This window comes from Ylistrum balloti, unplaced genomic scaffold, assembly GCF_031769215.1.
Source record: "Ylistrum balloti isolate Yb309-2 unplaced genomic scaffold, AGI_CSIRO_Ybal_v1 Utg372332, whole genome shotgun sequence".
NCBI lineage: Eukaryota > Metazoa > Mollusca > Bivalvia > Pectinida > Pectinidae > Ylistrum > Ylistrum balloti.
Window position 1 is genome coordinate 35,337 of NW_026783071.1, and position 72,089 is coordinate 107,425.

Here is a 72,089-nt window from a genome sequence, read left to right on the forward strand (position 1 = left end):
GACATTCTCTCCAGGCACCGCCAGCCGGTGTTGACGGAATGGCAGCTGTTGATTTTCAAGGGGATTTGTCAGGTGTGGGAAAGACCTCTTAAAGACCTGTTTGCCACTTCCCTGAACAACCAGCTGCCAACTTTCGTCTCTCCGGTCCCAGAGTCAAAGGCTTGGACTGTGGATGCCTTTTCTCTGGACTGAGATGGGATGTATGCATATGCATTCCCTCCCTTCAATCTGGTGGACAGGGTGCTACAGAAGTTCCGGGAGCATCACTGCTCCTTACTTCTGATAGTCCCTCTGTGGCCGAGGCAACCTTGGTTTCCGGAGCTCTTGTTTCTGGAGGAGGAGCCCATGGCTCTCCCCACCAGACCAAATCTCCTTCGCCAGTCTCGGTCAAGAACGACACACTCTCGACCAGAGATCCTCCACCTTCACGCGTGGAGGCTATCTCTGGAAGCCTCGGCAAGGCAGGCTTTTCTCCAGAGGTGTCAGATCGCATCATGCGATCAATCAGGGCTTCCTCTTCTGCCGTCTACCAGTCACGTTGGAAGATCTTCTGTGATTGGTGTGTCGGCAGGGAGGTTGATCCGTTGGAAGCCTCTGTGCAGTTGATTGCGGATTTCCTACTCTGTCTGTTTAGGGACCGCAATCTAGCACCTGGCACTATGGCTGGCTATCGTACAGCTATTGCCAGTGTCCTTGCTTTTTATGTCCTCCTCTCTTTCTGCCCTAATCAGAGGCTTCACTCTGGATGGTTCCAGAGTTCGGCAGCTGGCCCCACAGTGGAATCTGGCCCTGATGCAAGATTCCCTGACTAAGCCTCCTTATGAGTCACTCGGTCCCGTCTGTTTTTGCCCATCAAACAGGGAAGAGATATCTCCTCCCAGTCGGTTTCCAGGTGGTGAAGTATGCTTACGAGCATTCTGATTATAAGGCTCGGGCGAGAGTGAAAGTGAGGGCTCATGAGGTCAGGGCCCTCGCTGCGTCCTGGGCCCTTCTCAATGGGTCATGTCTGCAGCAGGGATACCTTCACAGTTTTTTATTTTCAATGCTCTTCAGCATGTTGCTATCGCCTTTGAGGCTGAGTATCAGTACTTCGTTTTCATTGGTTCATAAATCGAAAGTTTACTCCTACTCCATCTGCCGGACATTACCGTAATCATTGGATTATCGCCCCTACAAGTTGCTGATGCTAGTCATTAAATGAAACAACCTTATCGACATTTTCTTCATTACCTGTACATCAAGAAAATGTTTTGTGTTGTGTATTAATGATAATCAGACATCGAAATTTGTAAATACAATGACAAAGACTCACGTTTATGGTGGTAAATTTTGCGAGGCGATGCCAATATGGCGGCTTAACTTTCTTTTCCGCGCGATGCATTGTGGGAGTCATATACATTTGTATATTTTTTTATTTTTCTTTTTTCGAAAATTTACTTCCCGTTTAATACTGTTGATAACTATTAAATATACTTATATATGTAGTTGAAAATAAAAATGAAACTAAAATAAGAATGATTTAGAGTAGCATAAAATTTTGACGGAAACAGCCGGGGTGCTCTGTGCTGCTGGACCCTGAAAGAAGACGGCGGCTGAAAAAGATGGCGGGTAATTCATGTAGGTAAGTATCACTATATATATATATGTTAGCTGAATTTGAAGTCAATACTTATACTGAACTATCAATTGCATTTTTTGCAACAATTCATTTGGAATGAGCCTTCGCGTCTATTGAATTTAGGCTGCACTTTTTTTTCAAAATATTTTCAAGACTTTTCCCTTGAAGCAGTATGCATTTGAAAAATGTTATGTAAGCATCTAGCACATTTTTGTTGCTTCCGTAAAGTATTTCAGTATTTTGAAATGGATTTATTTTGGAATGATCGTTTCATAATGGTCTCATCGCAGTCACTTCTGTCAGTGGCCCAACAGATCGGAAATTAACCAGAAAAAAAACTTATCCGTAATATTGTACTGTACTACTTACGCTACCGTGAATAGATCTAGGAATCTGTCTGGGTAATATATCGATTTTACTTTAAAATATCTGTCACTGTCCGCGCTATTGTAGGTCTAGCTCTTTCAAATTTCTGATCGGAGATAATTTATAAGTACCCCAACGGCCCAAGGCCAGAGTATGAAATCGTACGGGAACTCTACAGCTATGCTAATTTTAAGGTCTACATGTGAAGTTAATATATATAGTTTTAGCTTAATTTTAGTTTTTGTCTTTCTGACATGATGTCTCGTTGATTCTGTTGAAGAGTGATGCATGTGAACGATTACAATATGAAGATTAGGAATAATGAAGATGTCAATTAACATCTGATTCCCGGAAAGTATTTTAATAAAGATTAGGATAAACCTAGCAAAGTGTTAGGTCCCAGTGTGAATGTGTAAAGTTCCAGTGTGAATGTGTAAAGTCCCAGTGTGAATGTGTAAAGTATTATTGGTACAATTGAACTTTTTGATATATGTACTGTATTTGTTCATCTCAGAAATTTCAGTATTATGTCAACTGCGTCCACTTTCAGTTCAACACTTTTGATTCATCAATTTTACCCAGCCCTAGGCTCAATATTTGTCATTAATTGTCGACTGTTTTTTAGAGTTTTGTTTTCATGGTGAATGGAATGAAATGAGATAAATAGTCTAACCAATACCCCTCGAGAGCTAATTAAGACATTGCAGTATTATCATTTTGGGCCTTATTAAAAGTCAAATTGCAACTTTTAAGAAACTCAAGTGACTGTAAGTACAACAATAAGATGTCAATAATCAATGAAATTGATTAATTGAGAAGACATTTTCTTAGTACAGTTAACCAGGCTTTGTAGTGGTTTGTTCAGAACTGTAGTTCTGGTTAAGTAACCATTAATTGTGTCCTTTCAGTTACAATGACATACATTTTTGAAATACCTCTACTGTAGCTAAATATGGCATTTGTAATAGACAGCCAACATTAATTTTGTGATAGACATAGCCAAATTTAATTTTAGGATCAGTTAGGACAGCTACTGTTTGTAACAGGCATGGGTTCAATTACATGATGACGTAATTAATGAAATTACAATTACATTATGAAAATGGCATTGCCATTGCATGACGGTCCAATGTAATTAATTAAATTACACATTACCTTTCAAGTCATAATGATTTTTGAAATACAAACGTCAAAATAAATTATCATACTGCACAGATTTATCTCATGAATTTAACTTTATGATTCAATCTCTGTATGACCATGGTCAAGATATTCTTATTTTCTAGCTGTCCATCACTTCATAATTTGACAGTCCTGAATGTCAAAATAATTAATTATATTTAATATAGACTCCTATTGGGAAGTTCAAGACTATAAGCTTATACAGAAGTGTATATTTCTTGCACATAATCATAGCAATAAAGAAATATAGTTATTTATTTCCCTTACTCTCTTTCAGCAGGTGGATGTCCCTGAAGAAATGAAATCTGGAATGGTAGAAGGTATCTCTTGATTCTTCTAACTTGGAATTGGCCATTGTGACCAACAATGGATTTGAGGACCTTATGGTGGAGAAAAACGTCCTTCTTTCCGACCTCCAATTAGATGTTGAAGATGGTTAATCACTTGAGGATATGCTAACAACCATGTTGCCTTTTAAGGTCACAGTACTCTCTAAAGGCGGCAATATATTTACCATCACAAAAGAAGAATCAACAAATGGCAGAAACTAAACAAATGTGGAAAAGATCATTGTATGCTGCATTTGTAGTAAATTTCTTTACAATCTTCAATTTACTTAAGTAGAAAGATTCACTAGTTATACCAAGTTTATGTAGAAAGGCTCACTGTATACTGAGTTTGTAGTGTACATAGAAAGATTTACTTATTTTTTTTTTCTGAGTTATGTATATACAATATATATAAAAACTTTTTGTAGAAAAGATCACCGCATACTGAGTTTGTTGTTTACAAATGTGTAGAAAAGATCGCTGTATACCGAGTTTATAGTTTACAATTGTCTAGAAAAATCACTGTATACTGAACATAATACGACTTCTGTTTAAAACCTTCATTTAAACTTAGACATGTATTTTTTTTTATTTATCTTAAAAGTCTACCTACAACAATTTTGTGTATGCAATCTTGTACTAGGATATTTACATGACAAGATTACATTGCTGATCAAAGCATGGAAAGAATACTGAATAAAGAAAACAAGATATAAGCATCTTTATCATGTTTTTATTTTTATTATTATCATTATTATTTTTCCATGATGTCTGTCCACATGGAATTTGTAAGAACTCTTGTGCATTCTTATACCACCAAAAGGGTGGGTAAATCGAATCAAGTTGTCTATCTGTCCATCCATCTGTTTGTCTGTCTGTAGACACATCTTGTCTAGACAACTCCAATGAAACTACAGTAATATTCGGGACAATGTGTAGATGTGCATGCACCATTTTCCCCTGGAAATATTGATTGCCATGGCATCTGGTCAATATAGACAGGTTTTGCATGTCGGTCAACTTCTAAACCTGTGGACCAATTTCAACAAAACTTCGCAGGAATATTAGGGAACATGTGCACATGCCGCTGTGTTTCAGAGGATGTTTTTTTGCAAAAGGTCACCATGGGGAGATAACTAAGGCTGTGGGTGATGGGGGTATTAGCTATTTGGATTACAGTCCCAACGAATACAGGCCTTCTGAGTGGAAAGCTAGGGATTGCAGATAATCAAAGTACTGAAAGTACTGGTATGCTAAGACCATTAAAAAATAAATTCTTTGTTATTAGCTTGCTATATACTGAAACCAACTATATGCAACTATAAATCATTGCAGCCCATAAAAAATGACCAGCAGATATCAGAAATAACAAGCATAGTAGTATTACTTATGTAATACATGTCCCAAGTAGGCTCCAAGATGCAATGATAGGGAAGTTGTCCATTTCTTTGGATACATTGTAGGGAATGTTGATCATGGACACCATATTATCACTTTAAAGACTGTGTATCCTATTGGTTTAAGACCATTAGTTAGACCATCATGCAAATAACATGCTACATACAAATATTGGACAGCTTCATTTTTCCAGATTGTTTGTAAATGACTGCATAAGAGTGCCAATTTTCTAAAACAAACATGACTTGTCACCATAACTTAAAATAGAAGATGCCTATTCTTCCAGAAAACCTGGTCTTATTCTCCTTGTACTTTTTCTGGGAATCTTCAAGTAGATATTGACTTTGTTCCAATTTTTCATGTTTATATATTCTTTGTTCTCTAAAACTTGTCACAAGATATTTTATTCCTCTTGTATTATCATTTTTTTTAACATCCTTACAGTGACCTTGAACCTTGAAATTTACAAGATGTGAATATCTTTTAGGTTGTGAAATTTGATAGAAAAACGAGGGTAATACAATGGAAAAACACCCCCATGCAACTATCCGTTTTTTGACTGTGACCTTGATCTTTGATATCTGACCCTGAATTTCTAAAGAAACCGACTTCTCCTCACAAGGGATACATGTTCCAAATTTGATTAAGGTATACTAACTGTCTTGGTCTCAATGCGTTTACAAGGTAATCATATAGTACTTATGCAAGTACTGTGACCTCTGGTGGTGGCGCAGTCAGTGGCTGTGCCTCCTCGTAAGCCCCGGGGCATGTCTTGCCGTACGGCGGCACATGGGTACACCTGCTCTTACACGAGGAGGTCCCTTCCTTCTCTTTGGCACTCTGTTCTCCCTCCCTACTACTTTGGCTGTGCTGAGGGGGCTGCCTGGCTTCTAGTCACCACTACGGTAAGACAAATTTGCATACTAAAGTTATGGTAACTATTACTGAAATGAAATTGAGGTTTTTTCATGTAAAACCCATTTTCATGAGGTAATACTTACCATAACTTTATGGAGTTCCACCTTATCCTCCCCTCTTTCTTATCTGCCTTGCTGCCCCTCTATTGGGTGCTCCATAAAGGTTATTAGAGGAAGGGAGATCACTCTATGTTCCTGCCGTGATGGCTCATAGATCGTAGGAAGGATGGGATTGTTTGAATCTTAAAGATTAACCTAATTATGCAAAATAGGAATGGATCCGGACCAAATTTCCAGATTGGTATCATTTCATTTATCTTTTTTGCTTTTTCTCTGAAATTACAAAAATGATGGCTTAAAATTTTATGGGATAATCAATATTATTTTTTTTTTATTTTAGTTGAATACATTCTTTCAGAAGAATTATATTTGGAAATACATATCATTACCAACACTTAAACAGATAATTATCAATCTTAATATTTGTTCCATTGTGCAAGTTCAATGAATTGTCATAGCATAGAAAAACACACACATTATAATGTATTGTTATAGTATAGAAAAACAGACACATTATAATGTTATAGTATAGAAAAACAGACATATTATAATGTATTGTTATAGTATAGAAAAACAGATGCATTATGATATATTGTTATAGTATAGAAAAACAGACACATTATAATGTTACAGTATAGAAAAACAGACACATTATAATGTTTTGTTATAGTATAGATAAACAGACATATTATAATGTATTGTTATAGTATAGAAAAACAGACATATTATATTATAATGTTATAGTATAGAAAAACAGACATATTATAATGTTATAGTATAGATAAACAGACATATTATAATGTATTGTTATAGTATAGAAAAACAGACATATTATAATGTTATAGTATAGATAAACAGACATATTATAATGTATTGTTATAGTATAGAAAAACAGACATATTATATTATAATGTTATAGTATAGAAAAACAGACATATTATAATGTTATAGTATAGATAAACAGACATATTATAATGTATTGTTATAGTATAGAAAAACAGACATATTATAATGTTATAGTATAGAAAAACAGACATATTATAATGTATTGTTATAGTATAGAAAAACAGACATATTATATTATAATGTTATAGTATAGAAAAACAGACATATTATAATGTTATAGTATAGATAAACAGACATATTATAATGTATTGTTATAGTATAGAAAAACAGACATATTATATTATAATGTTATAGTATAGATAAACAGACATATTATAATGTTATAGTATAGAAAAACAGACACATTATAATGTTACAGTATAGAAAAACACACACATTATAATGTTTTGTTATAGTATAGAAAAACAGATGCATTATGATATATTGTTATAGTATAGAAAAACAGACACATTATAATGTTACAGTATAGAAAAACACACACATTATAATGTTTTGTTATAGTATAGAAAAACAGACATATTATAATGTTATAGTATAGATAAACAGACATATTATAATGTTATAGTATAGATAAACAGACATATTATAATGTTATAGTATAGATAAACAGACATATTATAATGTATTGTTATAGTATAGAAAAACAGACATATTATAATGTTATAGTATAGATAAACAGACATATTATAATGTATTGTTATAGTATAGAAAAACAGACATATTATAATGTTATAGTATAGAAAAACAGACATATTATAATGTATTGTTATAGTATAGAAAAACAGACATATTATAATGTTATAGTATAGAAAAACAGACATATTAAAATGTATTGCTATAGTATAGATAAACAGACATATTATAATGTATTGTTATAGTATAGATAAACAGACATATTATAATGTATTGTTATAGTATAGAAAAACAGACATATTATAATGTATTGTTATAGTATAGAATAACAGACACATTATAGTGTATTGTTATAGTATAGAAAAACAGACAAATTAAAATGTATTGTTATAGTATAGAAAAACAGACACTTAACTTAAAATTATGTAAAAGTATTTTTCCTTTGTGACAAATGTCACGATACGCAAGGTATGGCAAATGTTGTTCATGCACTTTTCTTCCCCATTAGAATTTTGAAAAGGTGGCAGGTATGCATTGGCAGGTAAAAAAATTGTGCCATTAGTGCCATTACATTATAATGTCAGTGGTTAAATATTGGTTGTCAATGTTGAGTAATTATTAATTATCAATGTTGAGAAATTATTGGTTGTCAATGTTGAGTAATTATTGGTTGTCAATGTTGAGTAATTATTGGTTGTCAATGTTGAGTCATTATTGGTTGTCAATGTTGAGTATTTTTTCATTGTCAATGTTGAGAAATTATTGATTTGTCAATGTTGAGTAACTATTGGTTGTCGATGTTGAGTAATTATTGGTTGTCAATGTTGAGAAATTATTGGTTGTCAATGTTGAGTAATTATTGGTTGTCAATGTTGAATAATTATTGGTTGTCAATGTTGAGTAATTATTGGTTGTCGATGTTGAGTAATTATTGGTTGTCAACATTGAGTAATTATTAGTTGTCAATGTTGAGTAATTATTGGTTGTCAATGTTGAATAATTATTGGTTGTCGCTGTTGAGTAATTATTGGTTGTCGCTGTTGAGTAATTATTGGTTGTCAATGTTGAGTAATTATTGGTTGTTAATGTTGAGTAATTATTGGTTGTCATTGGTTGTCAATGTTGAGTAATTATTGGTTGTTAATGTTGAGTAATTATTGGTTGTCGCTGTTGAGTAATTATTGGTTGTTAATGTTGAGTAATTATTGGTTGTCATTGGTTGTCAATGTTGAGTAATTATTGGTTGTCATTGGTTGTCAATGTTGAGTAATTATTGGTTGTTAATGTTGAGTAATTATTGGTTGTCGCTGTTGAGTAATTATTGGTTGTCAATGTTGAGTAATTATTGGTTGTCAATGTTGAGAAATTATTGGTTGTCAATGTTTTTTTAGTAATTATTGGTTGTTAATGTTGAGTAATTATTGGTTGTCAATGTTGAGTAATTATTGGTTGTTAATGTTGAGTAATTATTGGTTGTTAATGTTGAGTAATTATTGGTTGTCAATGTTGAGTAATTATTGGTTGTCAATGTTGAGTAATTATTGGTTGTCAATGTTGAGTAATTATTGGTTGTCAATGTTGAGTCATTATTGGTTGTCAATGTTGAGTGATTATTGGTTGTCAATGTTGAGTAATTATTGGTTGTCGCTGTTGAGTAATTATTGGTTGTCAATGTTGAATCATTATTGGTTGTCAATGTTGAGTAATTATTGGTTGTCGCTGTTGAGTAATTATTGATTGTCAATGTTGAGTGATTATTGGTTGTCAATGTTGAGTAATTATTGGTTGTCAATGTTGAGTCATTATTGGTTGTCAAGGGTTGTCAATGTTGAGTGATTATTGGTTGTCAATGTTGAGTAATTATTGGTTGTCGCTGTTGAGTAATTATTGGTTGTCAATGTTGAGTTTATTGGTTGTCAATGTTGAGTAATTATTGGTTGTCGCTGTTGAGTAATTATTGGTTGTCGCTGTTGAGTAATTATTGGTTGTCAATGTTGAGTAATTATTGGTTGTCAATGTTGAGTAAGTCAATGTTGAGTAATTATTGGTTGTTTATATGAATTCAGAATAAATTTAGATATATCCTCATAGTTTTACATTTTTGTTTGTTGTGCATGTGTTTTATGGGAAAAGATTAACTGAAATATGTGCTCAGTTGTGGTACTCCTGATAAATCTATAGATTTAGGACTGTATCAGGAGCGTCAGAGGACCCAGCTAACAATTATGTCTCTGTCTGGTTATAAGTTTTACATCCATCACACTGCAGTTCAACTACAAGCAGTCACATTAGTTTTCTTGGCAACACAGAATTCCTACAATTTTTCCCAAGAACTAAAGAATGACATATGTTTCTGCTTGTCTGTATTGGATAAAAGGCTTCTAAAGTGGATCACTGCCTGTGATATTTATTATCTGTGTAACAAATTTGTACAGCTAGTGTAAAAGACAGCTTATAACTATACTGGTAGCTAAGAATGTAGTAAAGCCATTTGACAAGCAATTTTGAAGGTGAACAAAATATATAAATACTGGGTTTACACCCAAATGGTTAGACCCAATATTGAGAAGAATTCTTCAGTAGAGTAGAAGGACAATCAATAGGATTTTATTGTAATGTTCTTCAATGAATGGGAATCACTACGGGTTGAAATGGAGGGAAAAGCTCTTGAAAGCAAAAAAAAACCAAAAAGATGAAAAATGTAGTTAACCGTTTAAATTCTTTTTCTCCCATGAAAATTTCAAAATGTTTATGACTTTAGTTCTGAAGACTCTTCAATGACGGGGAATTAAGTTATGTCAATAAATAGTGTGCCACAATATCTTTCTGTTTAAAGATGTCTTTGATATACTCTACCATGTATGTCTCAACATTAGATAGATGAAAGATGTTATTCTAGAACAGCAGACCTCCACCCATTAGGGGAAATACCAATATGCATCATGGATAAACAGGTTAACATAAAATGTGATTGGAGCATTTAGATGGGAGGCAGTTTGCATTATTAGGGTCTGTAACCTTATTGAAAATCACTTCTATTTTGTTTGGGATTTATTTTTGTGTAAATACACGAGGAGATTGAATTACAAATTCCAATCCCTTGCGATTAATTCTACAGAAGTAATTCTTGCTAACATCCATTCTGATTTAGTTACTGATACAGAGTACATATATCTAATAGTTCATGAATCTGGAAGTCATTTATAGATCATCATTCACAAACAAGGCAGGCTCATGACACTGGGGAGGAACTTTTAAGATTTCAGGTTTCATAAAGTTGAGGAAAGCTTAAAATGATGCTGCCTCCTACCATTTATAGTTTAGCAGCTGACCCAACGGGCATCCATCCATCAACTTTTTTCCTGAAAGTCACTACTTGTCATAAACAACTGACAACATTTTTTTCCAAATTTGGTTAGAAGCATCCTTGTGGAAGGGGAACAAATTGTTATAAATGGTGGTTCTCAGTCCCCAGTCGCCTGAGGGGAGGGGTCAAAAAGGGGAAAATTTTAAAAGTATACTCCTCTTGTAGGAATGATTGGATTTTGCCCAAATTTGATCTGAAAAATTCATTTTTGTGAAATTGATGGGTCTCGACCCCTTAGGGCAGCAGGGTTAGAACCCAGTAGGGGAAATGGAGCAAATTTTATAAAAATTCTACATTTTCATTATAGAAATGATTGGACCTTGACTGAATTTAGCTTTCTTGGCTGAAAAGGAATGAATTTGTATAAATGGTGGTTTCAGCTATCCTGGGAAAAGAGGGGTGCAGCCTGATAGGAAAATAAGGCTAATCTTTAAAATCCTACTCCACCAGTTGGAAAGACTTAATTTTGCCCAAAATTAATCTGAAGCATTATTAGATGAAGGGGAAATGATGGGTCTCGGCCCACTGGGGGAGAAGGAGCAGGGCCCAATATTGGAAATGGAGCAAAATCTTTAAAATCCTGCTCCTCCCTTAGGAATGATTGGGTTTTGCTCAAATCTGGTCAGAAGCTTTCTTATTATCATCATCATCATCATCATCAATCATCATCATCATCATTATAAGGGGAACCAGTTTGGTATTAAGAGAGGGTCTTTGCAGGAGGGATGGGGCTCAAAGGGAAGATAGAGCAAATTCTTTAAAATCCTTCTCCTCCTGGAGAAATGATTTGGTTTTGACCAAATTTGGTCTGAAGCATTGTTGGGTAAAGAGTATCAAGTTTGTCTAAATGACAAATCTTAGCCCTCTGTGACACAAGGGATGGGTCCCAATAAGGGAAATAGAGCAAGTTCTTGAAAATCTCATACCTCCTTTAGGATTGATTGCATTTTGACCAAATTTGGTCTGATGCATTCCTGTGTGAAGAGAAATCAGTTTTGCTAGGTGAGTAATGCAGGCCCTATGTTGTTGAAGATATTTGATGAGCATAGGTATAAATACTGGTAAAAAGAAACAAAACCTGACAGTGTTATATATTTACTTATTCTCCATTCTTGACAGTTATTACAATGTGCTGGTCTATATGGTATGAAAGTAGGTAAATGATTGAAACACTGGATTGGGTTGTAGTATGATTCATCATATTGGAATTAAACACAAGTCATTTCTGTAGGGAATTATTCTGTTATTACTATACTGACGTAAAATTTCAATAGACTGAATTTTGGTTCATTAATTTTTTTTATCATAAATATTAAGGAGACTGGAGACAGGAAATCAGACTATGGATTGAGATGTGTAGCCACCAAACAAATACTTTAATTTGGTATATGTAAGCCAGCCAGAAGTTGATCTTTCATCCAAGTGATGATAATCATGAGAAAAAAGTGACTGTAAAGGTTTATGATACAAAATGGCAGCTGTTTGTTATTAAAGAAAGGTTTATATACCTTCTCTATGTTTTATACAACATTGTTACATGGAGAATTTTAATGGTTTCCTGTTTGATAGCGTAAGCATGACAGAATATCTATATTTATTACAAGAAAATTCTATCATTGTCATCCTTCCACCTTACTTTGATCACTGAATGACTATCATGACTTTTTTTCGCGGGTCATCAAGGACAGTGCATATTTCCTGGGGCTCAGCTGTCAGTGTCTATAGACACCAGGATATGAAATTAAGTCTGATTGTCAGTGGCTTATAGACATACAGGGTATAGCAATTAGGTATTTTCTGGATGTGTAAATTGAGTGACTGAGAAATTAATACATTTTTCAAGTGAGTTTTTTCATTTTGCAGCCAAATATTGACTTAATATTGATTAATTAATTTGGTCCTTAAGCTAAATTAAGTAATATTTTACTGATGTAAAATTCTGTGAAGTTGGTGAAAAAAAAAACTCCACTGCAGTGGAGGAGTAAGCATATGTAATAAGGTATAGTTAATTATAAGTATAAACTTCAGATTAAATGATTGCAATTACAGATGAAAGTTGAATTTTTCCAGGTAAAAGAAAAAGAAAATCTGAATGTAGCCTTAATTACTGCTAAATGAAAGGTTGATCAATTTCAATGATGACAATGAAGTGTAAGTCAAATTAATCAACATGATCGAACTTTGATGAAGTTCCACAAATGAAATGTAAAGGGTAAATTGATACAGTAAAACACAAATAAGTCAAAGTCAGTGGTACCAAATGAAATATTGGACTGATCTGATGGTGCAATTTAGCCATGTTTTGACTCATTTTGTATAGATGATTGACCCTATTTTCATTGGTTGTTTACCGGATATGTGTCTCATAGGTCATGGCATGAGCGTAATGAACGAGTAATAAATAAACAAAAATATTTTGTGTTTTTAAACACTAGCAATATTTTCTAATCAATTAAACAGTTATGAATCCAAATATAATAAAAAAAAATGTAATGTGAAACACGTGTCATTGAATTGCAGCACACGTGTGGATATGCACCCACTCCCATACACAGAACTCAAAAATTGATACCTAAATTAATACAAATATTCTACTCACATGTATATCTTTTAAAGTATCAAGTCCCCTCATAAATATTTAAAACTATAACTCAATAAACAGGTACTCATGAACATTCTACATTGATATAACATTAACAGAACTGAGATGGGTTACAAAATGATGAAGGCTGTGGCAACCTAACTGAAGCATAACTTTAAATTACACATACAGCATCGTAAGAGCATAACCATAAAATAGAATAAAAGAAAACCTGCACATAGTATATGTGCATGGAAATCAGTATATGTATTTAGAATTAGGAGCAAATGTGTTAATGACAAATTAGTATTTTTATCAATCTGCATTAGCACGATAGTTATTGCTTGTTTTTCCTTTGGTTTCCCCGGCAGCCATGCATGAAAAAGCACAGTAGATGTACAGTTAACAGACTACAGTGTATTTTGTTTTAAGTTTGGTTGGCTAATTCTGTATCAATTCTAACTTTCACCTGTGCACCTGTGTAACCACAGGGATTTAAATATTCAATGGAAAATTACAAAAGGGATCATTAACACGGATATAGCTGACCGAGCACATTCAGTCATTTGACCGAAGCCAGAAAATTTTTACCTGTAACAAGGTGATGCCTAAATGTTTGACACAAGTGAGTTTTACTGTAGTTTTATTTATAAAGTTCCACAAATGAAATGTAAAGGTTAAATTCATAGTTATATTAACGAAGTTCCACAAATGAAATGTAAAGGTTAAATTCATAGTTTTATTTATAAAGTTCCACAAATGAAATGTAAAGGTTAAATTCATAGTTTTATTTATAAAGTTCCACAAATGAAATGTAAAGGTTAAATTCATAGTTATATTGATGAAGTTCCAAAAATGGAATTTAAAAGTTAAATTCATAGTTTTATTTATAAAGTTCCACAAATGAAATGTAAAGGTTAAATTCATAGTTATATTGATGAAGTTCCAAAAATGGAATTTAAAAGTTAAATAGAGAGTTTTATTGATGAAGTTCCACAAATGAAATGTAAAGGTTAAATTCATAGTTATATTGATGAAGTTCCAAAAATGGAATTTAAAAGTTAAATAGAGAGTTTTATTGATGAAGTTCCACAAATGAAATATGAGGAAGGGTAAATGGCTGACAGGTGGAGGTCGCCTTGGATTTGGCAGTTTAAGATTATCACAATCTCAAGATGGAAAGATTAAGTTCATTTAATTAAGAGCAAAAACAGATTAAGGAAATGAAAATATCTAACTTTTAAAGAACAAATAAAGATCAAAATAATTACCCCAATAGTTGGAACCTTCAGCAAGACAATAGCATATTTCAATACAAATTTGGAAGTAATATGTACATGTGTAACCTAACAATGATTTAAAGTGCTTCATACAGTTGTTTCATCCTTCTAGAACTGGTGGTGATGTTAGAAGCCTAGAAATTTGTTTAAAAAATGAAATTTACTAAAAAGTCACGATAAAGATGTTGAGGCACACTAAATCCCTAATTTTCAATGATTCCAAAATAACATTGAGTATATGTTCATGTGTATATTTTGCACCATGCCACTGTTCAAATGAATTTGAAATGTGACATGCAGGTTATGTCTCGTGATCTCTATTATGAGTCAACCCCTGCTATCTCAATGGTTTAAAGCACACAAGTGAATAGCACCTTTCCATACAAATTTAGAATCATATACAGTATAGCCAGATTAAAGGACAAATGAAGTAGTAAAATTTAATTGTGTAGGGAGATAAAATATCTGTTTTTGGCTACAGATGCTTCATTACTTCTTGACTTTCATGTGAAAAATCTATATAAAACCATGATATAAAAACTAAAAGTATTTCATGTACAAAATCTTACCCCTAGAGCATTAGAATGAGATCAAACATTTTGTCCAATGCCTGTCACTTGGGATTTCATTCTCAATTAAATGTTTGATCTGTCGATCTGAAAATTATGTTCAAAATACTAACAGACTATTTCATATGTAATCAGCCAACATATTGCCTTAGAGATAAAGCCTGCAGATTATTCTTGAAATAATATTACATTAAACTTTCATTTTAGTGGCATAAAAATCAATGATGTTAAAGTTATCTTGAGAGACAGGTAGAATATAATGATTTCCTTACTTTACATGACATGTGAGTCAAAATTTTATTGACAAGTCAACCTTCTGTGCACATGGTCCAGGTTTTACTTGCAATATCTCTACAGTGGCATATTTGTTTTCAGCAAAGGTTGTAGTTATTTGGATTTACAACATTTTAAGGGAAAAAGATAATTTATGTGTTCATCATTGGCAATCATAGCATCACAAGTTGAAATACCTGATCTTCATCGGGTTCAAAATTAAATTTTTCTGTCACTATTTCACCAAGGCCGTCGTATCAAGGGTAAACATTACAGTATACCATATATGGTAAATTTAGGTCACCAAAGGCATTCAGTAGATTATTATTAATGAGTTCAGTGGTGTTTAGACACTCAAGTTGCCCTAACTGTATCTTTAATATGCTGCCTTCTACTTTTCACATTGAAAAAAAAATTATTTTACTTAAGAACATAAAGTTTAGAAGATTGAGATTAGACTTAGACTAAAGAGTAATGCGTTTGATCAACACGTGTTCTCATCAGACTATACAGACTACAAATGAAAAAATATGTTGGAAATTTGGTATGTGCAATTTAACAGATACCACATCACACTAGAACGGAATGTCCTCCACAGATACCACATCACACTAGAATGGAAAGTCATCAACAGATACCACATCATACTAGAATGGAAAGTTCCAAACAGATACCACATCACACTAGAATGGAAAGTCATCAACAGATACCACATCATACTAGAATGGAAAGTCCCAAACAGATACCACATCACACTAGAATGGATAGTTATCAATAGATACCACATCATACTAGAATGGAAAGTCATCAACAGATACCACATCATACTAGAATGGAAAGTCCCAAACAGATACCACATCACACTAGAATGGAAAGTCATCAACAGATACCACATCATACTAGAATGGAAAGTCCCAAACAGATACCACATCACACTAGAATGGAAAGTCATCAATAGATACCACATCTTACTAGAATGGAAATTCATCAACAGATACCACATCATACTAGAATGGAAAGTCATCAACAGATACCACATCATACTAGAATGGAAAGTCATCAACAGATACCACATCATACTAGAATGGAAATTCATCAACAGATACCACATCATACTAGAATGGAAAGTCACCAACAGATACCACATCATACTAGAATGGAAAGTCATCAACAGATACCACATCATACTAGAATGGAAAGTCATCAACAGATACCACATCATACTAGAATGGAAAGTCATCAACAGATACCACATCATACTAGAATGGAAATTCATCAACAGATACCACATCATACTAGAATGGAAAGTCCCAAACAGATACCACATCACACTAGAATGGAAAGTCATCAATAGATACCACATCTTACTAGAATGGAAAGTCCCAAACAGATACCACATCATACTAGAATGGAAAGTCCCAAACAGATACCACATCACACTAGAATGGAAAGTCATCAACAGATACCACATCATACTAGAATGGAAAGTCATCAACAGATACCACATCATACTAGAATGGAAAGTCATCAACAGATACCACATCACACTAGAATGGAAAGTCATCAACAGATACCACATCATACTAGAATGGAAAGTCCCAAACAGATACCACATCATACTAGAATGGAAAGTCCCAAACAGATACCACATCACACTAGAATGGAAAGTCCCAAACAGATACCACATCATACTAGAATGGAAAGTCCCAAACAGATACCACATCATACTAGAATGGAAAGTCCCAAACAGATACCACATCATACTAGAATGGAAAGTCCCAAACAGATACCACATCATACTAGAATGGAAAGTCCCAAACAGATACCGCATCACACTAGAATGGAAAGTCATCAATAGATACCACATCTTACTAGAATGGAAAGTCATCAACAGATACCACATCATACTAGAATGGAAAGTCATCAATAGATACCACATCACACTAGAATGGAAAGTTATCAATAGATACCACATCATACTAGAATGGAAAGTCATCAACAGATACCACATCATACTAGAATGGAAAGTCTTCAACAGATACCACATCACACTAGAATGGAAAGTTATCAATAGATACCACATCTTACTAGAATGGAAATTCATCAACAGATACCACATCATACTAGAATGGAAAGTCATCAACAGATACCACATCATACTAGAATGGAAAGTCCTAAACAGATACCACATCATACTAGAATGGAATGTCATAAACAAATACCACATCATACTAGAATGGAAAGTCATCAACAGATACCACATCACACTAGAATGGAAAGTCATCAACAGATACCACATCACACTAGAATGGAATGTCATCAATAGATACCACATCATACTAGAATGGAAAGTCATCAACAGATTCCACATCATACTAGAATGGAAAGTCATCAACAGATACCACTTCATACTAGAATGGAAAGTCATCAACAGATACCACATCACACTAGAATGGAAAGTCATCAACAGATACCACATCACACTAGAATGGAATGTCATAAACAGATACCACATCATACTAGAATGGAAAGTCATCAACAGATACCACATCATACTATTTTTTTTATTATATTATATTGTTGTGTTTGTGTTACATGATTTATTTCTAGAAATAGGTAAGAAAATTGGAATCATTTTAAAAAATCAGACCGTATATATTGCAGAAATATCTATAAAGTATGACTGATTTAGTAATCTCCCAAGTAAATGTATTATGACGTTTCAGGTATGCAGACAATATACATTGTTGGTTAATTGTGTTGCAGGTGATCTTTGGAACTGGAGATACATTGGGAGCAGTAACTACGACTGCAAATATGGGATTTGTGAGAGCAGCAGAACACCAGGTCTGTATATGTAACTGCACACTTCATAATCATCATCCTGCCATGTCAAAGAATTCCTTAAGTCACAATTCATTAATTTTACACTTGTCATACTGTTCACATTATCAATTTTCAACAGAGACACTTGTCATACTGTTCACATTATCAATTTTCAACAGGGACACTTGTCATACTGTTCACATTATCAATTTTCAACAGGGACACTTGTCATACTGTTCACATTATCAATTTTCAACAGGGACACTTGTCAATCTTCATTACATACTTTATAGTTGTCCTTTGACAAGTCAAATTTAACTCTTTTCTTACACTTTAATGAATCATACTTGCCATCCAACAAGTCACTCTTGTCATACACTTTAATGAATCATACTTGTCATCCAACAAGTCACTCTTATCTTACACTTAAATGAATCATACTTGTCATCCAACAAGTCACTCTTATCTTACACTTAAATGAATCATACTTGTCATCCAACAAGTCACTCTTGTCATACACTTTAATGAATCATACTTGTCATCCAACAAGTCACTCTTGTCATACACTTTAATGAATCATATTTGTCATCCAACAAGTCACTCTTGTCATACACTTTAATGAATCATACTTGTCATCCAACAAGTCACTCTTGTCATACACTTTAATGAATCATATTTGTCATCCAACAAGTCACTCTTGTCATACACTTAAATGAATCATACTTGTCATCCAAATCACAAAGAATGATAAAATTGTCTTCTTTAGACGGGCATTAGCCTGCACCTGAACTATTGAGACTGCAGGCTGTTTAGGTCTCTGCTGTATGAACCCAAAGAGTATGTTTCTAGTTAATTCTAAATTACAGTCATCTCTAAGCAGTTAATGTGGTCAGGATGTCATAACAATGGCAACATCAGGAAATTAGTTTGATTTGTTTAAAAGAATCATAAAAATGACACAAGAATAGAAATGTATGAACTTCATTGTTACAATTCACACCTTGAACAGCAGGGCTAATTCTATTTACAATCTTTATCCTGAAAGCAACTGACCATTCAATTCTGGAATCATTTTATTGTTTCCTTTAATGGATCATTGATATAATCTGTGTGTTACTTGACATTCCTTTTTTTGCCTGTTGATACCTGACACAATGCCAAGAAAAGGCAATTTCTCTGTATGATGGATTTTTATTGAAGGATTACCCACATTAGCCCTCTCTACTAGTCAATTGTAATCATGGAAAGGGGTACTGCCGTTACACAGAAAACCGACATTTTCTAATTCTAGGCATTTCCAAGAAATTAGTTTTCACCTTGAGTTGACTTAATATATTAGCGTTGCAATATTGCTTGTTTCTGAGCCATTGACAATTCCAAACAGGCATCTGGTTGTGTAGTGGCTATCTTTAAACAAAAACAATTCTGTCATAATCACAGACAGATGAGTTGAACGGAAACTCTGTCTTCAGCGCTAGCCATATTCCAGTTAAAGTCTAATGGTTGCACTACCCTTTTTATAAATCATCCAGGTATCATGTTTTATGATTATACAGTTGTCCTGCACACAATTCAATCAAACAGAAGGATTTACTGACAGCTTTTTTCCTCAACTAGAGATAATAATGAGACATATTATTCTTAAAGGGATAGACATGTTATTCACTGGTGGCTAGTGATAGTCAGGTGACTATCTATTCAACAGGTACTCTAAATGAATCCTCTGATCTATAATCTAGTAAGATACAATCAGCTATAGTCACTTAATCATCTATTGTGCTAAGCTATAGTCACTTTATCATCTATTGTGCTATGCTATAGTCACTTTATCATCTGATGTGCTAAGCTATAGTCACTTTATCATCTATTGTGCTATGCTATAGTCACTTTATCATCTGATGTGCTAAGCTATAGTCACTTTATCATCTATTGTGCTATGCTATAGTCACTTCATCATCTATTGTGCTATGCTATAGTCACTTTATCATCTATTGTGCTAAGCTATAGTCACTTTATCATCTATTGTGCTAGCTATAGTCACTTTATCATCTATTGTGCTATGCTATAGTCACTTTATCATCTGATGTGCTATGCTATAGTCACTTTATCATCTATTGTGCTAAGCTATAGTTTATTTATCATCTATTGTGCTAAACTATAGTCACTTTATAATCTATTGTGCTATGCTATAATCACTTTATCATCTGATGTGCTATGCTATAGTCACTATATCATCTATTGTGCTATGCTATAGTCACTTTATCATCTGATGTGCTAAGCTATAGTCACTTTATCATCCATTGTGCTATGCTATAGTCACTTTATAATCTATTGTGCTATGCTATAATCACTTTATCATCTATTGTGCTATGCTATAGTCACTTTATCATCTATTGTGCTATGCTATAGTCACTTTATCATCTGATGTGCTAAGCTATAGTCACTTTATCATCTATTGTGCTAAGCTATAGACACTTTATCATCTATTGTGCTAAGCTATAGTCACTTTATCATCTATTGTGCTATGCTATAGTCACTTTATCATCTATTGTGCTATGCTATAGTCACTTTATCATCTGATGTGCTAAGCTATAGTCACTTTATCATCTATTGTGCTAAGCTATAGACACTTTATCATCTATTGTGCTAAGCTATAGTCACTTTATCATCTATTGTGCTATGCTATAGTCACTTTATCATCTATTGTGCTATGCTATAGTCACTTTATCATCTATTGTGCTATGCTATAGTCACTTTATCATCTGATGTGCTATGCTATAGTCACTTTATCATCTATTGTGCTATGCTATAGTCACTTTATCATCTATTGTGCTGTGCTATAGTCACTTTATCATCTGATGTGCTATGCTATAGTCACTTTATCATCTATTGTGCTATGCTATAGTCACTTTATCATCTATTGTGCTAAGCTATAGTCACTTTATCATCTATTGTGCTATGCTATAGTCACTTTATCATCTATTGTGCTAAGCTATAGTCACTTTATCATCTGATGTGCTAAGCTATAGTCACTTTATCATCTGATGTGCTAAGCTATAGTCACTTTATCATCTATTGTGCTAAGCTATAGTCACTTTATCATCTGATGTGCTAAGCTATAGTCATTTTATCATCTGATGTGCTAAGCTATAGTCATTTTATCATCTGATGTGCTGAGCTATAGTCACTTTATCATCTGATGTGCTAAGCTATAGTCACTTTATCATCTGATGTGCTATGCTGTAGTCACTTTATCATCGGATGTGCTAAGCTATAGTCACTTTATCATCTGGTGTGCTAAGCTATAGTTTATTTGTCATCGGATGTGCTAAGCTATAGTCACTTTATCATCTGATGTGCTTAGCTATAGTCACTTTATCATCTGATGTGCTTAGCTATAGTCACTTTATCATCTGATGTGCTAAGCTATAGTCACTTTATCATCTATTGTGCTATGCTATAGTCACTTTATCATCTATTGTGCTATGCTATAGTCACTTTATCATCTATTGTGCTAAGCTATAGTCACTTTATCATCTATTGTGCTAAGCTATAGTCACTTTATCATCTATTGTGCTATGCTATAGTCACTTTATCATCTGATGTGCTATGCTATAGTCACTTTATTATCTATTGTGCTAAGCTATAGTCACTTTATCATCTATTGTGCTAAGCTATAGTCACTTTATAATCTATTGTGCTATGCTATAATCACTTTATCATCTGATGTGCTATGCTATAGTCACTATATCATCTATTGTGCTATGCTAGTCACTTTATCATCTGATGTGCTAAGCTATAGTCACTTTATCATCTATTGTGCTATGCTATAGTCACTTTATCATCTATTGTGCTATGCTATAGTCACTTTATCATCTATTGTGCTATGCTATAGTCACTTTATCATCTATTGTGCTATGCTATAGTCACTTTATCATCTATTGTGCTATGCTATAGTCACTTTATCATCTGATGTGCTATGCTATAGTCACTTTATCATCTATTGTGCTATGCTATAGTCACTTTATCATCTATTGTGCTAAGCTATAGTCACTTTATCATCTATTGTGCTATGCTATAGTCACTTTATCATCTATTGTGCTAAGCTATAGTCACTTTATCATCTGATGTGCTAAGCTATAGTCACTTTATCATCTGATGTTCTAAGCTATAGTCACTTTATCATCTGATGTGCTAAGCTATAGTCACTTTATCATCTGATGTGCTAAGCTATAGTCATTTTATCATCTGATGTGCTAAGCTATAGTCACTTTATCATCTGATGTGCTAAGCTATAGTCACTTAATCATCTGATGTGCTGAGCTATAGTCACTTTATCATTTATTGTGCTAAGCTATAGTCACTTTATCATCTGATGTGCTATGCTGTAGTCACTTTATCATCGGATGTGCTTAAGCTATAGTCACTTTATCATCTGGTGTGCTAAGCTATAGTCACTTTATCATCTGATGTGCTTAGCTATAGTCACTTTATCATCTGATGTGCTTAGCTATAGTCACTTTATCATCTGATGTGCTAAGCTATAGTCACTTTATCATCTGATGTGCTGAGCTATAGTCACTTTATCATCTATTGTGCTAAGCTATAGTTTATTTATCATCTGATGTGCTATGCTGTAGTCACTTTATCATCGGATGTGCTAAGCTATAGTCACTTTATCATCTGGTGTGCTAAGCTATAGTCACTTTATCATCTGATGTGCTTAGCTATAGTCACTTTATCATCTGATGTGCTTAGCTATAGTCACTTTATCATCTGATGTGCTAAGCTATAGTCACTTTATCATCTGATGTGCTGAGCTATAGTCACTTTATCATCTATTGTGCTAAGCTATAGTTTATTTATCATTTGATGTGCTGAGCTATAGTCACTTTATCATCTGATGTGCTAAGCTATAGTCACTTTACTTCTTCTGATGAGATAGATAGAAAGATAGATAAGCTATTGTCACTCTGTCATCTGACAAGACAAATAGGGTATGGTCACCTTGTCTTCTGGTGTGACAAGCTTCACATTGTCTTCTGGTGAGATAATCTATTGTCACTTTGTCTTCTGACAAGATAAACTATTGTCACTTTGTTGTCTGATGTGACAAGCTTCACTTTGTCTTCTGACAAGATGACCAATTGTCACTTTGCCGTCTGATGTGACAAGCTTCACTTTGTCTTCTGACAAGATGACCAATTGTCACTTTGTTGTCTGATGTGACAAGCTTCACTTTGTCAAGATTAAACCTAAGAGCCCGACAAGGAAAAAGCAACCTATCTCGCTCCTCTGAGCTAGTCAAAGCCGGGATCCTGATGGGATCGGGCGAGAACCCCAGAACCTGATTCTTCGCTAAAAAGGAAGGATCAGTTAGGAGTTACGGCAGCATGGCCTCTGGACCAACGTAGACTAGAGGGGAGCGACGACAAGGCGTGGACCTCACTCCTCCTACATCCAGAGGCCAAAGCCAAAAGGAAGAGTGCCTTGAAAGTTACAAACTTTAACGAGGCAGACTCCAGAGGCTCATAAGGAGCCCTAGTCAGGGAATCTAGCACCAGGGCCAGATTTCACTCTGGGGCCAGCTGCCGAACTCTGGGTCTATCCAGAGCGAAGCCTCTGATTAAGGCAGAAAGAGAGGAGGACGAACCTATCTCTTTCCTGCCATAACAGGCAAGGACACTGGCAATAGCTGTACGATAGCCAGCGATAGTGCCAGGTGCCAGATTGCGGTCCCTAAATAGAGAGAGTAGGAAATCCGCAATCAGTTGCCCAGAGATCTGATACCTCTCTAGAAAAGCCTACCTTGGCGAGGCTTCCAGAGATAGCCTCCACGCGTGAAGGTGGAACTTCTGAAGCACCCTGCCCACCAAGTGGAAGGGAGGGAATGCATAGGCATACATCCCGTCCCAGACAAAGAGAAAGGGCGTTCCCAGCCCAAGCCTTTTGGTCTGGGACCGGGGAGACGAAGGTTGGCAGCTGGTTGTTCAGGAAAGTGGCAAACCGGTCTATAATAGATCTGTCAACACCTAACAAATCCCCTTGAAAATCAAAGGGCACAGCTACCATTCCGTCAACTCCGGCTGGCGGCGCCTGGAGAGAGTGTCCGCCAACACATTCAGCCTGCCAAGAAGATGCTTGACCGCTATGGTCAACTGCATATACTGGCAGAGAAGAAGGATGTTGATGGTGACACACAGGACATGAGACCTGGTGCCACCCTGCCTCTCCAGATTCTCGACAACTGTAGAGTTGTCGGTAGCCACACAGATCACTTTGGACTGCAGGATACCCCGAAAGGACTGCAGAGCCAAAAGAACAGCCTTCATCTCGAGTACATTGATGTGCTCTGAGAGCTGTTCGCCAGACCACTCCCCCGAGCGGCATTAGCCGTCGAGGTAAGCTCCCAATCCTGTCATGGACACATCTGTGAACAGGGTCATAGAGGAGAAAGGCTTGGTCAGAGGCACCCAGCGGAAAACGTTTTCCTTAATGGTCCACCAGTGAGCGAACTCCCTGACCGACTGGGTAAGCGGAATCTTGGCCTCCCACTCCTGGATGACGGAACCCAGTCGGACAGGAGGAACATCTGCCAGGCAGTTGAGATACCCCAGAAAATTAAGGAACCAATGTACCTGGCCAAGGGATGAAGGTCAGAGCCAGAGCCCTGGCCTTCTCGAACTTCACCAGAGGTGGAAGGGCTCAGCCCAGAACAATGTTCAAAGCGGTTCCCCAGGAAGACGAAGTCCTGAGATGGGGAACCTCTGACTTCTCTCTGGAAGGAATGAAGCTGACTCTGAGTAAGATTTTCAGGTCCAGACGAATGTCCTTCACTAGCGATTCCCTCACCAACCAAGCATGAGGGAGTCATCGAAATAGATGTGGATGTCTATTCCGTGTTAGCGAAGGAATCCCATGACCACCTGCAGCAACTTGGTTAACATCGCGCCCTTGGCCAACATGGTCCCTACTTCCTCCTTGAGCGCTCGAGCCCTTTTCCAAATCCCCCCGGAGGAGCCGGGCGGCGAGGGGCGGATCCCGAAGAAGGGGAATACCTAGACCCTCCTTGTCACCGACAAAGCCCAAGCGTCCTCCATGATTTCATGCCACTGTGGAAGGAAAGCGGAGAGACGTCCGCCCACAGGGAGTTCCGGATGGCAGATCGAGCCCCTGCCAGACCAGCGAATCGTCTGCCCACCCAGAGTCTGAGCCTGCAGGAGATGGACAAGAGCCTGGAACGGGAGGACTGACGTCCACCCAGCCATGCCCTTGGTCTGTCGCGGCAAAGGAGCAGAAAGAGTCTTCTTGCCCCTAGGAGGTTTCTTACCATTCCTACCCTTCCCCATTGTTGCCCTCGAAGTGATGCTGGGATTTGGGCTACGCAGAAGACTGAGCAGTTGAAGACTTCGCCCTCTTCTTAGGAGACGCTGACCCCTGCGAGACACTGGCCTTCTCAGCCTGAAACCTCTTCACCAGAAGTGCTGAGGTGACTGAGTCTTCCTTCATATCCTTCTGAACCCAAGGAAGTGCTACCCCGAACAGGGTAGAGTCTAGAAGGGGGCAGTCAACAAGCGGAAACGGTAGAGTTACTTGACTGGGCAGGTTTTCAGAACTTAAAAACCACCTAGCCACCACGACATTGACAAGCAGGGAGACGTGCAAGGTCGCTGATGCTCTCAACGCCGCGTTCAGGGCAGAGGTGAGTCTGTCCTGTATGTCGGAATGTTCGGTCTCGGATAACCAACCCTCAGGCAAATCGGATACCCTGAGGCGCAACCTCCTCTCCATCCTATGGTACTCTTTGGGATCGAGCACCACCCAATCCACTATTTGCCGGGCCAGGCAGCCCCGCTCTCTCAACTCCAGCTGTGCTGGTTGAGAGGCCAGCTGCCTGTCGTGTGTGGCATAGTCAGAGGCCAAAGCCTCCGACAAATCACCAACACCGAGCTGCAGACCGTCAAAACCTGGAGCACGGGTAGAGGAGGAGTCCTTCTCTAAAACCCGCGCCCGGGTAGTGGCCAGAGCCGAAGACACGATAGTGCCTTCTGGCAAAGACCGATCTGAATGAACGGAAGCCCAAGGAACCATCAGAGAACCCAGAAGGGTGGTGGATTCGGGCACTGACGATGCAGAAGGTGGGGCAAACCTCCACCCCGAGCATCCGGTTGATGTCGGCCCAGAGGGCCCGCATACCTGAAAGCACATGCTGAGCCTCGGCTTCAGCAGTCTCAGGGCCATCTACTCCCTGGGAACCCTCCTGGCCGGGAGGGTTATCATCAGATGACTCGAATGGATCAATCTCCGAGACCCAGGAAAAAGATGAATGACATCGTCTTCCTCTGCCAAGTCTGCGCCCTCGACATCCATCTCCTCCTCAATAGGGACCGAAGTCCCCTTGGGAGGAACAGGGGCCACGGAAGGAGCTATCTCCAGAGAGGGGGACTCCTCTATACAGCATTTAGACGCAGAGCAAACCTTTTTAGAACTGGCTGACAAGGCCCCCGACGTAGCAGAACGTTGGGAGGATTCCGCACTGCTGTAACGTCTCCGAGAGGGAGAGACCAACCCCCATGGGTTCCAGGAGGGAAGACCAATGGGGTTAAACCCAAACCCCTGAGGGAATGGGAATGGTCCCGCGGGCTGGGAGTAACCCCAGAGCTGGCTATGATGGCCCGTCTGAGCCTGGGGCTTGACACCCTGTCCAAAGGATCAGGATGAACCACCACTCCCACCAGGTGGAATCCCAGACATGCTGGATAACTGTTGGTACCCAGAACCATCCGCAGGTTGGCCTGGGCGGCCCAGGAATAAGTGCCCGCAGGCACCCCGACACCCCAAGCCTGGGGGAAAGGGAGACTGGATACCGGACGCCTGGCCTGAAGCCCCAAGCCCTTGGGGGAACCCCCTGGGAAACCCTGCACCGTGAAATCTGGACTGGAGCAGAAAGTCCCATAGCCAGAAGCCTGTGAGGGTGGGAAAACAGGCCTCACGCTGACACCAGGATTAGTGAACTCAGTGTCACTAATCCCCGTAGCCACAGACAATCCTGACAAAAAGTCTGTGGCCCCTGACCCTATACCCGAAGGTACAGGTCCGGAATCAAAGCGGCCCCCACCAACGACGCCACCAGTCACTTTGAGGTTCCTAAAGGAATCAGAGACCTGCGACCGGAAGTCCCTTTCTGACAGTAACATCGCCGGCTATCGAGAGCTACCGGCCAATTCGACCCTAGACTGCGCGGAGTCAGGGTCGGGCTGCATCGCTGCAGTGATGTTATAAGTTTTTATCAATATTTATAAATTTCACTGTCAAAAATGCAATAAATGTATTGTACAGTTTTTAGAAGAGTTACTGCCCCTTACTTTTCTACAACTTATTGTCTGAACTCAGTGTCACTAATCCCCGTAGCCACAGACAATCCTTTCCAGCAGTTTTCTGCTATCTTTCAAACTTCATAATTAGGACCTGGATTTGTGTTTTCCTGCACAGCATTTTGATCTAACTCATTCCCAAAGGGTTATTATGACCAAGTGAAAACATTTTATCAATCATACTAGGTCAAAGGAATCAAATGTGTTCAAATTTTCAGACAACTTCTCAATTATCAAAAAGCCCTAAATACTGATACTGAGTTAAATCATATTGTGATTAAGAGCTACCAAGTGTGTTCAAACACCTTCACCAACTTTTTAAAGATCATCAGTGTCAAATGTGCTTGAGAACCTATTTCAACCAATTTCTTTCAAACTTCTGGGCTTGATTATAATGACATGAAATGGTGAATTACCAGTGGCATTTTGATCAAATAGTTATTGTTTCATTATGATATTTGATTTTAACATGTGAAAGCACAAAGTTTTGCCTCCCACAACGAAAGGACATGATGTTAATTGCCAGGTGGTACAATGCACTTGCCATTCTCCTAGATCCATGGGTTTGATTACTGGATGTGAAAATGTATGTGGGCCTCCCACAGTAACTGTGCTTCAGAGTGATAGATTTAAACTGTAAAAGAACTGAATTTTTATACATGATTTAAATCATTAGAGATCATTATGATAACTCTATAATAATCAGTGTATATCCTACATTTTGTGCAATGCAGAGCAGATAAGAATGTTTGAACATTTTAGGTCTGGATTCCACTGGAAGATGAGTTGAGCTTGGTCCAGCAGGACAAATGATTTTGGTTGAAGGATTTGATGTTATGATACTCTTTTTTCATATCTTTTCCATCATCTTTATGGATGAGGAAATCTTTAAATTTGATTTTAAAGATTTCAGAAACCAAAGGATATAATTTGGAAAGAAAAAAAAACTGTATGCTATAAAGATTCTTTAACTCATGTTTCAAGGGAAACCTACTAATAACATAACAACAACAGGTTGTGATCTGTGTAAAAAAATTCCTCTTAAGTAAGTCTCCTGTGGTGTTGGGTGTGGTAGAGTAATTAAGTGGATGCCATTAGACCTACACCTATTAAGGTTTTTTTTAAGCTGAAAATATCATGTAGGCTATCATCTTATTTCATGGCAGTTTTTTTTATTTACATGGAGATGAAACATAAATGTCAACATTTGTTAATTTCCTGTTTTTAAAAATTACAAAAAAATACACAAAGCTTGTTTGAACATTTATGTTTAAAGAATCTGAAATCTTATATTAGGATATGTGCTGGGTCTTTTCATTATTAAGATCATTTTGGATGAAATGGGTTCTTTCTATATAAGTTGAATTGATATTCTGAAAAACAAATGACATCCTTTTCAAATTTTAGCTCAGCTCACCTGGTCACAGTAGTGAAATTTCTTAAAACCTTAAAACAACTTCTTCTGACTAAACAAAAATTGCAGAAGTATGGTATTTAGTTGATAGTTTCCTAGGATGAAGCTTGAAAAAGTTTGCAAAAAGAAATGACCTTGATCCATATTATAAGGAATCGTTGGATTGTTTTACATTGTGGAGATCTTTTATTCCTTTTTTATTCTTAATACATAATTCTAAATTGATTGGGAAATATGGGTAACGTATATTCACAAATAAAGATATCGTCATGCAAATATTTTGTTTTATGGAATTTATAACCCCTTGATAGGTAAGCAAATTTGTATGTATGTTGAATTTCTGTGAAAACTAAAAAAAAACTATAAAGAATATTTCACTACCATGATCTTTAATTAAATTTTTTACTATGATTACACCTTTCAATGTTTATCATGCCAGATCAGTATTTTAAGAATGGTTTTGTTTGTATATGTAAGACTTACCATTTTTTTTTTACTGTCTGTCTTCATCTGCCATACATAAACTTTTCAAACTTCATCTCCAGTTCCACTGGTTCATTTGAGCTAAAAATTAGTGGGAATGTTAGGGAAAGGAAGCCCTCAAAGTGTTGTTATTTTTCGACCTTGTCAGATATGTTAATATGGCAGCCAGGGAGGCTGTTTTTTAACATGATTGCACAATCATGCTTTTCCTGTACAACACCATTTTCAAACTTCTCAAGTTCCACCAGTAGGACTGAGCTTAAACTTGCATGGAATGATGCAGAGATGGTACTGACTGATTGGATGTGCCACTTTGAATGTCAATGGTGTACATGTTAATGTATTTGTGATAAACACTGATTCTATTTTGATGAACATTGAATACCAGGTGAGCAATGCAGGCCCATTTTGTCTCTTTTTCCTGATCTTCATCAGGGCAGAGGGTTCGGACCCAAGGAAAAAAACAATTCAAACCTTAAAATTGCTTTTCCTTTGGATGAAGGAAACAAAGCTAGGTAAGTAATACAGACTCTATGTGCCACTTGTTATGATTCAAACGATAAAAGAATCCTTTATAATGCTGAATAAGACCTGTGGAACAAGACCTGGATGTTGATTTTCCTACAGCATTACCATTATTCGTTTAAGCACAAAATTGTTCTATAATTATACTGTTAATACCAAACTAGTGTTACTTTTAAGCAATATACCAGGAAGCAAGAACAACTCAGTACATGATTTTAGCCTATACTTGATGTTTAAATTGGACTTACGTGGTTAGTTATCAAACCAATTATGTTAAAGTACATTGTGTTTTAGTTTAGCTTGGTGTTGAGTGTACTTTCTCCCAAAGTACATGAGCTGTCATAACTAAACCTGGAATATACTTATAAGTTTTATTTATGTATAACCACTCCATCATATGTTTAAAGATCTTCATTTTACCATTGTAATTTGATTATATATGGTTATATTAAATACATTTTTAGCTCACCTGGTCTGATGGATTGGTTAACTTATTCCATGGCACAGACTCTTGCGTCTGTCCGGCATCCATCAACATTTTACTAAAAAAATCTCTGCTAGTCATAAACAACTGAAAGAAAGAATTTTACCAAAGGAGATTTACACCCCAGGCTGTTGCAGGAGAGGTGGGACCCAATAGGGGCAATAGAGAAAATTCTTTAAAATCATTCATCTTGTGTAGAAATACAGTGTATTAAAATTCTGTTCAAATTTGGTCTGAAGCAACCTTGGATGAAGGGAATCAAATTTGTATAAATGATGGATCTAGAACCCCTGGAGTGGGAAGGAAGGGTATATTGGGGGGAAATAGAGCAAATTCTTAATATTCTTAGTGGAATCAATTATGTTAAAAAGTTGGCATCGGCCCCTTGGGGGAGGAAAGACGTAAACTAATAGGGGAAATAAAGCAAATTTTTTTATTCTTTCTTTTACATTGTTGGATAAAGGGGAATCAATTTTGTATTAAATTAGTAGATTTTGTCCCCTGGGTTGCAGGAGAAGAGGGCCCAATGAAGAAATAAGATTCTTTAAAAAAATCCATCTGCTTGTGTAGAAATATTAGGATTCAGTCCTAATTTATTCTGAAGCATGCTTTTATAAAGGGAATCCATTTTGAATAATTGGTGGGTATCGCCCCTCTGAGGCAGGTCCAGATAGTGCAAATATACTCATCAAAAAAAGAAATGCTCAAAGTTCCCTCCTGCAGTACACCTAACTGTAAGGAAATAATGGAATATTTGGTCAGGTATTACATCAAGAATGATCTCCCTTCTCAACAATCTACCCTAAAATCAGCCGAGGATGACAATATCATTGTCTGATTTTTGAGACCCTTTAGATCAAGCCAAGTTGGATTTTTCAAAGTAATAATTTCAACAGATACTCAAGTCCAGTGGCATTAATTTTCCATGTTGGCATTTTGATTTTGCTATTTACCGAGATGTCACGCTTAACACAAATTCAGAGGGTTAGAGCAACTGTGATCTTGATGAATGGTCATAGCCAAACTGCTGTCGCATGGCATGTGATGTTCACCGATGAGTCTAGATTCTGTCTGTATTGCTCAGACAGGAAAAAAGGTATATCACAGTTGTGATGAGCGTTTCGCTGACATATGCATGGTTGAACATAATAGATTTGGTGGGTCTTCTGTAATGGTTTGGGGAGGCATCTCCCATGGAATAAAATCCCCCTTAGTAGTCCAGGATCCAAACCTCAATGTTGATTGATACAGAGACCAGATCCTCCAACCACCGATACAGAGACCAGATCCTCCAACCACCGATACAGAGACCAGATCCTCCAACCACCGATACAGAGACCAGATCCTCCAACCACCGATACAGAGACCAGATCCTCCAACCACCGATACAGAGACCAGATCCTCCAACCACCGATACAGAGACCAGATCCTCCAACCCATGTCCTTCCACTTCTCAGACATCATAACCTAATTTTCCAGTACGACAATGCTCAACTGCATGTTGCCAGAGTCATTTGTGATTTTCTCATGGCAAACAATGTTCGGCCTCTGGAATGGCCCCCATATAGCCCGACATTTCTCCCATTTAGCATCTGTGGGATAAGCTGGACAGACATATTAGGAAATGTCAAAACTCCACCAACTAACCGAGCCCAGTTGATAGCAGCATTAAAACAAAAATGGATCAACATTCCCTTAAGGTGAATTAATGTTCTCATGAATTCAATGCATAGGAGAATCTGTGTAGGGATTCATGCAAGAGATACCTACACCAGGTACTGAAGTGTTCTTTTGTCTATCGTGGATATCACACTTTGAGTAACTAGTGATGACATGAGTGACGTCACACAGACTTTTCCTCTACAGTTCTGTAAAGAGTAGACCTGTCCCTTCACATTGATATAAAATTTTGTACAAATTTCTCAACATATCATAGGCTATTGATTGCATAATATAATTGTTGTGCGTTTCTTTTTTTGTTGAATATATATAGAGAAAATTCTGTAAAATCCATCTGTTGTGGGAATGCCTTGATTCTGTCCCATTTTGGTGTAAAGTACATTTCTTGCTGAAAGAAACCGAACTTGTATCAACCAGAAATCTGACATGAGAGATGTGGGGCCCAGTAAAGGAATTAAAGTTCCCAAAAATCCTTCTTCCACACAAAGATATTGTCCAAGTTTGGTCTGAGACAATTTTCATAAATGATGAATCTGACTTCTGTTTGACCACAAGGCTTGAACCCAATAGGGAAATTATTACAGAAATCATTTGTCATATTTGAAATTGTTGCTAAATGACTGAATATATGAATTAGATATATGAGCTTTACAAGCCCCTTGGGCCTCGCATTGCTTAATCCTGATCATATAGAATAGTTGTAACATGTAATTCTTTTTTTGAAAGAAACCTCTTTGGAACATGAGATGGAAAATAAGCAATAGCATTTTAGGAAATTAGCAAATTAGATTAATGAAAGAGGATCTAAAGCATTAAATTGGTCTGAGTGTTAATGCTTTTAAGCCAGAGTGTCTTTTGTTTGCAGTGGGTATAGACTTGTACTATTACTGTAATGTAAGTACCTAAGGAACAGCTGATGTTTTCCACCCTATATCACCTGTGGGACCAGGTTTCAGAGAATATTTAATTAAAGAATGAGTCGTCATTAGTCACACAATCCAAACAATTTTCTCACTAGACATAATTCGCCTATAACCTTTTTCATCATATAGGTAACACTACATAGAACACACCAGTCACAGGTCACACTTAATACTGCATTCATGTCACAGGTCACACTATGTACAATGTTCCTGTCAAAGGTCACAATATGTACAATGTTCCTGTCAAAGGTCATATAATAAAAACAACATTCCTGCAAAAGGTCACACTACATACAACATTTTTGTCACTGGTCACACTACATACAAAATTCTTGTCACTGGTCAAACTACATACAACATTTTTTGTCACTGGTCACACTACATACAAAACTCTTGTTACTGGTCACACTACATACAACATTTTTGTCACTGGTCACACTACATACAAAATTCATGTCACTGGTCACACTACATACAAAATTCTTGTCACTGGTCACACTACATACAACATTTTTGTCACTGGTCACACTACATACAAAATTCTTGTCACTGGTCACACTACATACAAAATATTTGTCACTGGCCACACTACATACAACATTTTTGTCACTGGTCACACTACATACAAAATTCTTGTCACTGGTCAAACTACATACAAAATTCTTGTCACTGGTCGCACTACATACCAAATTCTTGTTACTGGTCACACTACATACAACATTTTTGTCACTGGTCACACTACATACAAAATTCTTGTCACTGGTCACACTACATACAAAATATTTGTCACTGGCCACACTACATACAACATTTTTTGTCACTGGTCGCACTACATACCAAATTCTTGTTACTGGTCACACTACATACAACATTTTTGTCACTGGTCACACTACATACAAAATTCTTGTCACTGGTCACACTACATACAAAATATTTGTCACTGGCCACACTACATACAACATTTTTGTCACTGGTCACACTACATACAAAATTCTTGTCACTGGTCAAACTACATACAAAATTCTTGTCACTGGTCGCACTACATACCAAATTCTTGTTACTGGTCACACTACATACAACATTTTTGTCACTGGTCACACTACATACAAAATTCTTGTCACTGGTCAAACTACATACAACATTTTTTGTCACTGGTCGCACTACATACCAAATTCTTGTTACTGGTCACACTACATACAACATTTTTGTCACTGGTCACACTACATACAAAATTCTTGTCACTGGTCAAACTACATACAACATTTTTTGTCACTGGTCGCACTACGTACCAAATTCTTGTTACTGGTCACACTACATACACATTTTTATTTTTGTCAAATGTCACACTACATACAACATTCTTGTCACTGGACCTACTATAGACAACATTCCTGTCACAGAGGTTATACAACAATGCTGATCCAGGTGATTAGTACAGTGTTCCTGTCACAAGTTATGCTATGTCATGCAACATTCCTGTCACTGTCACACTCGCATGCCACACTACATGCAACATTTATGTAATTCTACATAGAAATTTCCTGTCACAGCACTAGGTTACACTACTGCATGTAACAATCCTGTCACAGCACTAGGTTACACTACTACATGCAACAATCCTGTCACAGCACTAGGTTACACTACGACATGCAACGATCCTGTCACAGCGCTAGGTTACACTACTACATGCAACAATCCTGTCACAGCACTAGGTTACACTACTACATGCAACAATCCTGTCACAGCACTAGGTTACACTACGACATGCAACAATCCTGTCACAGCGCTAGGTTACACTACTACATGCAACATGCAACGATCCTGTCACAGCACTAGGTTACACTACTACATGCAACGATCCTGTCACAACGCTAGGTTACACTACTACATGCAACAATCCTGTCACAGCACTAGGTTACACTACGACATGCAACAATCCTTTCACAGCACTAGGTTACACTACTACATGCAACAATCCTGTCACAACGCTAGTTTACACTACTACATGCAACAATCCTGTCACAACGCTAGGTTACACTACTACATGCAACAATCCTGTCACAGCACTAGGTTACACTACGACATGCAACAATCCTTTCACAGCACTAGGTTACACTACTACATGCAACAATCCTGTCACAGCACTAGGTTACACTACTACATGCAACAATCCTGTCACAACTAGGTCACACTAACTTCCACCTATTATGACTCAGGTCACACTACGTAGAGCAGGTCACACTATGTAGAGCAGGTCATACTACATAGAACCTTCCTTGCACAGGTATCAACACATGCTACAATGCTGGCACATCAGGTCATACTAAATAAATAATTCAGACACAGGTCACACTACAAACACCCCAATAAAAAATGTTATATACTGTATTTAGAGTTTTAGTGTAATATCTATTTTAATACCATCACCAGGGACCATATAGTGAACTCTGTCATACTCAGTTTTTATATATAATACTGGTACATTCGAGTGAAGGAAACGTTCTCTCTTGTCAAGCTTATACTAATGTGGCTTTAGTATTTTCGCATGGTTGTATAATACTATGATTTGATGATGACATGAATGTTACTAGTTGAAGTTATATAGTCAATGACAATATGAAAGAAAGTCTTATGTGATCGATATTTTATGGAATAATAATTTCCCTGGGAAAATGACAAAAGATGATATTTAAAAGAAATTCAATAAAGGACCTGCTGTACGATCAGATATAATAATATCTTAATCAGCCATGAAGCTGCAAGCTGGACACCATTTCCTGTTCGGGAAATATTGATGGATATGCTATGTTCAGTGTACGGTTGTCTTGTTTTTTCCTTAGAATGTATATCCCTATCATGAAATAGCACAAGCACATTTAATTGTTGCCGTCATCCATTCAGATGTAAATCACCAGACAATGTCAGAATTCAGATTTTAATATCTATATGAAAGAATCATGAGGGGCTTGAGGAAGGCACTGAGTCGTTACAGGAATGGCCTACATAACCTGAGGTTAAGACCCAAGGTGTCTGGTTCAACAGTCACTAACTGTGGCAATTTGTGATTCTCAGGAAGCAGAGAAACAAAAATGTTTGCTGTTGTAGTTACAACCTTGAACAGGACACTTCACTCCAGTTGCTCAGGATGACATGCAGTAGGCCTCCTATATGCTGTTCAGTGAGGTAATCACCAGCAATTATAGGGGAGTCCATGCCTGGAGATGACTCTTACTGTTCATTGGACAATAAACCCAGAAAACAAACAGAAAACAGTTGTTCACAGTTTTACATTATTTGAGACAAAGTGGTGAGTGTATACCTCATTTTCATTTCTTAGGCGTTTAGGCTGTAGTTAGTGATAATGAGAATGTATTATCAGAATAGAGACTGACCCCAACTTCTGAGGGGTTTTGTTTCCTTATTAGATTTCGATTGGAATTCAGAGTTTAACCTCACAGGTATTTGATTTCTCAAGATATTCACTTGTGACTGAGGAGAAGTGAAATGTATCACAGTGAGGTGCTAAGAAGTAAATGATCACACTCAGAAAACAGTAGTAATGATTTATGACTTGTAATTATAAATACATGTAGTTAATTTGTCTTTAAGTATTGAACATTTATAGATGTTATGTCTAAAAAGAAGATAATTGCTGAGAATTGAATAAGATCGGACTGCATGGAATCTTAAAAAAGAGATAGAAAAAAAAACAAGAAGCCCAATGGGCCTGAATTGTTCACCTTTTCTGCAGTTTTACTGAAGAAGACTGGCAGTTTGTTAAGACAATTTCTGCAACTTAAAACCCAGCTAAAGCCTGTGACCCAGGACCTATTGCTTTTGAAAAAAAAAAATATTCAGTTCATAACACAATTAACCCCTGTTACTTTGAAAGTGGGTCAAGGTCAATCATTTGAACAATCTTGGTGACCCTTCATCCAAGCTTGCTACAAACCCAATATTGACACCCTTGGCATTTAGTTATTTGGTTATAAGTTTGAAGAGAAAAATTGATGGCAGATGAATGGTGTGGGCTCATTGCAGCATAATATGAAAGCTCACTTGCCCTTTGAGCAGGTGAGCTAAATGGTAATAGGGAACAAAAGTTTAAATTTTTGTTAAAAAGAAATAGGATTTTATATACATGCATGACACTTGTTGGGTAACCAGGCCTGTAATTTAATCATTGTTAAGTTGGTAATATGTTAGTGTCAGCAAGTCACACCTAATGTTTGCTTTTATATCCGTGTGAAATCATTACTTCTATTTTGGTATACATTTCTATTTTTACCAGTCATGGTGGAAAAATTACACAGCTGTCAATAAGAAGGTCTTACCTAGACACAAGAGAGTTATATACAACAGAGAGTCTAAAGCTGCCCTGGACTGTAGCTTTCTGTCCCTCTCACTTAGTGTTGAGTTTAAAGTAAAAATAGTATTTCAAGTAGGATGTGAATTTTATGGCATTTTGCAAAGTGGTAGATTAGAAGCAGGATGAAATTAGAGACAGATATTTGTTGTTATATAGTTCAGGGATGACTTATACTTAAAGTGTGCCTCCTTTACTAAAAATATCCATTTTATAATCCAACCTAATGATAACACCTGCCCACCTGCCAATACTACTTCCATCAAAAGTAACCAAATGATATGAGAAGCTGAGTGCTACATCTAGTTTTAGGTAAAGAAGACATTTTGAAGGATCATAATTGCACCCTACACAGGTAGGAATGGCAGGGAAGTATTAATTACTTTGTTAGTGAGTGCATTTATCCATAACATGGTACAAAAAAATCTCATAAAGTCATCTACAGTTCATACTTGTATTCATAGCATCACCCCCACAAAGGTTAAAGGTCCAAGGTCACTCTTGATCTCTTTGAATTCAAAAGGTTTGGGAACAATATACCTCATGAACCACTCCACATATTTGTTTCATATTCACAAAACAGCTCCACGCCACGCAGGTCTACATCTGATTAGATTACAGTAGTCATTGGTTAAGGTTAAAGGTCGAAGGTCACCCTTGACTACTTTTGAAATAAAAAACTCACAAGATATCTTTTGAACTGCTAATATTATAGTACTATCAGCAGGTTAGTAGTTTATAACCACACCACATCTTCACCCCACCAAGGTCTGTACCAGATTAGATTTTGATGTTATTCAATCAAGGTTCATTGTTAAAAACTTTTGAAATAAATAGCTTGCCTTGTTACCAAGATTTAGGTTTTCATTAAGTTCTGTAACATCATAATCCAAATAGTACTACATGTACTGCTGATATGGCACTGATTTACCTGTGTCGAAAGTACTCATTACGCATGACAGGATGAGGTGACCAGTCACCCTGTAGGGACAGCTGATATCAAAGTGCTTGTTCTGACCAAGTGAAATATGTAAACAGCAGTATAAAGATTGCAGACACTTCTCATATTCTCATTTTTTCATGATACCCTTGATTGAAAGTGAAATATAAACACTACATATCAGTATACAACAACTTGATCAAATCAAACTAGCTGTTTCAATAAAACTTAATAAGTGGAAAATTCAAATCAAAGGCAATATTCAATTATACCTGTATGTCATAACATTTCCAATACATTATCATGGTAAGAACCATTGTAACTGTACTCAGTTCACTACAATGTGTACATGTGTCAGCAGGTACACATGGCACATGTACTCAGTTCACTACAATGTGTACATGTGTCAGCAGGTACACATGGCACATGTACTCAGTTCACTACAATGTGTACATGTGTCAACAGTAGAAATATAAACAAAATTATACAAATATTCAGCACCAATTAAGAAAAAAATTCAATCTCAGCTAAAGTGCATATGCTATGTTTTGATATCTAGATGTACTTAACATTTTCAGAATATATGAAAGAATTATAGTACATAAAATTATCTCCAAGACAGGGTGAAATGACTGATTTATAAGCAGAATGTTTGTAGTAGATGCAGGTGTTTGCACAAGTGGGGCAAGCTGTTGTGCATGTCCAAACACTTTTGTGCACCCCATAAACATGTCATTTTGTTCACATTGCTATATGTTAAAAAAGAAACAAAAACCATTTAACACCTAAGTGTAGTTAATTACCTATAGCTACATAAAGGTTAAACAGTATTGAAATTTAAAATCTTTCTGTTGTCTGTCCAGAGGAGTTTGTATGGACAGAGACCTCTCTAGTACCCCTTTACCCATCATTTAAAATGGCAGGTATTACAGCCAAAAAATTCAGTTTGATTTGACATTTGAAATGTATCACTTAAATCATTTCTGAGAACAAATATTGAGATATGACAAAAGTATATGATTTTCTTTTAGATCTGGTCTCCACTTTGATTGTGAGGTATGTGGAATGCCACAACGATAATGTATTGGTGTGTCAATTGCGGCATTTTCATGACATTTGCTCTCACCAGATATTACACCATGAACAAATTCAGTTAAAATTAATATTAACAGTAGGTGTTCTAGATATAGGCTATAAAACATATCGGACAAGGCTGTTCACGTAATAGACATGGCCTGTGTTAGTAGTGTCTTACAAGATAAATGGAGTATCACTATAGCTGAGACAACACTTTGACGTCATATATCACATGATCTCGTTTCACATTAAAAATTTGCACATTCACCAGAGTAATAAGCTAAAGGGGACAGGACCAGCTTTTGTGGTCATTTGTGTGCTGAGAGAGACAAGATAATGTGGACTACCCTAGTTAATGTCAATATCAAAAATCTTTACAACAAGTTTTCCCTACTTATATATTGATCATTCTTGTTGGCCTGGATGGGAGCACATGAGGGTCTTACTATGGGAGGAAACCGGCGTACCCGGGGGGAAAAGCTGTGTGATCAGGCAGGTGACCCATACCTTTTCACATCCATTCCAGGAATCAAACCCCAGACGGCTAGGTAAAAGGTGAATGGGTTACCACAGCGTCACTTGACCACCAGCCTATCCTTGTATATGTGTTATTGCATCATTTTAGTCTGAAATATGACATTATGAAAAATAGTGGCCAAAACTCTGTAATTGGACCCATAATAGATTAAAATCAGAAGAAGTGTGAAAATTGCTCCACCTCTGTGGTCCTTCATCTGTCCGGCCGTCCATCAGTAAACAATTTTTGTTACTTCTAGAAAAGTACAGAATAAATATCTCTCAAATCTGTTATTAAGTTCCCCTTGGCCTCTTGTTGTGCATATTTGATTTCGGATCAGATCAGAAATACAAAATGGCCAATAGGCAGCCATTTTGGATTTTGACTTTTAAAATTTGCTCTTGCTATTTCTTGATAAGTGCTAGATAAAATTCTCTTTCATTTTGTATGAAGGTTTCCCTTGGTCCTTAGTTGTGTCTATTTGATTTTAAGTCTGATCAGAAAAATAAACTGGCCGACAGGCAGCCACCTTAGATTTTGACTTTGAAACTTTGTTTTCACTATTTCTTGAGAAATACTACATAGATCTTTCTCAGATTTCATATACAAGTTCATCCTGTTCCCTTAATGTGCCTGTTTGAGTTTTTGACTGATCAAGTAAATGAAATGGCCAACAGGCAGCCATCTAGGATTTTGCAGAGTAAAGATTGTTATCCCTTTTTCTTAAGATGTGATGAATGACTTTGTCAAAATTCCATACGTCCCTTTGGTCTCTACATGTGCCCATTTAATTTTGAGCTGATCAGAGGAAACAAAATGGCTTTGAGGCAACCATTTTTGATATGGCAGGTAAAGATCGTTATTTCTGCAAAGGAATGTTCAAATGTCTTATCATTATGAACAAAAAACAGAGGAGAAAAGAAGGGAAAAGATCCAACTTTCAAAGAACATATCAAGATCAAACGATGGTGAGCACCAAGATCCCTCTGGAATCTCTTGTTTCAAAAGACAATCAGAGCACTATCCAAGATAAAGACAGAAGCTGATCAGTGGTAAACAATGAGAGCTAGAAGCTGATCAGTGGTAAACAATGAGAGCTAGAAGTTGATCAGTGATAAACAATGAGAGCACTATCCTAGATAAAGATAGAAGCTGATCAGTGGTAAACAATGAGAGCTAGAAGCTGATTAGTGGTAAACAATGAAAGCTAGAAGCTGATCAGTGGTAAACAATGAGAGCTAGAAGCTGTTCAGTGGTAAACAATGAGATTTAGAAGCTGTTCAGTGGTAAACAATGAGATCTAGAAGCTGTTCAGTGGTAAACAATGAGAGCTAGAAGCTGATCAGTGGTAAACAATGAGAGCTAGAAGCTGATCAGTGGTAAACAATGAGAGCACTATCCTAGATAAAGATAGAAGCTGATCAGTGGTAAACAATGAGAGCTAGAAGCTGATTAGTGGTAAACAATGAAAGCTAGAAGCTGATCAGTGGTAAACAATGAGAGCTAGAAACTGTTCAGTGGTAAACAATGAGATCTAGAAGCTGATCAGTGGTAAACAATGAGATCTAGAAGCTGTTCAGTGGTAAACAATGAGATCTAGAAGCTGTTCAGTGGTAAACAATGAGAGCTAGAAGTTGATCAGTGGTAAACAATGAGATCACTATCCAAGATAAAGACCGAAGCTGATCAGTGGTAAACAATGAGAGCTAGAAGTTGATCAGTGGTAAACAATGAGATCACTATCCAAGATAAAGACCGAAGCTGATCAGTGGTAAACAATGAGAGCTAGAAGTTGATCAGTGGTAAACAATGAGAGCACTATCCAAGATAAAGACAGAAGCTGATCAGTGGTAAACAATGAGAGCTAGAAGCTGATCAGTGGTAAACAATGAGAGCACTATCCAAGATAAAGACAGAAGCTGATCAGTGGTAAACAATGAGAGCTAGAAGCTGATCAGTGTTAAACAATGAGAGCACTATCCAAGATAAAGACAGAAGCTGATCAGTGGTAAACAATGAGAGCTAGAAGCTGATCAGTGGTAAACAATGAGAGCTAGAAGCTGATCAGTGGTAAACAATGAGAGCTAGAAGCTGATCAGTGGTAAACAATGAGAGCTAGAAGCTGATCAGTGGTAAACAATGAGAGCTAGAAGCTGATCAGTGGTAAACAATGAGAGCTAGAAGCTGATCAGTGGTAAACAATGAGAGCTAGAAGCTGATCAGTGTTAAACAATGAGAGCTAGAAGCTGTTCAGTGGTAAACAATGAGAGCTAGAAGCTGATCAGTGGTAAACAATGAGAGCTAGAAGCTGATCTAGAAGCTGATCAGTGGTAAACAATGAGAGCTAGAAGAAGTTGATCAGTGGTAAACAATGAGAGCTAGAAGCTGATCAGTTGTAAACAATGAGAGCACTATCCAAGATAAAGACAGAAGCTGACCAGTGGTAAACAATGAGAGCTAGAAGCTGATCAGTGGTAAACAATGAGAGCACTATGGTAAACAATGAGACTAGAAGCTGATCAGTGGTAAACAATGAGAGCTAGAAGCTGATCAGTGGTAAACAATGAGAGTGGTAAACAATGAGAGCTAGAAGCTGATCAGTGGTAAACAATGAGAGCTAGAAGCTGATCAGTGGTAAACAATGAGAGCTAGAAGCTGATCAGTGGTAAACAATGAGAGCTAGAAGCTGATCAGTGGTAAACAATGAGAGCTAGAAGCTGATCAGTGGTAAACAATGAGAGAGCTAAACAATGAGAGCTAGAAGCTGATCAGTGGTAAACAATGAGAGCACTATCAAAGATAAAGACAGATGCTGATCAGTGGTAAACAATGAGAGCTAGAAGTTGTTCAGTGGTAAACAATGAGAGAGCTGATCAGTGGTAAACACTATCAAAGATAAAGCTAGAAGCTGATCAGTGGTAAACAATGAGAGCTAGAAGCTGATCAGTGGTAAACAATGAGATCTAGAAGCTATCAAGTAAACAATGAGAGCTAGAAGCTGATCAGTGGTAAACAATGAGAGCTAGTAGCTGACAGTGGTATCACTAAGATAGAGCTAGAAGCTGATCAGTTGTAAACAATGAGAGCTAGAAGCTGATCAGTTGTAAACAATGAGAGCACTATCCAAGATAAAGACAGAAGCTGATCAGTGGTAAACAATGAGAGCTAGAAGCTGTTCAGTGGTAAACAATGAGAGCTCTATCTGTTCAGACAATAGAAGCTGATAAAAAAGACAGAAGCTGATCAGTGGTAAACAATGAGAGCTAGAAGCTGTTCAGTGGTAAACAATGAGAACTAGAAGCTGTTCAGTGGTAAACAATGAGAGCTAGAAGCTGATCAGTGGTAAACAATGAGAGCACTATCAAAGATAAAGACAGATGCTGATCAGTGGTAAACAATGAGAGCTAGAAGTTGTTCAGTGGTAAACAATGAGAGCTAGAAGCTGATCAGTGGTAAACAATGAGAGCTAGAAGCTGATCAGTGTTAAACAATGAGAGCTAGAAGCTGATCAGTGGTAAACAATGAGAGCTAGAAGCTGATCAGTGGTAAACAATGAGAGCTAGAAGCTGATCAGTGGTAAACAATGAGAGCTAGAAGCTGATCAGTGGTAAACAATGAGAGCACTATCCAAGATAAAGACAGAAGCTGATCAGTGGTAAACAATGAGAGCTAGAAGTTGATCAGTGGTAAACAATGAGAGCTAGAAGCTGATCAGTTGTAAACAATGAGAGCACTATCCAAGATAAAGACAGAAGCTGATCAGTGGTAAACAATGAGAGCTAGAAGCTGATCAGTGTTAAACAATGAGAGCACTATCCAAGATAAAGACAGAAGCTGATCAGTGGTAAACAATGAGAGCTAGAAGCTGATCAGTGGTAAACAATGAGAGCTAGAAGCTGATCAGTGGTAAACAATGAGAGCTAGAAGCTGATCAGTGGTAAACAATGAGAGCTAGAAGCTGATCAGTGTTAAACAATGAGAGCTAGAAGCTGATCAGTGTTAAACAATGAGAGCTAGAAGCTGTTCAGTGGTAAACAATGAGAGCTAGAAGCTGATCAGTGGTAAACAATGAGAGCACTATCAAAGATAAAGATAGAAGCTGATCAGTGGTAAACAATGAGAGCTAGAAGCTGATCAGTGGTAAACAATGACAGCACTATCCTAGATAAAGATAGAAGCTGATCAGTGGTAAACAATGAGAGCACTATCAAAGATAAAGATAGAAGCTGTTCAATGGTAAACAATGAGAGCTAGAAGCTGATCAGTGGTAAACAATGAGAGCACTATCCAAGATAAAGACAGAAGTTGATCAGTGGTAAACAATGAGAGCTAGAAGCTGTTCAGTGGTAAACAATGAGAGCTAGAAGCTGATCAGTGGTAAACAATGAGAGCACTATCAAAGATAAAGACAGATGCTGATCAGTGGTAAACAATGAGAGCTAGATGTTGATCAGTGGTAAACAATGAGAGCTAGAAGCTGATCAGTGGTAAACAATGAGAGCTAGAAGCTGATCAGTGGTAAACAATGAGAGCTAGAAGCTGATCAGTGGTAAACAATGAGAGCTAGAAGCTGATCAGTGGTAAACAATGAGAGAGCACTATCCAGTGGTAAACAAAGAGCTAGAAGCTGATCAGTGGTAAACAATGAGAGCTAGAAGCTGATCAGTGGTAAACAATGAGAGCTAGAAGCTGATCAGTGGTAAACAATGAGAGCTCTAAGCTGGTCAGTGATAAACAATGAGAGCTAGAAGCTGATCAGTGGTAAACAATGAGAGCACTAGAGTGGTAAACAATGAGAGCTAGAAGCTGATCAGTGGTAAACAATGAGAGCTAGAAGCTGATCAGTGGTAAACAATGAGAGCTAGAAGCTGATCAGTGGTAAACAATGAGAGCTAGAAGCTGATCAGTGGTAAACAATGAGAGCACTATCCAAGTAAACAAAGACAGAAGCTGATCAGTGGTAAACAGCTGATCAATGAGAGCTAGAAGTGGTAAACAATGAGAGCTAGAAGCTGATCAGTGGTAAACAATGAGAGCTAGAAGCTGATCAGTGGTAAACAATGAGAGCTAGAAGCAGATCAGTGGTAAACAATGAGAGCTGATCAGTGGTAAACAATGAGAGATAGAAGCTAATCAGTGGTAAACAATGAAAGCTAGTAGCTCATCAGTGGTAAACAATGAGAGCTAGAAGCTGATCAGTGGTAAACAATGAGAGATAGAAGTTGATCAGTGATAAACAACGAGAGCTAGAAGCTGTTCAGTTGTAAACAATGAGAGCACTCTCCAAGATAAAGACAGATGCTGATCAGTGGTAAACAATGAGAGCTAGAAGTTGATCAGTGGTAAACAATGAGAGCACTATCCTAGATAAAGATAGAAGTTGATCAGTGGTAAACAATGAGAGCTAGAAGCTGATCAGTGGTAAACAATGAGAGCACTATCAAAGATAAAGATAGAAGCTGATCAGTGGTAAACAATGAGAGCTAGAAGCTGATCAGTGGTAAACAATGAGAGCTAGAAGCTGATCAGTGGTAAACAATGAGAGCTAGAAGCTGTTCAGTGGTAAACAATGAGAGCTAGAAGCTGATCAGTGGTAAACAATGAGAGCACTATCCAAGATAAAGACAGAAGCTGATCAGTGGTAAACAATGAGAGCTAGGCTGATCAGTGGTAAACAATGAGAGCTACTATCCATCAGTGGTAAACAATGAGATAGAAGCTGATCAGTGGTAAACAATGAGAGATAGAAGTTGATCAGTGATAAACAACGAGAGCTAGAAGCTGTTCAGTTGTAAACAATGAGAGCACTCTCCAAGATAAAGACAGAAGCTGATCAGTGGTAAACAATGAGAGCAAGATAGAAGCAGTGGTAAACAATGAGAGCTAGAATCATGTTGATAAACAATGAGTGGTAAACAATGAGAGCACTATTGATAAAGACAGTAGTGGTAAACAATGAGAGCTAGAAGCTGATCAGTTGTAAACAATGAGAGCTAGAAGCTGATCAGTGGTAAACAATGAGAGCTAGAAGCTGATCAGTGGTAAACAATGAGAGCACTATCCTAGATAAAGATAGAAGCTGGTCAGTGGTAAACAATGAGAGCACTATCCTAGATAAAGATAGAAGCTAATCAGTGGTAAACAATGAGAGCACTATCCTAGATAAAGATAGAAGTTGATCAGTGGTAAACAATGAGAGCTAGAAGCTGATCAGTGGTAAACAATGAGAGCTAGAAGCTGATCAGTGGTAAACAATGAGAGCTAGAAGTTGATCAGTTGTAAACAATGAGAGCACTATCCAAGATAAAGATAGAAGCTGATCAGTGGTAAACAATGAGAGCTAGAAGTTGATCAGTGATAAACAACGAGAGCTAGTAGCTCATCAGTGGTAAACAATGAGAGCTAGAAGTTGATCAGTTGTAAACAATGAGAGCACTATCCAAGATAAAGATAGAAGCTGATCAGTGGTAAACAATGAGAGCTAGAAGTTCATCAGTGGTAAACAATGAGAGCTAGAATTTGATCAGTGGTAAACAATGAGAGCTAGAAGCTGTTCAGTGGTAAACAATGAGAACTAGAAGCTGATCAGTGGTAAGCAATGAGAGCTAGAAGTTGATCAGTGGTAAACAATGAGAGCTAGAAGTTGATCAATGGTAAACAATGAGAGCTAGAAGCTGATCAGTGGTAAACAATGAGAGCACTATCCAAGATAGAAGCTGTTCAGTGGTAAACAATGAGAGCTAGAAGGTGATCAGTGTTAAACAATGAGAGCTAGAAGCTGTTCAATGGTAAACAATGAGAGCTAGAAGTTGATCAGTGGTAAACAATGAGAGCACTATCCAAGATAAAGACAGAAGTTGATCAGTGGTAAACAATGAGAGCTAGAAGTTGATCAGTGGTAAACAATGAGAGCTAGAAGCTGTTCAGTGGTAAACAATGAGATCTAGAAGCTGTTCAGTGGTAAACAATGAGAGCTAGAAGCTGATCAGTGGTAAACAATGAGAGCTAGAAGCTGATCAGTGGTAAACAATGAGAACTAGAAGTTGATCAGTGGTAAACAATGAGAGCTAGATGTTGATCAGTGGTAAACAATGAGAGCACTATTCAAGATAAAGATAGGAGCTGATCAGTGGTAAACAATGAGAGCTAGAAGTTCATCAGTGGTAAACAATGAGAGCTAGAAGTTGATCAGTGGTAAACAATGAGAGCTAGAAGTTGATCAGTGATAAACAATGAGAGCTAGTATCTCATCAGTGGTAAAGAATGAGAGCTAGAAGCTGTTCAGTTGTAAACAATGAGAGCACTCTCCAAGATAAAGACGGATGCTGATCAGTGGTAAACAATGAGAGCTAGAAGTTGATCAGTGGTAAACAATGAGAGCACTATCCTAGATAAAGACAGATGCTGATCAGTGGTAAACAATGAGAGCTAGAAGTTGATCAGTGGTAAACAACGAGAGCTAGAAGTTGATCAGTGATAAACAACGAGAGCTAGTAGCTCATTAGTGGTAAACAATGAGAGCTAGAAGTTGATCAGTGGTAAACAATGAGAGCTAGAAGCTGTTCAGTTGTAAACAATGAGAGCACTATCCAAGATAAAGATAGAAGCTGATCAGTGGTAAACAATGAGAGCTAGAAGTTGATCAGTGGTAAACAATGAGAGCTAGAAGTTGATCAGTGGTAAACAATGAGAGCTAGAAGTTGATCAGTGGTAAACAATGAGAGCTAGAAGCTGATCAGTGGTAAACAATGAGAGCTAGAAGCTGATCAGTGGTAAACAATGAGAGCTAGAAGTTGATCAGTGGTAAACAATGAGAGCACTATCCAAGATAAAGACAGAAGCTGATCAGTGGTAAACAATGAGAGCTAGAAGTTGATCAGTGGTAAACAATGAGAGCTAGAAGCTGATCAGTGGTAAACAATGAGAGCTAGAAGTTGATCACGGGTAAATAATGAGAGCTAGAAGCTGTTCAGTGGTACATGTTGCCCTTCATCCAACATCATTGGATAGTAGACTGTACAAGTTGTCCTTCATCCAACATCATTGGATAGTAGACTGTACAAGTTGCCCATGATCCAACATCATTGGATAGTAGACTGTACAAGTTGCCCTTCATCCAACATCAGTTGATAGAAGACTGTACATGTTGCCCTTCATCCAACATCATTGGATAGTAGACTGTACAAGTTGCCCATCATTCAACATCATTGGATAGTAGACTGTACAAGTTGCCCTTCATCCAACATCATGGGATAGTAGATTGTACAAGGTGCCCTTCATCCAACATCATTGGATAGTAGACTGTACAAGTTGCCCTTCATCCAACATCATTGGATAGTAGACTGTACAAGTTGCCCATCATCCAACATCATTGGATAGTAGACTGTACAAGTTGCCCTTCATCCAACATCATTGGATAGTAGACTGTACAAGTTGCCCATCATCAAACATCATTCGATAGTAGACTGTACAAGTTGCCCTTCATCCAACATCATTGGATAGTAGACTGTACAAATTGCCTTTCATCCATCATCATTCCTTCAACAACTATTGTTATCACTATTTCTTGAGAAACACTATATGGATCTTTCTTAAATTTCTTTTGAAGGTTGACCTTGGTCCTTTGTTGGTCTATACCATACAGGGAATGGTACACCTATATTATGAGAAGAAAACAGAAGACAGTGTTAATTTTTTTCAGTGACTGGGTAACCAATATTTTACCGCCACATTCTACTGTAACAACGTTTAGTTACTGGTAAATAAAAAACCAGCTGTGAAACTTTGAAATCCCATGTATTCCACAAGATAGCTAGAAAACTCACAAGGCTCTGTGAATAATTGATAGGTCTGAAAATGGCTACCATTTAAGTCCTCGGCATTCTCTAATGTCATAGGTGAACCCTTCAGGGAGTAATGATAAAATGTTTGGTACAGGTGAAAGGGGTCCAACAAAATATCTCCTTGGTGTGAGGGTGAAAGCTAGGTAATTGAACCATCAGATTCAGCTTCCAAAACAGAAAAAATCAATGCATTTGGAATTAAGACGGATAAAATTTTACAAAGGAATTGAAATAGTGTTAGAGAGCTATAATTGGGGCTTATGTAGCTCTCAGAACAGTGTCTCCAGTGCTGTACCAATCAATACTTACCAGCAGATGTACCTTAAACACCTTCAATATGTAGAGTGGCACACAGTAGAAAATTCTTTATCTGGTGGGGAAATATTCAGTAGCTTATGTTAAATGGATTTTTAAATGCTCTGCATCTGTCATTTGTCCTTCTTGATATCGCTATTTCTTGAGAAAGGCAGAATGGATCTTTCCTAAATTTCATATGCAGTTTTCCCTTGGTTCATAGATGTGCCCTTTCGATTTTAAAACTAATTCAGAAAAAAATGCCAACATGCAGGCAGTCTGAATATTGAGAATGAAAGATTGTTATTGTTATTAGCTCACCTGGGCCAAAAGGCAAAGTGAGCATATGTTGTGTTCATCATCCATCCATCTGGCATGTAGCTGAGATAAAGCCTGACAAAGTTTGTGCAAAGTAATTACCTTGACCTTTATTCAAGGTCACAGGGATCAAATTTATACAGCTTCTTCTCACAAACCAAATGGTGCAAAAGAATGGTATTTGGATGATAGGTACCTAGGATGAAGCCCACCAAAGTTTGTGAAAAGAAACGACCTTGACCCATATTCAAGGTCACAAGGGGTCAAATTTGATAAAACATTAATAACAACTTATTCTGACTAACCAAAAGACACAGAAACACGATGTTCAGGTCATGATTCCTAGGAGAAAGCTTAGCAAAATTTGTGAAAAGAAATGACCTTGACCTTTATTCAAGGTCATAGATGATAAATTTTAGTAAAACCTTAGAACAACTTCTTCTGACTAATCAAAAGGCACAGGAGCATGGATTTGGGCTATAGGTTCTGAGGATAACACCTGACAGAAAGAAATGGCCTTCGCCTAAATTGGAAGTTGGAGCCCAGGGATCAAATTTGTTGAAATTCGTAGAACACTTTGTCAAGTAAACCAAAAGTCATAGAAGCAATATATTAGGTGCCGAACAAATTTTGAGAAAAAAAGAAATGGCACTTATAATCCAGGTTGTAACTGTCATCGTCTAGAGTTGAGTTCTAGAAGCTGTTTGTTATGGAAATTGGTTATAATTGATTTGATGTGCTTACTTTGAATGCTAACAGTGTACATGTCAATATATTTGTGATATTAAGATCAATTCTACTTTTGATATACATTGATTACCAGGCAAGCAATGCAGGTCCATTGGGCCTTTTGTTTCTCAAATTGTATATGCAGGTTTCCCCTTGGTCCCTTATTATGTCCATCTGTTTTTGAGATTGGTCAGAAAAGCAAAAAGGCTGAAAGAAAGCCATCTTTGATTTTAAGTATGAAGGATTGTATAGCTATTTCTTGTGAAGCACTGGATAATGGTCTTCTCCTTCATCTCTTTATGGACATGCCCATTGGATTTTTGGACTGTTCAGAAAAAAATTGCTGACTTTTGGACTGTTCAGTAAAAAATTGCTGACAAGTGACCATCTTTACTTTGACAGTTAAAGATTATATTTGTTATTTCTAAATAGGAATTCTCAAATTTCATATCATTAAGAGTAATTAAGAGTAATAAGATTGATTAAGAAGAAAGAAGAGAAGGGAGAGATCCTAGTTTTAAAGAACAAGAATAAAACTTTGGTGGGATCTAAAATCCCTCTTAAATCTGTTATATATCAACTGGACAGAAATTTTAGTATAATGGGATATAACATCCCTTTCAAATCTGTTATATATCAACTGGACAAAAATGATAGTATGATGGGATATAACATCCCTCTCAAATCTGTTATATATCAACTAGAAAAAAAATTATTTTAAGTTAGTACAGATAAAGTTGAAGATGGCCAGTTCAGTAATTTGATCAAGTAGTATTTGATTGCAAAAATGTTTGATCAACATTTTCTGTCTGTCTCTTGATTCCTCCAGTTTGGATTTCTGTGATCACACATGTTGTGATGGACCAATTGACCTAGGAAAAACCATTAGAGCCTTCCCAATGTATCTCCAACTTGTCTGGTTACTATGGTGTTGTGTGGGAGACACCCAGTGGACAGGAAGAGTAGTTATTAGTGTGGTTTTATCGTTAATGGCGATGGTCTTATGGGTCAGGAAATGTTCACTTATACAGCATTCTGCTAATAAACCAAGACATCGTGACTGATGCACACCGAGGTCAACAAACTATCTATACTCTATGTTAGTCAATATTAAGTCATACTACCATGTCAACAAGTCTCTACCTAATGAAAAAACCACCTTTGTCTCGAATATTTTACTTGTGTGTCAGCCTTGCCAAGTCGTCTCTTTATCTTCTTGTCTATCAGTATTTCATAATTCAAAATATCTTGTTCATCTGTATCACTTAAGACTTTGGAAATTTTGTAATTCTTTCCAGGTTTTGAAAAAATCTTGTTTTGCATGTAATTGTTTTTAAGAATTCTTCACAATAGAAAAAAATATAAGTATAAGTTTTCTTAGGATTGTGCAATTTGAAATGCTTAATAGGTAATTCCCAATACTAATGCATTTCTTCAATATATATGGTAAACCTATGGTCAGTTCAAGTTTTCAATAAAAACAACAATTTTCTGTCTAGTGATAGTTCAAATCCTTTTCTAGTCTTGTTTCACTTACGATTTTGAATTGTTGGAACATTATTGCGGGATAGCACATTTAACTACTGAAATGCATTGGCATTGCAATAATCGCGACAAGTGGTCACTTTTCACCACAAGTGGTCACTATTCACATCAGCATTAGATGCTGTGGGTAGCAGGCTGTAAAGAGAAAGCAGTTGATAGTGTCAGATTATACACATACATGTCACTTAATTAGCATTAGTTAGACTTAGTGGGATCATGAACTTGCTAGCTGGCACAACTTATGGCCCCAACCATGATATATACGGACCACAGGATGTCAACATGTGTTTTGTCAAAGGACAATACTGTTTCACTTCACATTTCGATGAAATGATCGTGTCAAGACTACCTTAATAAGATTTATCAATATTTTAACAAACAATGACAAAAAATCCTATTAAGTTCCAATTCACACTCTGCAAACCAATATCACAACACCCCATGCATATATAGTATACATGATATGTAGTGAAGACTGTACATATATATATATATATAGAATACATGGTATGTAGTGAAGACTGTATATATATATATATATTTATATAGAATACATGGTATGTAGTGAAGACTATATATATATAGTATACATGGTATGCAGTGAAGAAGTGATGTTGTGTTCATTATTTTAAGACTATAACAGTGTGTTATCCTCCAACTCATACTGTTCAACTGCTTCAAAACTATCATACTATCAGAGAGATTCAGATTTTAAATTTCTTAAGTTCTTATGTTCCTGGTGGAACAATATTACCACAATTCAAAACTTTAAGAACAATGGAAGAAAAAAGTTAAGATCAAACTTACTTAGGACCATTGAAGGTGATACCTGATGCCTTGGTTCCTCAAGGGTCTCATTTAAAAAGGTCACAATGTACAAAAATAAGTATCACAAGGTATTGTAATATGTAGCAGGTTGGTTTCCTTGGTGTTTCCTTGTTATAACTTGGTTATGCGAGTCTTCTCACAGAATCATTAATTGGGGTATAGCAAGTAAATGTATGAAACCAGCAAAGTTATGCTAAATGGTTAAGATAAATATCTATATATGTCATAAAGGTCGTACAGAGATGTTTACATAGTCAAGGGTAGCGCCAGAAAGTTAAGAAGGAACTAGGAGTCATTCTCACTAAGCTACATTGACAAAAATTTGCTTCACCTCAGGCTGTCATCTAAACCGACATACATAATTCACATGGAGATGATGCGGTGTTCGTTGATCAGCAACATTACATTTTGTTTGGTTATTCTCGGTGTTACCCCTACTCAGTCACTATCCAATATGTCATTGATCACAGACTTAAACTCCTACACTCCTGGACCAGATCGATGGGTATGGAATCAGTTATCTATAGAATCAATTAGCACGAGACAGTTGAGGAAATTATAGAAACATCTCCTCTTATTTCTTTTATGTTAAATTGTACACTGATTCATACAGTGTTGTCACAACAAAGAGTCAAAAATGCTTCTTTGAAGCAAACATTGTTTGCCAGAGTTGGCAAGACTCACAGATTCATTGATTTCTTGAATTGCGGTAATGAAATTGGTTCAAGTTCTGTGAATATATGCATGCACAGGAAAGAATGGGGTTGATGTTTGACATAAAGAAAGAATTGATTACTGTATGACTGAAATGACTTAAATTTGCCAAATACTTTACCTTTTCAGATATATTTGCAAATACATGGTTTCATGAATGGTGATCCAGAAATTAATAAATTTGTGAATGATTGGCTATTAGAAATATTGACAGCATGAATGTCAAGTATTATTTCTGTACAAATAACCTCAAGGAATTGGAATTTAGGATTAACTCTCCTTTTGTATGAACATGATAATAAATCCCATATGAAATTTAAGTGATTTACTCTATTACTCGTGTCCATTGAATTTTTGTTAAACATGCTTTCTAAACATAGCATATTATATATCCCGAATTCTATATACATAGACTGAAAACTATCAGCGATACACAGATAAATAAAGGTATTTGAACATTGTTTAGTTATTTTAAATTGATTTAAAAACATTCTTTGATTTAAATAAGCATAGTGAATTTCATCACCTGAAATGACTCTCTGTTTGTGGAATATTACGTTATGTCTTTTTAACTACATTAAGGAAGAGCTCTGCTTTAGTTTAGACCATTCACTCATACAAAACAAGTGAATGGTTATAGGCCTTTTTGAAAGTTATTGAATTTTTGGCCAGGTTGCACATATAGTGCAAATCTGGGTTATAGTTTAGGAGCTGTTAAGTTCCTAGCCCACCATCCATAGTAGGCTGATCAAATCAACAGTTGTCCGTGGTCCATCATCTGTTGTCCATTTCTGAAACTTTTCTTGTTATCACAGTTTCTCCAAATCTACTACAAGAATCTTTCCAAATTTCACCTATAAATCACCTGTGGGCCCTAGATGTCCATTGTCTATTTTTTTAACATCTGCGAATCAAAAATGGGTACAACTTCTTTCTTCAAATGCCCTTCTTCTGCACCAATTCATAAAATACAACCAAACTTTCTCTCTTATAACAAATATTCTATATACTCAACAAATGAAACACCTTTAACCGTCTTATAAATACCATATAACATTGCACTCATCCTGCAACCTGGCCAATTGTGGCTTTGCCCCATTTTCTTAGCTAAATTTTACATTATATGAACTAATTTTGACCTTCAACACTTCAGGCCTGTAGCAACAACATGTTCTAGAAGGAGAAAAAATTCCAATGTGATGCAGTGGAATTCATTATTTCAATACGATCTACTTCTGAATTTGTATTGAACAGTGCTATTCACTAATATGTTTTCTATACAATTCTTTGTTCTCTTTCAACTGCTTTAGACCTTTAACAACTTGTTTTGTTTAATGTATGTATGACAAGCTACATTAAATGAATATAAACTAACATTTATTTCTGCTGATAGAAATTTGATTTGCTAATTATTTTATATTTTGGATATTACAGGGGGTGTCCTTTGCTGTCTATAGACATTCCTCTCGAGCTCTGACAGAAGAAAAGGAGAAAAATGCAACACCACTAGATGGTATACATGATAATGTCCCAAGTTCTGTTGACAAATGTTGATAATCTGTCCTGCTGTCAAGCAATCCAGAAATAGGAGAAAAGGCCACTCTGCAGAATGACCAGTAATGGTGCTAATCATGACAAAATGTGAGAGGAAAATGCAGCACTGCTTGGCAACACTGTGTTATATGCTCTGATGAAAGACAAGAGTGAAAATGGCTTCATTTTAAGAAGAAGCGATGAAAAAGGCTTCACTTCTGAATGTGTAGTGTTCCACACTCAAAAAAGATAACTCCTGAATGTGTAGTGTTCCACACTCAAAAAAGATAACTCCTGAATGTGTAGTGTTCTAAACTCGAAAAAGATAACTCCTGAATGTGTAGTGTTCTAAACTCGAAAAAGATAACTCCTGAATGTGTAGTGTTCTAAACTCAAAAAAGATAACTCCTGAATGTGTAGTGTTCTAAACTCTAAAAAGATAACTCCTGAATGTGTAGTGTTCTAAACTCTAAAAAGATAACTCCTGAATGTGTAGTGTTCTAAACTCAAAAATAACAAAGAAGTAAGTGACTGGCAAACAACCCACACAACCAATATGACCAGATAAGAAACAAGCATTAAAGACCTAACTACATTCTGTACCTTTAATGATATGCTTTTGAAGATTTGAATGAGGACTTGTGAAAAATATTCACAAGAAGGGTGTCTTCGGGATGTTTGCAAAGACTTTTGATTTGATTTGATATTTTTGAAGGGTCTTTATGATTTTGGTTTGCTTTTAATATTTTGTTCATAAGTTTTTAAAGAGTTGAAAATTATTACAATTGATGATCATTAAAATGTTTTTAAAAATCTCTAAATACCAACATTGGAATGTATTGACAAACTGAAGTATCTTAATTAGCAAAATTCTAATCAACGAACATGTTAGTATCTTAACCAGCAGGTTCTACTTTACTCACAAACAAAATTATATCCTTTAACAGTTGCACAAATGAAATCAATCCAGTTGAAATCAGATCTCTAATTTTCATTCTTTTGTAATACTCCTAGTAAGATGTCAATGAGAGATTAAGTGTCTGGACATCAAAGATACTACTACACACAAAACCTGCAGTGACTGGACATCAAAGATTCTACTACACACAAAACCTGCAGTGACTGGATATCAAAGGTTTACTACACACAAAACCTGCAGTGACTGGACATCAAAGGTTTACTACACACAAAACCTGCAGTGACTGGACATCAAAGGTTTACTTCACACAAAACTTGCAGTGACTGGACATCAAATGTTTACTACACACAAAACCTGCAGTGACTGGACATCAAAGGTTTACTACACACAAAACCTGAAGTATCCTGACATCAAAGATTCTATTACACACAAATCCTTCAGTGACTGGACATCAAAAGTTCCAATACACACAAAACCTGAGGTGACAGGACATCAAATGTTCTAATACAGACAAAACCTGCAGTGTCTGGACATCAAAGGTTTACTACACACAAAACCTGCAGTGTCTGGACATCAAAGGTTTACTACACACAAAACCTGCAGTGATTGGACGTCAAAGGTTTACTACACACAAAACCTGCAGTGACTGGACATCAAAGATTCAAATACACACAAAACCTGTAGTATCCTGACATCAAAGGTTCTACTACACACAAAACCTGCAGTATCCTGACATAAAAGATTCTAATACACACAAAACCTGCAGTATCCTGACATCAAAGGTTCTACTACACACAAAACCTACAGTATCCTGATATCAAAGGTTCTACTACACACAAAACCTGCAGTATCCTGACATCAAAGATTCTAATACACACAAAACCTGCAGTATCCTGATATCAAAGGTTCTACTACACACAAAACCTGCAGTATCCTGACATCAAAGATTCTAATACACATAAAACCTGCAGTATCCTTACATCAAAGATTCTAATACACACAAAACCTGCAGTATCCTGACATCAAAGATTCTAATACACACAAAATATGCAGTGACTGGACATCAAAGGTTTACTACACACAAAACCTGCAGTATCCTGACATCAAAGATTTACTACACACAAAACCTGCAATATCCTGACATCAAAGGTTCTACTACACACAAAACCTGCAGTATCCTGACATCAAAGATTCTAATACACACAAAACCTGCAGTGTCCTGACATCAAAGGTTCTACTACACACAACACCTGCAGTGACTGGATATCAAAGGTTTACTACACACAAAACCTGCAGTGACTGGACATCAAAGGTTTACTACACAAAAAACCTGCAGTGACTGGACATCAAAGGTTTACTACACACAAAACTTGCAGTGACTGGACATCAAATGTTTACTACACACAAAACCTGCAGTGACTTGACATCAAAGGTTTACTACACACAAAACCTGCAGTGACTGGACATCAAAGACTCTACTACACACAAAACCTGCAGTGACTGGATATCAAAGGTTTACTACACACAAAACCTGCAGTGACTGGACATCAAAGATTCTAATACACACAAAACCTGCAGTGTCCTGACATCAAAGGTTCTACTACACACAAAACCTGCAGTATCCTGACATCAAAGATTCTAATATACATAAAACCTGCAGTATACTGACATCAAAGATTCTAATACACACAAAACCTGCAGTATCCTGATATCAAAGGTTCTACTACACACAAAACCTGCAGTATCATGACATCAAAGATTCTAATACACATAAAAACCTGCAGTATCCTGACATCAAAGGTTCTACTACACACAAAACCTGCAGTATACTGACATCAAAGATTCTAATACACACAAAACCTGCAGTATCCTGACATCAAAGATTCTAATACACACAAAATATGCAGTGACTGGACATCAAAGGTTTACTACACACAAAACCTGCAGTATCCTGACATCAAAGATTTACTACACACAAAACCTGCAATATCCTGACATCAAAGGTTCTACTACACACAAAACCTGCAGTATCCTGACATCAAAGATTCTAATACACACAAAACCTGCAGTATCCTGACATCAAAGGTTCTACTACACACAACACCTGCAGTGACTGGATATCAAAGGTTTACTACACACAAAACCTGCAGTGACTGGACATCAAAGGTTTACTACACAAAAAACCTGCAGTGACTGGACATCAAAGGTTTACTACACACAAAACTTGCAGTGACTGGACATCAAATGTTTACTACACACAAAACCTGCAGTGACTTGACATCAAAGGTTTACTACACACAAAACCTGCAGTGACTGGACATCAAAGACTCTACTACACACAAAATCTACAGTGACTGGACATCAAAGGTTTACTACACACAAAACCTGCAGTGACTGGACATCAAAGATTCTAATACACACAAAACCTGCAGTGTCCTGACATCAAAGGTTCTACTACACACAAAACCTGCAGTATCCTAACATCAAAGATTCTAATACACATAAAACCTGCAGTATACTGACATCAAAGATTCTAATACACACAAAACCTGCAGTATCCTGATATCAAAGGTTCTACTACACACAAAACCTGCAGTATCCTGACATCAAAGATTCTAATAAACACAAAACCTACAGTATCCTGACATCAAGGGTTCTACTACACACAAAACCTGCAGTATCCTGACATCAAAGATTCTAATACACACAAAGCCTGCAGTATCCTGACATCAAGGGCTCTACTACACACAAAACCTGCAGTATCCTGACATGAAAGGTTCTACTACACAAAGAAACCTGCAGTATCCTGTCATCAAAGGTTCTAATACACACAAAACCTGAAGTGCCTGAACATCAAAAGCTCAACTACACCCAAAACAAAAACTGCAGTGTCTGCACGTCAAAGGTTCTACTACACACAAAACCTGCAGTGTCTGGACATCAACGGTTCCACTACACATCAAAAGTGCAGTGCCTGAATATCAAAGGTTCTAATACACACAAAACTGCAGTGTCTGAACATCAAAAGTTTAAACACTGTCAAAAACTACCTTGTCTGAACTTCAAAAGTTCTAATACACACAAAACCTGCAGTGACTGGACATCAAAGGTTTACTACACACAAAACCTGCAGTATCCTGACATCAAGGGTTCTACTACACCCAAAACCTGCAGTATCCTGACATCAAAGTTTCTACTACACAAAAAAAACCTGTAGTATCCTGACATCAAAGATTCTAATACACACAAAACCTGCAGTGTCCTGACATCAAAGGTTCTACTACACAAAAAAACTGCAGTATCCTGACATCAAAGATTCTAATACACACAAAACCTGCAGTATCCTGATATCAAAGGTTCTACTACACACAAAACCTGCAGTATCCTGACATCAAAGATTCTACTACACACAAAACCTGCAGTATCCTAACATCAAAGGTTCTACTACACACAAAACCTGCAGTATCCTAACATCAAAGGTTTACTACACACAAAACCTGCAGTATCCTGACATCAATGATTCTAATAAACACAAAACCTGCAGTGTCCTGACATCAAAGGTTCTAATACACGCAAAACCTGCAGTATCCTGACATCAAAGATTCTAATACACATAAAACCTTCAGTATACTGACATCAAAGATTCTAATACACACAAAACCTGCAGTATCCTGATATCAAAGGTTCTACTACACACAAAACCTGCAGTATCATGACATCAAAGATTCTAATACACATAAAAACCTGCAGTATCCTGACATCAAAGGTTCTACTACACACAAAACCTGCAGTATCCTGACATCAAAGATTCTAATAAACACAATACCTACAGTATCCTGACATCAAGGGTTCTACTACACACAAAACCTGCAGTATCCTGACATCAAAGATTCTAATAAACACAAAACCTAGAGTATCCTGACATCAAAGGTTCTACTACACAAAAAAACCTGCAGTATCCTGTCATCAAAGGTTCAACTACACACAAAACCTGCAGTATCCGGACATCAAAGGTTCTACTACACACAAAACCTGCAGTATCCGGAAATCAAAGGTTCTATTACACACAAAACCTGCAGTATCCTGACATCAAAGGTTTACTACACACAAAACCTGCAGTGACTGGACATCAAAGGTTTACTACACATCAAAAGTGCAGTGCCTGGACATCAAAGGTTCTAATACACACAAAACTGCAGTGTCTGAACATCAAAGGTTCTACTACACACAAAACCTGCAGTATCCTGACATCAAAGATTCTAATACACACAAAACCTGCAGTGTCCTGACATCAAAGGTTCTACTACACACAAAAGCTACATTGTCTGGACTTCAAATGTTCTAATGCAAAAACAATCGGCAGTGTCTGGACATCAAAAGTTCTAATACACACAAAAACTGCAGTGATTGGACATCACCGGTTCCACTTCACATCAAAAGTGCAGCGTGTGCACATCAAAATTTCTAATACACACAAAACCTGCAGTGTCTAGACATCAGAGGTTTTAATAAACAAACAATCTGCATTGTCTGGACATTAAAGGTTCTAATACACACAAAAACTGTAGTATTTGAACATTAAAGTCATTTGTAACCTAACAAATCAGTGGACCATTTGTATCCTAACAAATCAGCTGATGATTTATAACCTTAAAGGTCACCTTACCTTTGTAGCCTTACAAATCATTGGACAATTTGCAGTCGAACAGGTCAGTTCAACATTTGTAGCCTTACAAGTCTGCTGAACATTTATTACCTAACAAGTCAGCTGACAAGTTGTAACATAACAAACGAGTCATTTGACCATCTGAAACCTTACAAAGGCAGTTGACCATTTGTAACCAAACAAATCAGCTGACCTTTGTAAGCAAACAAATCAGCTGATAATTCATAACCTAACAAGTCACCTTACCTCTTTGTAACCTTACAAATCATTTTACCTTTTGTAGCCTTACAGGTCTGTTGATCATTTGTAGCCTAACAGGTCTGTTGATCATTTGTAGCTTAACAGGTCTGTTGATCATTTGTAGTTTAACAGGTCTGTTGATCATTTGTAGCCTAACAGGTCTGTTGATCATTTGTAGCTTAACAGGTCTGTTGATCATTTGTAGCTTAACAGGTCTGTTAATCATTTGTAACCTTACAAGTCGGCTGACCTTTTGTAACCTAACAAGTCGGCTGACCATTTGTAACCTTACAAGTCGGCTGACCATTTGTAGCCTTACAGGTCGGCTGACCATTTGTAGCCTTACAAGTCGGCTGACCATTTGTAACCTAACAAGTCGGCAGACCATTTGCAACCTTACAAGTCGGCTGACCATTTGTAGCCTTACAAGTCGGCTGACCATTTGTAACCTTACAAGTCGGCTGACCATTTGCAACCTTACATGTCGGCTGACCTTTTGTAACCTTACAAGTCGGCTGACCATTTGTAACCTTACAAGTCGGCTGACCTTTTGTAACCTTACAAGTCGGCTGACCATTTGTAACCTTACAAGTCTGCTGACCTTTTGTAACCTAACAAGTCGGCTGACCATTTGTAACCTTACAAGTCGGCTGACCATTTGTAACCTTACAAGTCGGCTGACCATTTGTAACCTTACAAGTCGGCTGACCTTTTGTAACCTTACAAGTCGGCTGACCATTTGTAACCTTACAAGTCGGCTGACCATTTGTAACCTTACAAGTCGGCTGACCATTTGTAACCTTACAAGTCGGCTGACCATTTGTAACCTTACAAGTCGGCTGACCATTTGTAGCCTTACAAGTCGGCTGACCATTTGTAACCTTACAAGTCGGCTGACCTTTTGTAACCTAACAAGTCGGCTGACCATTTGTAACCTTACAAGTCGGTTGACCATTTGTAACCTTACAAGTCGGCTGACCATTTGTAACCTTACAAGTCGGCTGACCATTTGTAACCTTACAAGTCGGCTGACCTTTTGTAACCTTACAAGTCGGCTGACCATTTGTAACCTTACAAGTCGGCTGACCATTTGTAACCTTACAAGTCGGCTGACCATTTGTAGCCTTACATGTCGGCTGACCATTTGTAGCCTTACAAGTCGGCTGACCATTTGTAACCTTACAAGTCGGCTGACCATTTGTAGCCTTACAAGTCGGCTGACCATTTGTAGCCTTACAAGTCGGCTGACCATTTGTAACCTTACAAGTCGGCTGACCATTTGTAACCTTACAAGTCGGCTGACCTTTTGTAACCTTACAAGTCGGCTGACCATTTGTAACCTTACAAGTCGGCTGACCATTTGTAACCTTACAAGTCGGCTGACCGTTTGTAGCCTTACATGTCGGCTGACCGTTTGTAGCCTTACAAGTCGGCTGACCATTTGTAACCTTACAAGTCGGCTGACCATTTGTAACCTTACAAGTCGGCTGACCATTTGTAGCCTTACATGTCGGCTGACCATTTGTAACCTTACAAGTCGGCTGACCATTTGTAACCTTACATGTCGGCTGACCATTTGTAACCTTACAAGTCGGCTGACCTTTTGTAACCTTACATGTCGGCTGACCTTTTGTAACCTTACATGTCGGCTGACCATTTGTAACCTTACATGTCGGCTGACCTTTTGTAACCTTACAAGTCGGCTGACCTTTTGTAACCTTACATGTCGGCTGACCATTTGTAACCTTACATGTCGGCTGACCATTTGTAACCTTACATGTCGGCTGACCATTTGTAACCTTACAAGTCGGCTGACCTTTTGTAACCTTACATGTCGGCTGACCATTTGTAACCTTACATGTCGGCTGACCATTTGTAACCTTACAAGTCGGCTGACCTTTTGTAACCTTACAAGTCGGCTGACCTTTTGTAACCTTACATGTCGGCTGACCTTTTGTAACCTTACATGTCGGCTGACCATTTGTAACCTTACATGTCGGCTGACCATTTGTAACCTTACATGTCGGCTGACCATTTGTAACCTTACATGTCGGCTGACCATTTGTAACCTTACAAGTCGGCTGACCATTTGTAACCTAACAAGTCGGCTGACCTTTTGTAATCTTACAAGTCGGCTGACCTTTTGTAACCTTACATGTCGGCTGACCATTTGTAACCTTACATGTCGGCTGACCATTTGTAACCTTACATGTCGGCTGACCATTTGTAACCTTACAAGTCGGCTGACCATTTGTAACCTTACAAGTCGGCTGACCATTTGTAGCCTTACATGTCGGCTGACCTTTTGTAACCTTACATGTCGGCTGACCATTTGTAACCTTACAAGTCGGCTGACCATTTGTAACCTTACATGTCGGCTGACCATTTGTAACCTTACAAGTCGGCTGACCATTTGTAACCTAACAAATTATCTGACCCTTGTAATCTTACTCATTTATGATTTAACTACTAGAGTCTAGACAAGTCGGCCGGTCTGTTTTAACTTTTGTGTCCAGTTGTGAAGACAACAACGTTCTCTAGTAAATGTTCCGGGGTTGTATCATGATCAGATCTCAGTGAAATACAGTGATATGTTCGCCGTTGCAAATATATTACCGTCTTCCAATCCGGAAATAATGTTTCGGTAGAATTATTTACGAGTTCTAACAGTTAGTAGAGCGGTGCTGTTGGCGCGTTTTCCTGTCGGCTGCTGACACGGGATTGATGATGGGAGGGAGGACGAGCTCATCGCCGTCACATGAATTGATAGATCTACAGAAAACTTTTTCTTTATTAACGTCGCGTAATTCTACACAAGAAAGTCAGATTCGTTTTCATTCCGTGTTAAAAATGTGATTCAGGTTATAATTCCTTTGACTGGTTAAGGTAAATGTGATTGGGTTATAATTCCTTTGACTGGTTAAGGTAAATGTGATTGGGTTATAATTCTTCTGCTTGCGATTCTTTTTGCCGCTACGGTAACTGATATTGAGTTATTTTGTGTAGTTTCAGTGATTCGGTTATAATTCCTTTTTGCCGCTACGGTAACTGATATTGAGTTATTTTGTGTAATGTCAGTGATTCGGTTATAATTCTTCATTGTGGTTACGGTAAATGTGTTATGATTCATCTGTATCGGTACATGTGTATAATTATTTTGTGTTTTACGGTAAATATGATCGATATCATAATTTTCCTTGATGGTACGGTAAATGTGAGTTACACCTCCGTCGCGTGGGGCTTGAGTATTGTTTTTATTCAACCTCCTTCTTCCCATTAGGTTTATGGATAAGGAAAACATCACGCGCAATTGTTACTGCAGTACCGTTCTGTTATCAGTTGTAAATTGTTGAAGGAGATGTTGGCTGTTTTGCATCTTTACAAATGGTTTTAAAAAAATGTAGTTCACTTTTTATAATGGCAACATCGTGTTTTAGTGTTACATATCAACATCGTGTTTTAGTGTTACATATCAACATCGTGTTTTAGTGTTACATATCAACATTGTGTTCTAGTGTTTTGAAACTAATTTAGGCCAGAGTGACTAGTTTTAACATTTGATGTCAAAAATGTAGGTTTTTTGGCATGAAAAGGCACCATATCATTGGAAAATAAGATCACTACGACGTATTTGGTCATTATAAACCGTGACCTGCAATACGAGTGTTTTTTATAGAGATCAAACCTGTAATGTGTATATCGTTGTACAAAGCCATGTTGTTAATTATGACGTTATGTTGTACATAAAAATCAGAGTCATGAAACTCCGATGATACCACGAATCACCCACTTCCAGTGAAATTCGTCTTGATTAGTCAATGCGATCCTGCTTGTTTTAAGAACAAACATCTGCGCGTGCTCGATATTTCCACATGGTTTTAAAAGAAGTCGTTTTAACCAACAAACAGTCATTATATCATTACATATATTATTGACGAAGACAAATTTGATGTGGAATAATACAGGCGTCTCGCCTACGGAAGTTCCAGATATGAAGAAATTACATCTATATATGGAATTCTAATCTTAGTCCAGGTCAGAGATGGTCGAGTAAGGGCCCGTCGGTACACTATACGTGCACAGTTTTGTGATAACACGTGGCACACTAAGGACACGTGTACTAGTGATACTTACGTGATCAAATTAAAGAGTTATCCGAATCACATGACCTCGGTGATACACGGTCGTAAAGAAACAGGGAAGTATACTTTTTTCTCAGATTGGATTGCGCATTGTATCTTCTAGAAAGTTATTTCAGTAACATATTAGATACACACCATCTATGGTACGTGACCCGCGCGTGATATGATATCCTCCGTTTCAAAAATTTCCGATATCTCTATTTTCAAAGTTAAATCGTTAAATTTTCATCAGTCAAAATTGCAAAAAAAAAGAGTGTCAGTTAAAGGCAAAAGTTCAACCTCTGATATCAAGCACTTGGTGATAACGTAGCAGAAATACTTTTTATACAGTTATATACTTACAAACTTCAGCGCTTTTAAACTTCATTTGCCATGTTAACGTTCTGAATATATTCATAGTGTTAATACGCTTCGCACTGGTCATTTTTCTTCTACTGGTTGTGTTAAGATGAAGGTGACCATGTAGTCATCGGAACGTCACACTCTAATCTTCTACTGGTTGTGTTATAAGATGAAGGTCACCGTGTAGTCATCGGAACGTCACACTCTAATCTTCTACTGGTTGTGTTATAAGATGAAGGTGATCTTGTAGTCATCAAAACGTCACAATCTAACTTCTTCTGTTTGTATTATAAGATGAAGGTGACCATGTAGTCATCGAAACGTCACACTCTTATCTTCTACTGATTGTGTTATAAGATGAAAGTGACCGTGTAGTCATCGAAACGTCACACTCTAATCTTTTACTGGTTGTGTAATGAGATGAAGGTCACCGTGTAGTCATCAAAACGTCACACTCTAATCTTCTACTGTCTGTTTTCTAAGATGAAGGTGACCATGTAGTCATCGAAACGTCACACTCTAATCTTCTACTGTCTGTTTTCTAAGATGAAGGTGATCTTGTAGTCATCGGAACGTCACACCCTAATCTTCTACTGGTTGTGTTATAAGATGAAGGTGACCGTGTTATCACCGAAACGTCACATTTAAATCTTCTACTGTCTGTGTTATAAGATGAAGGTGACCGTGTAATCATCGAAACGTCACATTTAAATATTCTACTGGTTGTGGTATCAGATAAAGGTGACCATGTAGTCATCGGAAAGTCACATTTAAATATTCTACTGGTTGTGGTATAAGATAAAGGTGACCATGTAGTCATCGGAAAGTCACATTTAAATATTCTACTGGTTGTGTTATAAGATAAAGGTGACCATGTAGTCATCGGAAAGTCACATTAAAATATTCTACTGGTTGATTAAGCACAATCTTACCGTAATCAATATGGTTTAAAACATATGTATTGACAAATAATGACAAAGGGATAAGTCCTCGAGTTTCTGCGACTTATGAATGACTTCTCCCAAAATAATACAACACGAATTCATTTTACATGACTGCATTGAGAAAAACGAAAAGTTTGAGATTGGTAATATATACATTGCCACATGGCAAAACATAATATAGATTTTAACAACAGAGAGACACACACATAGAGACAGAGAGAGAGAGAGAAACAGACAGACAGAGAGAGAGTAGGAGAGAGACAGAGAGAGAGCAGGAAAGAGAGAGAGAGAGATAGAAACAGACAGACAGACAGAGAGAGGCAAACAGAGAGAGTAGGAGGGTTGTGGGCTTCCTTTTTAATTTCAGCTTATATTTTTTTTCTTCATATATCGAATCGAAAAAACGGCTATATCAATCTTGTCAATAATAATCCCAGAACACGTGACCGTGTCTCGACAAATGAAATAAAAGCAAAAATGTAATAAATTCGCATGTCCACGGTAATATCGAACATAGATATGAGGCGTTCATGATATTGTTATGGCAGCAGTAAACACTTTGACAACGTTTCACAAAATACATAAGATATGTAGAACATATCTTCGTCAAACTTTACAGCACTAGATGTAAACGGAGAATAAAATTTCAAATCGATTATGAACGTGAAATAATTCTGACAAAAATATATTGTAGTAGTAATATAACGATTTGTGTTGGGGGATAACAATCCACCGTCATAGTACCCATCAAGAGTAGGAACTGCTCATAGTACCCACCAACAGTACGAACTGTTCATAGTACCCATCAACAGTTGAAGCTGCTCATAGTACCCATCAAGAGTAGGAACAGCTCATAGTACCCATCAACAGTACGTAGTGTTCATAGTACCCATCAACAGTAGGAACTGCTCATAGTACCCATCAAGAGTAGGAACTGCTCATAGTACCCATCAACAGTAAGAACTGTTCATAGTACCCATCAACAGTAGGAATTGTTCATAGTACCCATCAACAATAGGAACTGCTCATAGTACCCATCAACAGTAGGAACTTCTCATAGTACCCATCAACAGTAGGAAATCTTCATAATACCCATCAGTAGTAGGAACTCTTCATAGTACCCATCAACAGTTAGAACTGCTCATAGTACCCATCAACAGTAGGAACTGCTCATAGTACCCATCAGTAGTAGGAACTGCTCATAGTACCCATCAACAGTAGGAACTGCTCATAGTACCCATCAAGAGTAGGAACTGTTCATAGTACCCATCAGTAGAAGGAACTGCTCATAGTACCCACCAACAGTACGAAGTGCTCATAGTACCCATCAAGAGTAGGAACTGCTCATAGTACCCATCAGTAGTAGAAACTGATCATAGTACCCATCAGTAGTAGGAACTTTTCATAGTAATCATCAGTAGTAGGAACTGCTCATAGTACCCATCAACCGTAAGAACTGTTCATAGTACCCATCAAAGTCATAGTTCCATCAGTAGTAGGAACTGCTCATAGTACCCATCAGTAGTAGGAACTGCTCATAGTACCCATCAGTAGTAGGAACTGCTCATAGTACCCATCAACAGTAGGAACTGCTCATAGTACCCATCAGAAGTAGGAACTGCTCATAGTACCCATCAGTAGTAGGAACTGTTCATAGTACCCATCAACAGTAGGAACTGCTCATAGTACCCATCAGAAGTAGGAACTGCTCATAGTACCCATCAACAGAAGGAACTGTTCATAGTACCCATGAGTAGTAGGAACTGCTCATAATACTCATCAACAGTAGGAACTGCTCATAGTACCCATCAGTAGTAGGAACCGCTCATAGTACCCATTAACAGTAAGAACTCTTCCGATCAACAGTAGGAACTGCTCATAGTACCCATCAACAGTAGGAACTGCTCATAGTACCCATCAGTAGTAGGAACTGCTCATAGTACCCATCAACAGTAGGAACTGCTCATAGTACCCATCAGTAGTAGGAACTGCTCATAGTACCCATCAGTAGTAGGAACTGCTCATAGTACCCATCAACAGTAGGAACTGCTCATAGTACCCATCAGAAGTAGGAACTGCTCATAGTACCCATCAACAGTAGGAACTGCTCATAGTACCCATCAACAGTAGGAACTGCTCATAGTACCCATCAACAGTAGGAACTGCTCATAGTACCCATCAACAGTAGGAACTGCTCATAGTACCCATCAGTAGTAGGAACTGCTCATAGTACCCATCAACAGTAGGAACTGCTCATAGTACCCATCAGAAGTAGGAACTGCTCATAGTACCCATCAGCAGAAGGAACTGTTCATAGTACCCATCAGCAGAAGGAACTGTTCATAGTACCCATCAGCAATAGTATCCATCAGGAGTAGGAACTTCTCATAGTATCCATCAACAGTAGGAACTGCTCATAGTATCCATCAACAGTAGGAACTGCTCATAGTATCCATCAACAGTAGGAACTTCTCATAGTACCCATCAACAGTAGGAACTGTTCATAGTACCTATCAACAGTACGTAGTGTTCATAGTACCCATCAGTAGTAGGAACTGCTCATAGTACCCATCAGTAGTTTGAACTCTTCATAATACCCATCAGTAGTAGGAACTGCTCATAGTACCCATCAAGAGTAGGAACTGCTCATAGTACCCATCAGTAGTAGGAACTGTTCATAGTACCCATCAACAGTAGGAACTGCTCATAGTACCCATCAGAAGTAGGAAGTGCTCATAGTACCCATCAGTAGTTTGACATCTTCATAATACCCATCAGTAGTAGGAACTGTTCATAGTACCCATCAACAGTTGAAACTGCTCATAGTACCCATCAACAGTAGGAACTGCTCATAGTAACAGTAGGAACTGCTCATAGTACCCATCAAGAGTAGGAACTGCTCATAGTACCCATCAAGAGTAGGAACTGCTCATAGTACCCATCAAGAGTAGGAACTGCTCATAGTACCCATCAGTAGTAGGAACTGCTCATAGTACCCATCAGTAGTAGGAACTGCTCATAGTACCCATCAACAGTAGGAACTGCTCATAGTACCCATCAAGAGTAGGAACTGCTCATAGTACCCATCAGTAGTAGGAACTGCTCATAGTACCCATCAACAGTAGGAACTGCTCATAGTACCCATCAGTAGTAGGAACTGCTCATAGTACCCATCAGTAGTAGGAACTGCTCATAGTACCCATCAGTAGTAGGAACTGCTCATAGTACCCATCAGTAGTAGGAACTGCTCATAGTACCCATCAACAGTAGGAACTGTTCATAGTACCCACCAACAGTACGAACTGTTCATAGTACCCATCAACAGTTGAAGCTGCTCATAGTACCCATCAACAGTAGGAACTGCTCATAGTACCCATCAGTAGTAGGAACTGTTCATAGTACCCATCAACAGTAGGAACTGCTCATAGTACCCATCAACAGTAGGAACTGCTCATAGTACCCATCAGTAGTAGGAACTGCTCATAGTACCCATCAACAGTAGGAACTGCTCATAGTACCCATCAAGAGTAGGAACTGCTCATAGTACCCATCAAGAGTAGGAACTGCTCATAGTACCTATCAGTAGCAGGAACTGCTCATAGTACCCATCAGTAGTAGGAACTGCTCATAGTACCCATCAGTAGTAGGAACTGTTCATAGTACCCATCAACAGTAGGAACTGCTCTGTTCATAGTACCAATCAACAGTAGGAACTGCTCATAGTACCCATCAGAAGTAGGAACTGCTCATAGTACCCATCAGCAGAAGGAACTGTTCATAGTACCCATCAGCAGAAGGAACTGTTCATAGTACCCATCAGCAGAAGGAACTGTTCATAGTACCCATGAGTAGTAGGGACTGCTCATAATACTCATCAACAGTAGGAACTGTTCATAGTACCCATGAGTAGTAGGGACTGCTCATAATACTCATCAACAGTAGGAACTGTACCCATCATAGTACCCATCAGTAGTAGGAACTGCTCATAGTACCCATCAACAGTAGGAACTGCTCATAGTACCCATCAGAAGTAGGAACTGCTCATAGTACCCATCAGCAGAAGGAACTGTTCATAGTACCCATCAACAGTTGAAACTGCTCATAATACCCATCAAGAGTAGGAACTGCTCATAGTACCCATCAAGAGTAGGAACTGCTCATAGTACCCATCATCAGTAGGAACTGCTCATAGTACCCATCAGAAGTAGGAACTGCTCATAGTACCCATCAGTAGTAGGAACTGCTCATAGTACCCATCAACAGTAGGAACTGCTCATAGTACCCATCAGTAGTAGGGACTGCTCATAATACTCATCAACAGTAGGAATTGCTCATAGTACCCATCAGTAGGAACTGCTCATAGTAAGAACTGCTCATAGTGCCCAACAGTAGAAGTAACTATTAAAAAAATACCCATCAACAATAGGAACTGCTCATAGTACCCATCAACAATAGGAACTGCTCATAGTACCCATTAACAGTAAGAACTCTTCATAGTACCCACCAACAGTAGGAACTGTTCATAGTACCCAACAGTAATAGGAACTGCTCATAGTACCCATCAACCGTAAGAACTGTCCATAGTACCTATCAACAGTAGGAACTGTTCATAGTACCCATCAACAGTAAGAACTGTTCATAGTACCCATCAACAGTAGGAACTGTTCATAGTACCCATCAACAATAGGAACTGCTCATAGTACCCATCAACAGTAGGAACTGCTCATAGTATCCATCAGTAGTAGGAACTTTTCATAGTACCCATGAGTAGTAGGAACTGCTCATAGTACCCATCAACCGTAAGAACTGTTCATAGTACCTATCAACAGTAAGAACTGTTCATAGTATCCATCAGTAGTAGGAAGTGCTCATAGTACCCATCAGTAGTTTGAAATCTTCATAATACCCATCAGTAGTAGGAACTGTTCATAGTACCCATCAGCAGTTGAAACTGCTCATAGTACCCATCAACAGTAGGAAGTGCTCATAGTACCCATCAGTAGTTTGAAATCTTCATAATACCCATCAGTAGTAGGAACTGTTCATAGTACCCATCAACAGTAGGAACTGCTCATAGTACCCATCAACAGTAGGAACTGCTCATAGTACCCATCAACGTACCCATCAGTAGAAGGAACTGCTTCATAATACTCATCAGTAGTAGGAACTGTTCATAGTACCCATCAACAGTTGAAACTGCTCATAATACCCATCAACAGTAGGAACTGCTCATAGTACCCATCAGTAGTAGGAACTGCTCATAGTACCCATTAACAGTAAGAACTCTTCATAGTACCCACCAACAGTAGGAACTGTTCATAGTACCTGTTCATAGAACTGTTCATAGTACCCATCAACAGAAGGAACTGTTCATAGTACCCATGAGTAGTAGGAACTGCTCATAATACTCATCAACAGTAGGAACTGTTCATAGTACCCAACAGTAATAGGAACTGCTCATAGTACCCATCAACCGTAAGAACTGTCCATAGTACCCATCAACAGTAGGAACTGTTCATAGTACCCATCAACAATAGGAACTGCTCATAGTACCCATCAACAGTAGGAACTTCTCATAGTACCCATCAACAGTAGGAACTGTTCATAGTACCCATCAACAGTAGGAACTGCTCATAGTACCCATCAACAATAGGAACTTCTCATAGTACCCATCAACAATAGGAACTGCTCATAGTACCCATCAACAGTAAGAACTGGTCATAGTATCCATCAACAGTAGGAACTTCTCATAGTATCCATCAGGAGTAGGAACTTCTCATAGTATCCATCAACAGTAGGAACTGCTCATAGTACCCATCAACAGTAGGAACTGCTCATAGTACCCATCAGTAGTAGGAACTGTTCATAGTACCCATCAACAGTAGGAACTGCTCATAGTACCCATCAGAAGTAGGAACTGCTCATAGTACCCATCAACAGTAGG

General features: G+C 37.5%; 1 long non-coding RNA gene across 1 annotated transcript; it reads left to right on the plus strand.

Moving 5' to 3' along the window:
- Positions 1-18,249: 18,249 nt before the first annotated feature.
- LOC132564501 (uncharacterized) lies at positions 18,250-55,868 on the plus strand. Its single transcript, XR_009554885.1, has 2 exons — positions 18,250-18,326; positions 54,794-55,868. It is a non-coding gene; the product is annotated as an uncharacterized LOC132564501 (long non-coding RNA).
- The last annotated feature ends 16,221 nt before the right edge of the window (positions 55,869-72,089 follow it).